A 72,089-nucleotide genomic window follows, 5' to 3' on the forward strand; every position below is an offset into this window, starting at 1 on the left:
GCTTGATCCCAGGACTCCGAGATCATGACCTGAGCTGAAGGCAGAGGCTTTAACCCACTGAGCCACCCAGGCGCCCCGTATGAGGGCTTCTAAATATGTATGACTGCAGTGGAGTGTATCTATAGGGTAATGGGAATGAAACTTGCAAGTCCAACCAGGAATGAACTTGAATTTCTAGTTAAGAAAGATGGTCTTTGGGGACGCCTGGGTGGCTCAGTTGGTTAAGCAGCTGCCTTCGGCTCAGGTCATAATCCCAGCGTCCTGGGATCAAGTCCCACATCGGGCTCCTTGCTCGGCGGGGAGCCTGCTTCTCCCTCTGCCTCTGCCTGCCATTCTGTCTGCCTGTGCTCATTCTCTCTCCCTCTCTCTCTCTGACAAATAAATAAAATCTTTATAAAAAAAAAAAAAGAAAGATGGTCTTTATTTTCCAGGCAATTCTGTCTGCTTGTGCTCATTCTCTCCCTCTCTCTCTCTGACAAATAAATAAAATCTTTATAAAAAAAAAAAAAGAAAGATGGTCTTTATTTTCCAGGCAACACAGAACTTCCGATGGATTTTGAGTAGGGGAGTAACATGATGAATGCATGTTATTTATACTACTTGTTTGACGTGACATGTATACTACCTTGTGTTGTAGTACTTTGTGTACACGTAGTACCTGTGTATATACCTTGTGTTGAAGCTTCATAAGTTCTTCGACACAGCATTAAAATGTGCTCAATAAATTCGTGTCGGTTGAATTAATTGCCTCACTTTGTCAAGGAAGAATTCTTCTACCTTGTGAACAATGACCTTTTACCATTGTACTTGAAATTTGGATGTCTGGCTCATATTGGCTTGTAAGAACTGACTGGTAAAATTTCAGGACTCTGGTGAGCAAGATGGTAGCTTGAGATGGGCTATTTTGCAAATATTTACCTCAAGGAAATTGGCAAATGCTATTAATCAAAACTTGTTTTTTGGAGATCTGGTCATTAAACGTTTACCAGCATGTCACTGCTCTCCCCCTTACTTCTCTTTCTCCTCATCCAAAGAGCCTCTAGAGTTTCTGAGGACAGAGACTAAGTCTTATTTGTCTTGTATTCTCAACTAGTATTTGGACTTTGGTCATGCTCAATTGATGTTTGTAGAATGAATGAAGTATGCTTCTGTAATGTTTTTCCAACTGACCATTTAATGAAAAAAAAAGATTTAGAAGAAAATGCCTCAAGTAGACATGTAGACCCTGGGGTTCCATTCAGATCCTATGCCTGTTTTTTAAGTGGTTTTGGAACACCGCCACTAATTCATGTATATGTAGTCGATGGTTGGTTTGTGGTAGAGCTGATTATTTGAGATAGAGAATGTAGGCCCTGCAAAGCCCAACATATTTATCATCTAGATTTCTCCGGAAATTTGTTGATCCCCTTCTAGAGCCCCATTACCAACGGTTCCTTAAAAGGTAGGATTATTTCTAAAAAGTGGCATCTCAGTCATTAAACATCTGCCTAAGGCTCAGGTCATGATCCCAGGATCCTGGGTCAGAGCCCCATATCCAGTTCACTGCTCAGTGAGGAGCCTGCTTTTCCCTCTCCAGCTCCCCTGTGCTTGTGCTCCCTCTCTTGTGTCTCTGTCATAAATAAAATCTTAAAAAAATAAAAATAAAAAGGGGTATATATACCATGTATTCTTAGAGATAAATTGTATTGCCATAAATTGTGCACATACATTTTTTTTAGAAATTAAAAAAGACATAGATAATTACAGAGCAATTTCATAAGAACGGGGTTAGAGATAATGCTTGGTTGTCCAACGGTGGAACTTTCTACCTTGAGAAGTAGTGATTACCTCACACCTAGACACATGCAAGTAGTCACCCTTTAGCCACGTGTATCCTTCAGCAGGGAGCCTTGTGTATGTAATCTTGTCACCTTATTGCGCAATGCTGCCAGAAATCTTGTTGATGTCAAATGATGTCTATATTGCAATTTATTCTTTCATAACTCTTACACCCAGATTTCAAAGGGGTTCTGCTAAAAAGTAGTCTTCATGGGACATATTTTTTTGCCAGAACAGGGCTGGATTGTTTAAAAACAGAAATACAGACTGTGTCTTTGCATATTTGGGTCACAGTGGGCTGTCATAGTTCCCATTTGCGCAATACTGATTAATAAAGTTAATGTCCTAGGTTCTCTATTCCTTGCAAGTCATCTTTAAAGGCAAATGATGACGTCATTTCAAATTCAGGACTGTCAGGGGGAAAATAATCAACTTCTTATTTGTGCCCATACTTTACTGAAAACGACTTTTGAACAGCTAACTGCCTTTAAGGACACCTGAAGTCTGAACTGCGGCAGTAACTTGATTTGATAGAGTATAAAATGAACACCTCGGCTATATTAAACGGCCCAGGTGGGCGGGCAGTCCTTTTTCACCCTGTTTCTGTCCCACATGTTTTGATGGATAGTGTTCAGAGAATTCGGGACGCTTGCGCAGGACTGTCAGAGCGGGAGGAGAGGCCACTGTCAACAGAGGTGGCCTGATCGCCAGACCAGACCCGGCTGACCCGAGGGCGGGACTCTGTGGCCGTGGAGCAATGACTCCGCGGGACTGCGCAGGGTGTCTGCGGCCCATTTTTCCTTCGTTACGATGAAGATCGTTCCTCCATTAACTTAGCTTCCAACTCCCGCGCACCGGACCATAGGATCAACCATTAAAATCCTACAAGTAGGCAAACGGAAGGATGTTAAAGCCACAGCACAGCTCGCCAGCATTTTCACTCCCCTCCCGTCGGGGTACCTGGCGCTCGCAAAGGCGACGCGAGCGTGAGGGCGCGGAGGGGTAAGGCAAGGCCGCCGCGGGGTCTGCAGGGGGCGGGACACACGACCTGGACCACCAGCGCGCAGGCGCATGGGTGGCTGCAGCGCGCAGTGGTCGAGCCCCCCTTCTAGTAATTTCGCTAGTCGTGAGGTCATCACAGCGCGCCGTCACAGCACCTCCCAGAACCCCCTAATTTATTTTTTTCGCGAAGGGGATGAAATGAAATGAACTGATCTCTCCCGCCCCATTTTGCTTTTAGTCCTCCACTCCGGCTTCGCGCACCCTCTGAATAATGAAGCGGGAGAAGGAAAGAAAAGCAGCGGGAGGTGGCCGCGGGGCCGGCCGGGCATGACTCGGCGACGCTGCCAGCCGAGTTACCCGGCGTGCCCTGCGCGGCGCCGGCTGAGGGACGTGGGGGGAGGGGCGGGGAGGAGGAAGAGCGGCGGCGGCTGCGGATGTCGCTGCGACCGAGCGGCGTCTGAACACACGGCGGCTGCCGAGCGCCGGAGCCGGGCCTGCGCCGGAGCCCACACCGAGCTCCGCGGCCCCTCGCCTGCCAGGGCGGCCTTGCACCCGTTGTCGCTGAGGCGGCGTGCCGCGCATTCTCCGCTGCCCGGGCCGGCCGGCTCTGCCGTCTGCTGGCTCCCCCTCGCTCGCCCGCTCCCTCCTGCGCGCCTGAGTCACCGCCGCCGCCGCCGCCATGGCCGAGAGTGGTGAAAGCGGCGGCCCTCCGAGCTCCCAGGACAGCGCCGCCGCGGCCGAAGGTGCCGGCGCCCCCGCGGCCGCTGCCTCTGCGGAGCCCAAGATCATGAAAGTCACCGTGAAGACCCCGAAGGAGAAGGAGGAGTTCGCTGTGCCCGAGAATAGCTCCGTCCACCAGGTGAGGGCCGCCCTGGCCTCGGGCCCGGGGTGGGGGTGGCGGCAGGACCTCCGCCGGCGGTAGGACCTCCACCAGCGGCAGGAGGAGACGGTTTTGGAAGGGCCTGGGAGGGGGTCGTCCCCCGAGGTGCCCTCGGCCCCTCTCGCGGGTTGCTTCTCGAATTAGATCACACCCAAGTTCCTGGGTGTGCTCCTTGGGACACCGCAGAGGCTTGTGGCGGAGCCCCACGGCCTGTTTGTGGGACGCGCCGACGCCGCTTCCCTCCGCGCCCTCCTCCTGCTCTCGCGTCCGCCGACCACCAGCCTCCTCCCCCAGCTCCCCCGCCCCCCCGCCGACTCCCTCCGGCTGCTCACAAAGGAAAGGGACCACCGCAGCGCTCCGGGCGGGGTGGAGGCTGGGCTGGGGCGAGGGTTCGCTTTAGCCTCATCTGCGGTTTTGTCTCATGAATTAAAAAAAAAAAAAAAGGGGTGCTCATTGTTTCTACCTGCTTGCGGGTTAAGGTACATTTGGGGGCGAGGAGCACGTGTACATTTAGTTTTGCGTTTTGATGGCTGAAATTTATCCTACCTTGCAGTCTTCAAGAAAAAACCAACCCTGACGTAGAAATTGTTTTCAGGAGCATCTTAATAGTACTAGGCTTAAGGAGGAAAGGTGGATGACGACTTTCATTGATGACTTGCTGTTTTCTTTTTCGTATATTTATCTCAAATCTCTTAGGTGCCAGTCATTGGGAAGGTTTTTGTTTGATTTTAGAGGGATGGTAGCCACGTTTTGCAGATACTAGCGATTGCAGTCGAATAAAAGAGAACAAAATTAGAGTTAATGGAGAATATTACCAAATAATGTACTACTTAAAAGCTGTTGAGGTATACAGACTTGGCTGTTAAATTAAGAATCTTGAAGAATTCAACAAATTTGCTTTAGCTTATTGTTGAATGTGCATCCCAAGATATTTTTTCATAATTGTTGAATTGATCTCTGACGATCTAAAATAATGCGAAGTCTGTGAGGAAACAATTCCTGAGAGGTAAATGTAATTTTGAACAGAAATAGTAAAAAAAAAAAAAAAAAGGTTTATATAGTTCAGTTCTGAAAGGTGGTGTGTTTTGTGAAGCAGTAAATAGAGCGTACCATCACGGGAGTAACTTTTACCACCTACTGAATCACATTTTGGGGGGGTGTTCTCAATTGTATAAAAATTTCCTTTAACATCTTTGTTTTCCAACATACAGGAAGGTTGAAAGAGTGGTACGGTGAATATTCACATGTGCATCACCTACGTTTTGCTGTATTTGCTCTGTCATGCAACTAATCACATATTAGTTTCCTTTTTTGGGAGGCATTTCAGAGTGAGTTGCAAATACCACCATTAAATGTTTTTCACAAATACACGCACCTGTATGACCCAAAGCTTTATCAAGTTGCAGAACTTTATAGTTGACCGGAAAGTTCTCTCTTGACCTTTCCCAGTTGATTTAGTCCCACTCTCCTCCATCCACCACTGACTTCTTGTTTTTCACTGTTAGTCTGTTCTAGAACTTCATATAAGTGAGATGAGATAGTATGTACTCTTTTGGGTAAGGTTTTTTCACTCAGAGTAATGTTTTTGAGGTTCTTTCTTGTGTATACCAGTAATTTCTTCTTGCTGTGTTTCCCACTGTATGAATATGCCATAGTTAATGTACTCCTATTGAGGACCACCTGGGCTTCTAGCACTTGGTTGCCATGAACACTGTTGTACACATTTTTGTTGGACAGATGTGTTTCTCCTATTAAATACTTGGAAGTGGAATGATTGGGTGATAGGATAGCTATAGGCTTAGTTTTATAAAAAACTATGTTTTAAAAAAGAATTCTAACGTCTTAAAGTTCCACCTAGTGCATGGGAGTTCCTGTTGCTCCTCATCCCTCCTAGCATTTGATAGTGTCAATCTTTTTCATTTTAGCTCTTCTAGTATATGTGTAGCAATACTAACTTTTAAGCCTGTGGGTCGTCTTTCTAGGATTCCTAGTTCAGGTCTCTACTTTCCTACCTGCTTTTCAGCACTTTATTGTAAAAAATTAAGAAGAAAGAGTAAATATTTTATAAGTAGAAAAAGTCACTTAAGTCATTTTAAGATGTTCTGTGTGGGTTTGTTTTTGCTTTTTGTGACGGTGGCCTTAGAGGTTTAAAGTCTGTGGAAGTTTTAATCTTACTCTTCTGTAACCAAAGTAAATTTGTTAAATTAAAGCTTTTCCAAAGCAACTTACTCTAATGGCAGTTGAATTTTTATTCTGAAAAATGCTTTCTGCTGAAGCAGAAAACATGATTAAAAAAAAAAAGAAAACATGTAACACAGCACCAAGAACCTGAAGACAAGTTGAACTATCTGTGGGGTCTGTTAAGGGAAACACATACAGGAAAAATATGAGTGTAAGAAAAGCAATTTGCAGATGATTTGTAAATTTGACTTGAAGCACAAAGTATATCATTTTGTAACTTAAATTTTAATTAAATGGTTTGATTTAAACTACTTGTTACAGAGTAAAATTTGTCATTAAAATATATTTAATGACATATAAGATTCCATGTTCAGTAAAAATGCTCAGTAAAAAATTGGGAAATATTTGGTCCTGAAAATTTTTATCTAATTTTAAGATGAAGAGGGTATGGTAGGCAAAAGACTTAGAAAAGGAAAATATTGAAGGCTTAGACATTTTATAAGCAAATTCCATATTCTACAGTTAAGAATCTCTTTCAGTACGGGTTTCTGTATAATGTAAATTCTGTTAGTACATTATACTGAAATAGTATTTATATGAATGTTCTAATAATTGATTGGATGAAATTATATTAAGCTTTCTGGGTCCGTTATATAAAATGCATTGTAAGGTGGTAACTAATTTTCTTATTTTATCCTCGGGTTCTTTTTGAGTGTATATAACTAATAGGCAGAAACAGGATACCTTAATACAGTTGGTATTTAGTGTTGCTTTTTTGGAGTTGATAATAACAACACCTTGAAGTTAAAGTGAAATTTATTTTGATTGAGCAGTTGAGTAATGTTTAAATTTCTAGTTAAGGGTGGTTAGAATATAAACTTAACTGTGTGTGTTTCAAGGTGATTTTGTAAATAGGGTTTTTTATAATATAAGTAAGTAGATTAAAAAAAAAAAAACAACCAGATAAGTTGTGTGTATTGGCACAGAGTCCCTGTGTAGCAGACTTTTTCTCCCCCTATTAATTATTCATTATCTACTATGGGAAACAGTTTAAGGACTTCCACGTGTCAACAAGAGAGATGAAGTCCAAAATGGGATCAGGGTGGGGGTGTAGCGTGTGTCGACTGTTCATTAAAATTAGGCAGAGAATAGAAGGGAGCTTCCAGGTAACATCTAACTAGCTTGTTCTGGGATTTTATAGCTCTGTAGGTTAGACTGTAAGATTTGAAATACAGTTACCTGAACTATTCAGGCAACATATATTCTAATTTCATAAAATGTTTTCATCGCTTGAAACTTTTAGAAAAGTATTAACATACTTACATATAACAAATACTGTATTGCATAGATTTGAGCCTTTTCTTGCTAAGGGAAATTGCTGTGTGTCATGATCATTACCACAAACACCATTTAACTTTCTACTTTATGATGGATCTAAAATGCACTGTCCACTTTGGTACTACCAGCCACAGCTGATTGTTAAATACTTAAAATGTGGTTGGATTGATTTGAAATGTGCTGAAAGTGTAAAATACAGATTTTGAAAACCTGTGATTTTGTTCTTTCACTTAGTGTAATGTTTTCAGGGTTCATCTGTGTTGTTGTAGCATGGATCAGCTCTTTTTATTGCTGAATAATATCCCATTGGATGGATATATTTCTCATTTTATTTCTCCATCCATCAGCCAGTGGGTTGTTAATCATTTGGGTTGTTTCATTTTGACCAGTCTGAATAATGTCTCTGTGGATAACTCAGAAATTTTAGTGTGGACATATGCTTTTGTATTTCTTTGTACCTGTGAGTGGAAATGCTGGGTCATGTGGTAACTCTATGTTTAACTTTTTGAGGAACTGCCAAACTATTTTCCAAAGTGACGGCACCATTTAATTCCCACCAGCAGTGCATGAGGATTCCAATTACTCTACATTCCCCGGAACACTTGTTATTGTCTGTCTTTGATTATTGCCATCCTAGTTGTTGGGAAGTGCATCTCATTGTGATTACATGACTCAGTGTGGCTTTTTTTTGGGGGGGGGTGCTCAGACCCCTTCTAGGAGGACCATGAGATCAAAACTATTTTCACAATAATTCCATTGTGTTTTTCTAGTTCTCTCAAAAATCAACAGCATGGGGGCGCCTGGGTGGCTCAGTGGGTTAAAGCCTCTGCCTTTGGCTCGGGTCGTGGTCCCAGGGTCCTGGGATTGAGCCCCGTGTCCGGCTCTCTGCTCAGCGGGGAGCCTGCTTCCACCTCTCTCTCTCTGCCTGCCTCTCTGCCTACTTGTGATCTCTGTCTGTCAAATAAATAAATAAAATCTTTAAAAAAAAATCAACAGCATGTGAAAATGTGAGATACCATGACAGATGTGAAAATCCAGTTCTCTTCCATTGGACTAAAGTGATGTGCAAAAATTTAAAACAGTGCTACTCTTCACACTGGGGAAATATAGTTACTTTTCATAAGAATGTTATTTATATTAACATGTAATGAGTTTATTGTTATTTTTAAATATGCCTCAGTTTTAATTTTTAATATAGCAAAAACGTCAGTAGATACACATTCATAAACAAAAACTGGGGTTTCAAACTTCTAAGAGTGGTGTCCTGAGACTAAAAATTGCTCTGAGTATTTAATAGATTAAGTAAGTACTTTTAAGATTTAGGATTGACTCCACTAAGTTGCCATTGTCTCTTGCTTGGAAACTATAGGAGCTTGCTGGTGAGTCTCCCCACCTCACTGCTCCACCCCCCCAACATTCATTCCTACAGCAATCTCTAAAGAATGTTAATCAGATCATATTATCATTAAAACTAATAGCTCCCCACTGATCTTAGACTTACCTACTTTGCTTTGAGGCCCTGTGTGCTTACGGCGCCTGCCTACCTCTCTCTCCATTCTGATGTGTTCTTTCCTCCTTGGTCACTTAACTCTTGCCATATTGACTTTTCAGTTCCCTGACCTGTTGTTACATTTTTTTTCCTGCCTCAGGACTTCTTTGCCATTTATTCTTGCTACCTGGAATGCGTCCTACTCTGCACGTTCCTACCTGTACCTTAAATCTCGGGGCAGAGGTCCCTTTCTCAGAGAAGTATCCCTGATTGTCTAGACTAGATTGGGATTCCCTGTTGTATTTTCTTACAGCACTCTGTTTTTCGGTTATAATTCATCACAATTTAAATTCATTATTGATATGATTATTTGATTGATGCTTATTTCTTCTGCTAGAGATGATCTTTGTTCATCATTGTGTTACCAAAGCGTAGCACATAGTTTGGGTTCAGTAAATATTTGTTTACAGGTGAATCTAGACCATTATGCACAATAATGTGTATTTAATAAAAACTGCCAGTTATTCAGATGACTGTTAAATGACTATCCATTTTTTTCAAAGATGGTTCACAACTAGTATAATCTTATTTTTTATTTATTTTTTAAAGATTTTATTTATTTAAGAGAGAAAGCACATGTGTGAGTGAGGGGTAGGGAAGAGGGGACAATCTGAAGCAGAATCCATGCCGAGTGCAGAGCCTGTCTCAGGGCTGGATCTCAGGATCTCAGCAGTGGGGTGCTTAACAGACTGAGCCCACCCAGGCACCCGGACAGCTAATTAAATGCATAGGAAAGAAGTAAGTACATTCAGTAGTGTGTTGGTAAATGTTTATCAACCACTTCTTCAGAAAAAACAGCACTTATTTGTAGTGTTTGGTGATTTTCATGGTGTACTCTTACCATGGCAGATATTAAGCTACCAATATTAAACTGGCTTACAAAATTCCTGAACATCTAGCAGTCTCAGCTGACAGGAGTCATTGATTACAGTGCTTTAGTGCAGGGGTCAGCCAATGATAATGGGCCAAATCCACCATGTTCATTCACTTACATGATTATCTGTGACTGCTTTCGAGAATGACAATATGGCCCACAGAACTGAAAATATTTATTCTTTAGCCCTTTTCAGAAAGTTTGCTGACGTCTGCCTTAGGCATTAGAGCTAACTGTTCTAGATCTTGTAACATGGGTGTTCAAAACCCTTCTCCCTGGAAAATTTTACCATGGCTTAAATACAGTGCTACAAAATAGAAATTTAATGCAAGCCGTATGTAATTTAAATTTTTCATATTCACTTAAAAGTGAAAATTTTTAATTTTAAAATACACATAAAATTTCCCATCTTAACCATTCTTAAATGTACAATTCAGTGGCATTGGATACATTTTGCATTGTTGTGCAACCATTACCACCAGCCCTCTCTAGAATTCTTTTCATCTTGCAAAACTGAGATACTGTAACTATTAAACAATAACCCCATGCCCCTCCCACCAGCCCCTACAAGCATTCTGCTTTCCTTCTCTGAATTTGACTACCCAGGTATCGCATAAAAGTGGAATAAGTATTTGTTCCCTTTATGACTGATTTCAGTTAATGTCCTCAGGTTTCATCCATGTTGTAGCAGATGTCAGAATTTCCTTCTTTTTTAAGGGTGAATACTATTCTGTTGTACGTATTTGCCGTTTTGTTTATCCATTCATCAGGTGATGGACACTGCATTGTATACCTTTTGGGTATTGTAATTTTAATAATATGTTTTATGTAACCCAGTATGTCCTAAATGTCGTTTCAACATGTAAGTAGACATAAAAAGGTGAGATACATTTCCTTTTTTTTTTTTTTTTTAATTCTAAGTCTTTAAGATCTGAAGTATATTTTATGATTATGACACATCTCAATTTGGACTAACCACGTGTGACTGCAGACTTCTGAATTACATAGAGCAGCTAGTAGAGTCTTCATGTCTTGCTCCTTACTTACCTCTCCTCTATCATTCACTGCATTTCAGCCATTTGTATGTCTTGTTTCCCCCAGATATCACTCACTAGTTCTTCTCCTCTCTGGGCCTTTGTCAGTGCTGCTAATGACAGTAATAGAATAGCTATTATTTATTCTAGACTTACCAAGGTGTAATACATTATTATTATTTTTTAAGTTTCACAGCTTTATGATGAAAGTATGATTAACCCTTTTTTAAAATGAAGAAACAAGGGCACCTGGGTGGCTCAAGTCAGTTAAGCGACTGACTCTTGGTTTCAGCTCAGGTCCTGATCTCAGGGTCATGAGATCAAGCCCTGCATTGGGGTCTATGCTTAGTGTGGAATCTGCTTAGGATACTCTCTCCCTCTCCTTCTGTCCCTCCACCCTGCTCTGTCTGTCTCTCTCTCAAAGAAATAAATCTTTAAAAATAAGAAATAAAAATAAGAAACAGATTCAGATTAATAACATGATCAAACTCAGATATCCATTAAATAGTAGAGCCTAGGTTCAGATCCAGTGACTAGCTTTGGACTCCACACCTAACCACTACACCAGGCTGCCTTGACTTTTCTCTGACTGAGTTTTTCTGTCTTAAAGCTCATTTGTTTGTTTTTATTTAAATTCCAGTTAAGCTATAGTGTAATATTAATTTCAGGTATACAGTTTAGTGATTCAAGTTTATTTAAATGTTAGTTAATTAAAAAGATGTTAACAGTTTGATTGGACTCACCAGTCTAAGTGAGTTCAACAGTTCTAATTTGTGATACCATTTTGTGATTATATGTACTTTATCTTTCCCATCCCATACTGAATTTGCAAGGGTAGGGGCTGTTTTGCTTACCTCTCTGTCCCATGGTGCTTGGCACCTATTGTGTAACGCAAGTATTATTAAGTGAGCAGATAGTGTTTTAAAGATTTATTTGCAATATTCATTCCTTATTTGGGGGATACTTTTAACTGTGATTTACTTAGAAAAATTTGATGTTTGTTTTTAGTTTAATTGTCTAATGGCATTATTTCTGTTGTTTTTCTGTGCAGCTTCCACTATTTAAAAAAAGAAAATCTCATTAAATTAGGATTGGAATTTCTTTAGAGGCTAAAGTTGTTATCTTCTGTAAATCTGCTGTTTGATGCAAAAAGTTTTGAGTTAGTATACAAAACATTCCACTCATTACAGGTATGATAAAAATTATATATGTGTGCCTGTACTTAATGCAAAATATTTTCATTACCTCAGAAGATATGAACTCTGGTCTTTACAGGTAAACTTATGCCATCCTGAGCTAGTTTGATTTCTTACTGATGTAACAGACTGCTTGGTTTATTTATTACTGGTTAAGCAGCTGCTGTTACAAATTTCTAGGGTTAGACTTGGGTATAATGATTTTTGGTAAAAATTTTTTATAGCCTTTAAGACTCTTCTGGCGGTTCTGTTCAGAAAAGTATTTATATACCCATATGTAACTTTCTGTTTATTCATGTTAAGCAGATGGATCATTACTCTGCACTTTGCTTACTGTCTGTTCACCTGTTTGTGGTCTTTCATATTGGCATATTTGGAACTAACTTATTCCACTATTATTTATTTATTATTTGTAAAAGTTTTGGTAGGATTTTGAGAAAGGTGAAGTGTGTGTTGGCATATTAATTTAAATATATTGAAATGTGATCTACATTTTGGAGAGAACATGAACATTGGAATTGGAGAGATCTTTGAGCAAGGTGCTTTACAGTCCTTTGAGCCTCACTGGCAGCATTTTTAACTTGTGATATAATACTTGATCCACATAATACTAGATTGTATGGAGGATTTCGTGAGATAATATATATAAAGTGCCTGGCTCAGTGTTTATTTGCTGTACTTGTATTGGTTTCTTCCCTCCCACATCCTTTTATTTGCCAGTGAATTGAGTCTTATTTTTTTGCCGCAGAAGGAAGCTTGAATAGTATCCTAGCATGTGAATAGTTAAACATTTAGTTTGCTGTTCTTTGTCAGGTTTAGATCATAGAAACTCTTTTTAAAATCGTACATTTTATGGCTAATGCACTATAATGTTTATGGCTGAGTGTTCAATTTTATATTTATAAGAAGGTGCCCTTTTCCCGTATAGCTGCTCCTGTCTCTAGTTAAGTCTCATACTTAAACATCTTTGTGTTAGATTTATGCAGTGTTTTTTTAAATGAGAATACTAATTAAGGTCACTCGGACATCAGCTATTTGGAGAGTGATAACTGGATGAACTATAACATGGGATGCTTTATTGAGTATGGATTTGTTTGAAGAGATTAACAATATTGAGTGAGGAACTGATTAAAAGACTTGTGACTTAAAATACTAAAATAGCAAATGTTTGAACGTAGTATATTATTCAGACAACTACTTAGAAAATTCTTGCTAAATGCTATTAATATGTGGTTCTGCAAGGAATACAATTCGTATGTATCTTTTAACATTCAGAGCAAGGTTGCAAGGGTGCCTGGGTGGCTCAGTGGGTTACGCCTCTGCCTTCGGCTCAGTCCTGGGATCGAGCCCCGCTTTGGACTCTCTGCTCACCAGGGAGCCTGCTTCCCTGCCCCCCTCTGCCTGCCTCTCTGCCTACTTGTGATCCCTCTCACTCTGTCAAATAAATAAAATCTTAAAAGATTGCAAAATTTATTTTTTTCTGAAGATACGTAATAGGAGCAGAGACAGCTAAAGGCAAGTTTGGATTGTGGGATAGTTGTAAAGGATGACAGTATTTCTTTTAGCTAAGTTAAAAGTCAGATTAACTTAATTGTATTTATTTTATTATTTTTTAGGTTAACTTTATTTTATAAAAGTGGTTATAATTCAGTTTGTCTTCACATAATTAGGGTAGAATATTTGAGTGTTTGCATGAGTGTGAGTATTCTGCCACTTTACGTACCTCTTTAAATTCTTGCATCAGCCCTGCAGATGAAATATGACCTCCATTTTACTGATGAGGGAACCTAGGGTCAGAGATCCTTAGGCAACAACCTCATGGTTTGAAAGTGGCAAAAGCAAGATTTGAACTCCGGTCTAAATGTTTCAAGAACGTTTTTTTTTTTTTTACCACTTTGTTCCCTCCTCACTCCACCCGCGTGTGTGTCTCTTTCTTCCCCCAGTCAGTCAAGAACAGGAAGTAAGTGAAGTGGACCCTGAACAGCAGAGATTGGTATCATAAAATTTGATATACTACATCACACGTTTTCATGTCGGGAGAGCATTTCAGATTATCTCAGCATTCTATTTTATATGGTTTTCTAATTCTTGATTACTTATTTGCCTCTTCCTCCTGATTAAAAACAGCAAATTTAGGGGAAAGGGGAGATATGCTGTCAAAGAAAGAACACAGTCTGGCTAAAAAGCAGATACAGGACACCTTGAGAGTCTGGAACAGTATCATTGTATTGCCGGACAGCAGTTGAAACGAGTGCAGCAGTAACAGCCTTTTCAAAAAGTTACATTATATTCAGTAGAATGGAAAATAATTTTGGTGATCATACAGGGTAAACCTAAATTAGCTGGAGAATCCGTTAATGTGAAACACCTAACTTTGGATGATGTTGAGAGAAGTGGCTAGTGACAGTTGTTTTGTACATGCTGGTTTAATTTCAAATTATTTGAAGTACTTCAGAATTTTGACTCTTCTGGTTATTGTGAAAATGTCTATTACTTCTAAGTTTTCAACTGTTTGGTTCGTTGGTTATTACTGTAGGTTGTCAGTGCAAGAGCAGAGTAGGAAGCATACATTTATAAGAAACATGGATCCTTAGAGGCCCATTCTAGCAAATATTTTTCATTTTGAGTTAGTGGTGGCAACATGGGCCTCAGGACAAAAATAAGAGTATCTAGATGGTCTAGATACAAGTAAATTATAAAAATCTTTCCGTTGTGGTTAAGATTCTTCCCGAGGTATATGGAAACACTTTATATAATTTGTTGCATAGGTTTTATGTTTCTTCAGAGAAATAGTATCTGTGGGCTGTAAAACCCCTGTGTAAAACTGCTTTGTAAAACCTCTTTGATAGTTTTCAAGGTTGCTAATTTTTCTTTCTTTTTTTTTTTTTTGTCTTGTCAATACTACTTAGCCTCTGATTTTCTCTTTTGTGTTCAGTAAAAGGGTAGTAAATAAAACAGACATGGAAGTAAAGTTCAGATGTTAGAAAATTTTGATATTTTGAAGCCACTAGAAGCTGAAACTCCTTCCATCTACCTGAATAGTTCAGAATAGGAGTTTAAGGAAATCTGAAGTATGTAGAGTTCTGGTCCTTCTATAAAAACATAACATTGTTGGGTACTAAACAAGAAAAATATGCAGCCAAGAATATTTTATCCAGCTAGGCTGTCATTGAAAATAGAAGGAGGGGCACCTGGGTAGCTCAGTCGTTAAGTGTCTGCTTTCGGCTTAGGTCATGATGCTGGGGTCCTGGGATCAAGCCCTGCATCAGGCTCCCTGCTCAGCAGGAAGCCTGCTTCTCCCTCTCCCACTCCCTCTGCTTCTGTTCCCTCTCTCGTTGTGTCTCTGTCAAATAAATAAATAAAATCTTAAAAAAAAAAATAGAAGGAGTGATAAAAAGCTTCCAGGACAAACAGAAACTAAAAAAAAATTGCAATAAACAAACCAGCCCTACAAGAAATATTGAAAGGGGTCTTCTAAGCAAAAAGAGCCCCAAAGTAACATAGACCAGAAAGGAACAGAGACAGTATACAGTAATAGTCACCTTACAGGCAATACAATGGCACTAAATTTGTATCTTCCAATAGTTACCCTGAATGTAAATGGACCGAATGCCCCAATCAAAAGACACAGGGTATCAGATTGGATGAAAAAACAAGACCCATCAATATGCTGTCTGCAGGAGACTCATTTTAGACCCAAAGACACCTCCAGATTTAAAGTGAGGGGGTAGAAAACCATTTATCATGCTAATGGACATCAAAAGAAAGCTGGGGTGGTAATTCTTATATCAGACAAATTAGGTTTTAAACCAAAAGACTGTAATAAGAGATGAGGAAGGACACCATATCATAAAGGATCTATCCAACAAGAAGATCTAACAATAGTAAATATTTATGTCCCTAACATGGGAGCAGCCACTTATATAAGCCAGTTAATAACAAAAATCAAAGAAACACATCAACAATAATACAGTGCTAGTAGGGGACTTAAACACCCCCTCACTGAAATGGACAGATCACCTAAGCAAAAGATCAGCAGGGAAGTAGCTTTAAATGACACACGGGTCCAGATGGACATCACAGATATTTTCAGAACATTCCATCCCAAAACAACAGAATGCACATTCTTCTCTAGAGCACATGGAACATTCTCCAGAATAGATCACATCCTGGGTCACAAATTAGGTCTTAACCAGTACCAAAAGATTAGGATCATTCCTGCATATTTTTGGACCACAACACTTTGAAACTCGAACTCAACCAGAAGAGGAAAGTTGGAAAGAACTCAAATATATGGAGGCTAAAGAGCATCGCACTAAAGGATGAATGGGTCAACCAGGAAATTAAATAATTGAAAAAATTCATGGAAACAAATGAAAATGAAAATAAAACTGTTCAAAATTTTTGGGATGCAGCAAGGTGGTCCTAAGAGGGAGGTATTTGCAATAAAAGCCTTTCTCAAGAAGTAAGAAAGGTAGAAAGGTCTCAAGTACACAGCCTAACCCTACATCTAAAGGAGCTGGAGAAAGAACAGCAAATAAAGCCTGAACCCTGCAGGAGAAGAGAAATAACTAAGATCAGAGCAGAAATCAATGAAATAGAAACCAAAAGAACAATAGAACAAATCAACGAAACTAGGAGCTGGTTCTTTGAAAGAATTAACCATATTGATAAACCCCTGGTCAGACTAACAAAAAAGAAAAGAGAAAGAACCCAAATTAATAAAATCATGAATGAAAGAGAAGAGATCACAACCAACACCGAAGAAATACAAACGTATTATGAGCAGTACTATATGCCAGCAAATTAGACAATCTGGAAGAAGTGGATGCATTCCTAGAAACATGTAAACTACCAAAACCTGAACCAGGAAAAAAACAGAAAACATGAACAGACCCATTACCAGTAAGGAAATTGAAACAGTAATCAAAAATCTCCTAACAAAAAAGAGCCCAGGGCCAGATGGCTCCCTAGGGGAATTCTGCCAAACATTTAAAGAATTAATACCTGTTCTTCTAAAGCTGTTCCCCCCCCAAAAAAAAAAAAAATGGAAGGAAAACTTTGAAACTCATTTTATGAGTTTCATCAGTTACGAGTTTCAGCAGTGAGGCCAGCTTGGTCCCAAACCAGATAAAGACCCTACCAAAAAGGAGAATTACAGATCAATATCCCTGATGAACATGGATGTAAAATTTCTCACCAAAATACTAGCCAATAGGGTCCAACAGTATATTAAAAGGATTATTCACCATGACAAAGTGGGCTGCAAGGTTGGTTCAACATCTGCAAATCAATCAGTGTGATACAATACATTAATAAAAGAAAGGACAGGAACCATGTGATCCTCTCAATAGATGCAGAAAAAACATTTGACAAAGTATAGCATCCTTTCTTGATTAAAACTCTTCACAGTGTAGGGATAGAGATATTAAGGAGTCAGTCCCACTCACAACTGTACCCAAAACCGTAAGATACCTAGGAATAAACCTAACCAAAGAAGCAATAGAAAACTATAAAGTACTCATGAAAGAAACTGAGGAAGACACGAAGAAATGGGAAAACATTCTATGCTCATGGATTGGAAGAACAAATATTGTGAAAATGTGTATGCTATCTAGAGCAATCTACACATTTAATACCATCTCTATCAAAATACCGTCAACTTTTTTCACAGAAATGAACAAATAATCCTAAAATTTTTATGGAACCAGAAAAGACTCCAAGTAGCCAGAGGAATGTTGAAAAAGAAAACGAAGGTGATGGCATCACAATTCCGCACGTTAAGCTCTATTACAAAGGTGTCACCATTCAGACAGTTTGGTACTTACTGGTACAAAAACAGACACACGGATCAATTAAAAGAATAGAAAACCCAGAAAAGGACCCTCAACTCTATCATCAACTAATCTTTGATAAAGCAGGAAAGAATATCCAATGGAAAAAAGACAGTCTCGGGGTACCTGGGTGGCTCAGTGGGTTAAAGCCTCTGCCTTCAGCTCAGGTCATGATCCCAGGGTCCTGGGATTGAGCCCTGCATTTGGCTCTCTCTCTGCTCGGGAGGGAGCCTGCTTCCCTTCTTCTCTCTCTGCCTGCCTCTCTGCCTACTTGTGATCTCTGTCTGTAAAATAAATAAACAAAATATTTAAAAAAAAAAAAAAGACAGTCTCTTCAACAAATAGTGTTGGGAAAATTGGACAACCATGTGCAGAAGAATGAAACTCGAGCATTTCCTTACACCACACACAAAAATAGACTCAAAATGGATGAAAGACCTAAATAGGAGTCAGGAGGCCATTAAAATCCTTGAGAAGACAGGCAGCAACCTCTTCCTAGATACATCACCAAAGGCAAGGGAAGCAAGAGCAAAAATGAACTTTTTTTTTTTTTTTTGAATCAAGATAAAAACCTTTTGCACAGCAAAGGAAACAGTCAACAAAACCAAAAGACAACTGACAGGATGGGAGAAGATATTTGCAAATGACATGTCAGATAAAAAGCTAGTATCCAGGGGCACCTGGGTGGCTCAGTGGGTTAAAGCCTCTGCCTTCACCTCGGGTCATGATCCCAGGGTCCTGGGATCGAGCCCCACGTCGGGCTCTCTGCTCAGTGGGGAGCCTGCCCCCCCCACCTGCCTGCCTCTCTGCCTATTTGTGATCTCTGTCTATCAAATAAATAAATCTTTTTTTAACCATTTTTTAATTTATTTTCAGTGTAACAGTATTCATTGTTTTTGTACCACACCCAGTGCTCCATGCAGTCCGTGCCCTCTCTAATACCCACCACCTGGTTCCCCCAACCTCCCACCCCCCTACCTCTTCAAACCCTTCAAATTGTTTTTCAGAGTCCATGGTCTCTCATTGTTCACCTCCCCTTCCAATTTCCCCCAACTGCCTTCTAACTCCCCATGTCCTCCATGCTATTTGTTATGCTCCACAAATAAGTGAAACCATATGACAATTGACTCTCTCTGCTTGACTTACTTCACTCAGCATCATCTCTTCCAGTCCCGTCCATATTGCTACAAAAGTTGGGTATTCATCCTTTCTGATGGAGGCATAATACTCCATAGTGTATATGGACCACATCTTCCTTATCCATTCGTCTGTTGAAGAGCATCTTGGTTCTTTCCACAGTTTGGCAACCGTGGCCATTGCTACTATAAACATTGGGGTACAGATGGCCCTTCTTTTCCCTACATCTGTATCTTTGGGGTAAATACCCAGTAGTGCAATTGCAGGGTCATAGCCAAGTTCTATTTTTAATTTCTTGAGGAATCTCCACACTGTTCTCCAAAGAGGCTGTACCAACTTGCATTCCCACCAACAGTGTAAGAGGATTCCCCTTTCTCCACATCCCCTCCAACACATGTTGTTTCCTGTCTTGCTAATTTTGGCCATTCTAACTGGTGTAAGGTGGTATCTCAATGTGGTTTTAATTTGAATCTCCCTGATGGCTAATGATGATGAACATTTTTTCATGTGTCTGAGAGCCGTTTGTATGTCTTCATTGGAGAAGTGTCTGCTCATATCTTCTGCCCATTTTTTGACATGATTATCTGTTTTGTGCGTGTTGAGTTTGAGGAGTTCTTTATAGATCCTGGATATCAATCTTTTGTCTGTACTGTCATTTGCAAATATCTTCTCCCATTCCGTGGGTTGCCTCTTTGTTTTCTTGACTGTTTCCTTTGCTGTGCAGAAGCTTTTGATCTTGATGAAGTCCCAAAAGTTTATTTTGGCTTTTGTTTCCTTTGCCTTTGGAGACATATCTTGAAAGAAGTTGCTGTGGCTGATATCGAAGAGATTACTGCCTATGTTCTCCTCTAGGATTCTGATGGATTCCTGTCTCACGTTGAAGTCTTTTATCCATTTTGAGTTTATCTTTGTGTACGGTGTAAGAGAATGGTCGAGTTTCATTCTCAAATAAATAAATCTTAAAAAAAAAATGGCTAGTATCCAGAATCTATAAAGACCTTCTCAAACTCAATACCCAAATAATCCAATCTGAACAGACATTTCTTCAGAGAAGACATCCAGATGGCCAACCGACATATGAAAAAGTGCTCAGCATCACTCGGCATCAGGGAAATGCAAATCAAAACCGCAATGAGCTACCACCTCACACCAGTCAGAATGGCTAAAACTAACAAATCAGGCAGTGACAGATGACGGTGAGGATGCAGAGAATGGGGAACCCTCCTACACTGTTGGTGGGAATGCAAGCTGGTACAGCCACTCTGGAAAACAGTATGGAGGTTCCTTAAAAATTTGAAAATAGAGCTATTCTACGACCCAGCAATTGCACTCCTGGGTATTTACCCCAAAGATACAAATGTGATCTGAAGGGGCACCTGCACCCCAGTGTTTATAGCAGCAATGTCCGCAATAGCCAAACTATGAAAAGAGCCCAGATGTCCATCGACAGATGAATGGATAACGAAGATGTGGTGTGTATATATATAGAATGGAATATTATGCAGCCATCAAAAACATGAAATCGTAACCATTTGCAATGACATGGTTGGAACTGGAGGGTATTAATGCTAAGTGAAATAAGTCATTTAGAGAAAGACAATTACCATATGATCTCACTGATGTGGAATTTGAGAAACAAGACAAAGGATCATGAGGGAAGAGAGGAAAAAATTGAAACAAGATGAAACCAGAGAGAGACAAAACATAAGAGACTTTTAATCTCAGGAAACAAACTGAAGGTTGCTGGAGTTGGAGGGGTGTGGGAGGGATGGGGTGGCTGGGTGAATGACATTGAGGAGGGTATGTGTTTGGAGAACTCTGTGTATTGTGTAAGACTGATGAATCACAGACCTCTACCCCTGAAACAAACAGTATATTATATGTTAATTTCAATTATTTTAAGATTTTAATTTAAAAAACCATAACATTGTTTATGTTGATCATGTTTGGATTATAGTTTTCTGAAGTACAACATATTTGGAAAAGCATATCATATTTGTTTGATATGGTATGATTAAAAATATGGTGTATGGAGTATCAGGCAGCTGAATTGAGTAATTAAGCCTTTGTTTTTTGCTAGTTTGTTCCAAGCTTTGGATAATTTACTCAGAATAATCACATTAGTCTTCTACGGTATTACATTAGGCTTCTGTTTGGGAGTGGTTCTAATATCTAAATATTTTGAGATTGGCTTGAAATTTAAAAATTTATTTTTATAAGAACTGAATTATAATTGGTAAGATGATAAAATTTTCCTCTCTATAGTACTAGGGCTATAGCTGAGCTCTACCACTGTCTCTGACATAATGCTTTCCAACTTGCTCTATGAAGCGCTATGAAATCATACTTGAATTGCTCTAAAGCCCCTGAGAACCAAGAGTTCCACCCTTGTAATCACCACCTCGTCCCAAAGGTAACCACTATTCTCACTTTGACACTGTGGATTTTGCCCCTCCCTTTTTTCTTAAACTTTGTATAAGTGAAGTCACAGTTTATTTGTGATTGGCTTTTGCTCTGCATTGAGGGATCCATGGTGACATGTGGCTGTAGTTCATTTGTTGTCATCATGTGTAATATCATATTAAGTAAATATACCACAGTTTCTTCTTCAGTTAACAGTTGAGTTGTTTAAAGTTTTTGGCTAATAAAGAATACTGGTTTGAACTTCCTTGAACATATCTTCTGGTGTACCTGTGACCTGTTGTCTGTTAGATATAATCCCGTAAGTGGAATTGTTGGATCAATAGAGTAAGCATTGGTTCAGCTTCTGCCTCAAAATATTTTTCCAGAATATACTAGCCTGTACTTATGTCTGTAATGTTTGTGGATTCTGGTTGCTCTACATCATTTACAACACTCTACTAGTCTTTCAAGTTGAACCATTCTGTACGTGTATCACTGGTTTTAATTTGAAGTTATCTGATTGATAATCAAATAGGAAAAGCGGCTTTTTTGTTGTGTGTGTGTGTGTGTGTGTGTGTGTGTGTGTTTTTGAAAAGCAGCTTTTCATTTGTGCTGGCCATTTAACTTTAATTTTGTGAAGTTCTTGTTTTAGTCTTTTGACCATTTTTTAATTGGGTTGTCTTGATATTTGTACACATCCTATGTAAAATCTGGATTCAGGCTCTCTTGATTGTTGGTCTTTAAGATGTTTTCTCTCTCTTGCTTATCTCTGTTAATGATAGTTCAAATTATTGTGCCTTTTTTGTTAAAGATTTTATTTATTTGAGAGAGCACCTGCTAACGTGCCTGGGAGCACAAGGGGGAGAAAGGGGCGGACAGAAAAGGACAAACAGACTCTCCTCTGAGCAGGGAGCCCTATGTGGGGTGTGTTCCCAGGACCCTGAGATCATGACCTGATGAAGGTAGATGCTTAACCAACTGTGCCACCCAGGCACCCCTATTGTGCCGCCCCCCCCTTTCTTAATGGTTACTTTTTGTGTCCTGCTTAGGACACAGAATTTTGCAGTTGTATAGAATTTTATTGATTTCTCTTTTTGGTACTGTTTAATTGCATGGTAGTGTTTAATTTGCATGTGGTCATAGTACATGTTTGGTAAGATTTTCATTTGAAATATGTTGCCCTGCTTTATGGCACAGCATATGGTCTGATTTTATAAATGTACTTAAAAAGAATGTTTATTCTGCAGTTGTTGGGTGGAGTTTTCTACACATTCCAGTTAGGACATTTGTTAATTATGTTCAAGTCTGTGTGTGTGTGTGTGTGTGTGTGTGTGTGTGTGTTTTGGCCTGTTTTATTCTATCAGGTACTGGGGTAAATGTGCTAAAATCTTACTGTACTTTCAGATTTGTCTCTTCTTCTTTGTGGTTATGTTTAGTTTTTATTTTATGTATTTTGAAGCTGTTTTATTATGTATGTATACTTTTAAAGTTTTATCTTGTGAATTTAATACTTCAGAACATTGAAATGTTGCTTTTATGTTAGTCTGTTTGTTGATTAGAATAGCCTCACTTTGTTTGGTCATATCCTTTTTTTTTTAGTTTTCAACCTTTCTTTTTTATTATTAGGCCAGTTTTTCTTCCCTCTTTTAAATTTTTTCTTATTTTTTTTATTATGGGTGATTTAAAGTATACAGGGAATAGATATAGTAAGTTAAACTCTCAGGAATCCTTTACTCAATTTTGACAGCTAATCTTAAAGCCAGTCTTGTTTCAGGTATATTTTCCCTTGAGGTACCTCCCTCTTCCTCATCATTTTTGTTTTAAAGATTTTATGTATTTATTGAGAGAGGGGGGTGGAGAGCATGGAGCAGAGGGGGAGGGGCAGAGGGAAAGGGAAAGCAGGCTCCATATGGGGCTTGATCCCAGGACACTGTGATCATGACCTGAACTGAAGGCAGAGGCCTAACCAGCAGAACTGCCTAGGTGCCCAGCCCTTCCTCATCATTTTGATGCATCTCTCATGCATTATATCCGTTCATCCCTTAGTACTTCAGTATGTATATCTAAAAAATAAGGACCTTTTATTTATTTATTTTTTTAAAGATTTTATTTATTTATTTAACAGAGATCACAAGTAGGCAGAGAGGCAAGCAGAGAGAGATAGAGGAGGAAGCAGGCTCCCTGCTAAGCAGCGAGCCTGATGTGGGACTCGATCCCAGGATTCCGGGATCATGACCTGAGCTGAAGGCAGAGGCTTTAACCCATTGAGCCACCCAGGCGCCCCCCCAAAATAAGGACCTTTAAAAAAAAAAAAAGACATTATCCTACCTTTACAGTGAATAATTCCTTAATTTCATCGGTTCAAAATTTCTGTTATCTCAGTGATTTTTTTTTTAGCATAGTAATAGTATGAATTTATGTTTTTGTTTTCAAAAAAAAGACTTGTATTTTTTGAGAGCAGCAAATTGAGCGGCGGGTAGAGTTTCCATATCCCCTGCTGCACATCCAGCCCCCTCTCATACCGTCAGCACCCCACCCCATAATAGTGCATTTGTTATAATTGATGGACATCATCACCTAAAGTCCATAGTTTAAGATTCACTCCTTCTTCACTTTAAATTTTAAAGATTTTAAAAAATTTGAGAGAAAGCATGAGTGGGGGGAGGGGCAGAGGTAGAGGGACAAGCAGACTCTCTGCTGACCCTGGGATCATGACCTGAGACGAAGTTAGATACCCAACCGACCAAGCCACCAAGGTGCCCCCCATGCTTTAAGATACACTCTTGATGTTTTTACATGCTTTGGGTTTTGACAAAGGTTTAATGACATGTTGCCTATTCATCATCCTTTCTGAACCCCTAGCAACCACTGATCTCATAGTTTTGCTTTTTCCAGAATGTCATACATGTCACATAGTTGTAATTATACAATATGTGGACTCTGCAGATTAGCTCCTCTGACTTAGTAATATGTATTTACGATTACTTGATGTGTTTTCATGGTTTTATGTATGTATATATAGCACTGAGTAATATTCCATTGTCTGGATGTACTACAGTTTATTCATTCACCTACTGAAGAATATCTTGGTTTGCTTCTGAGTCTTGACAATAATGAATAAAACTGCTATAAATAACTGTGCGCAGGTTTTTGTGTGGACATGAGTTTGCAAGTTTTTATTATTTGTTAATACTGCTTAGCTTCTGATTTTCTCCTTTTGTATGGATGTAAGTTTTTAAGTTCTTTGGGTAAATAGCAGGGAGTGTGATTGCTGGATCAAGTGGTAAGAGCTTTATCAAAAACTGCCAGACTGTCCTCCAAAGTATACCAAATGGTGCCTTGTCAGCAGTGAATAAGAGTTCCTGTTCCACATCCGTGCTGGCATCTAGTGTTGTATTTTGGATTTGGACATTCTGTAATAAGAGTGTAGTGTGATCCTTAGTTTTTTTTTGTTTTTGTTTTTTCCCAGTTCCCTAATGACATATGATGTGGAGCATCTTTTCATGTGCTTGTTTGCATTTTGTATATAACTTTTGGTGAGGTGTCAGTCTTTTGCCCATTTTTTAAATCAGGTTGTTTAATTTGTTGTTATTGTTGGGTGTTAGTTCTTTGTATATATTTTTTAAAGATTTTATTTATTTGAGAGCGAGTGAGAGAGAGAGAGAGAGAGCACATGAGCATGGGTAGGAGGGGAAGAGTAGAGGGTGAGGGAGAAGCAGACTCCCCTCTGAGCAGGAAGCCTGAGGTAGGGGCTGGATCCCAAGACCCAGAGATCATGACCTGAGCTGAAGGCAGTTGCTTAACCAACTGAGCCACCCAGGTGCCCCACTTCTTTCTATATTTTGGATAATAGTCCTTATTAGATGTGTCTTTTGCAAATATTTTCACTCCATCTGGCTTGTTTCTCATTTGCTTAAAAAGATTAATTTTTGAAGTGGAATGCAGATAAAGGCATTGCAAATGACTGATAAGTTTCTTGTTTCTTTGTTTTCTTTTCCTGTTATCTATCTCTTTCTTTTCCTGCCTTGTTGCATGACTGGGACTTTGAATACTGTGTTGAGTAGAGTGGTGGTGCTGGCGTGTTGGGGATGGATATCGTTACTTTGTTCCCGATCTTAGTGGGAAAGCATTCACCATTAAATATGATGTTAACTGCACATATTTCCTTGATGCACTTTATCAGGTCTAAGTAGTGTCCTTTTATTCCTAATTTGCTGAGACTTTCATCATGAATGAATGTTGTCACATGTCACTGTTGACTCATAAGATTGTGTGGTTTTTCTTCTTTTGTCTGTTGATATAAATTAATTTTCAAATGTTGGCTTAGCCTCTTGTTTCTCCATATAGGGCTGGATGATTGTGGAGAATTTCTACGTTTGTGTTCCTGAGGGATATTGGTCTGTAATTGTCTTCTATTTTGTTTTCTTGCTTTGGTTATCAGGGTATTGGCCTCATGAAATGAGTTGAGAACTTTTCCCTCTTGTATTTCAAAAGAGATTGAATGAGTTCTGGTAGCTTGACTCTGAAGAAATTGACTTGTTTCATCGAAGTTGTCACATACATATCTTTGTGGAGTGTCCCTTACCCTTTTACTGTTCGTGAAATCTGTAGTCTTTCCCCTCTGTTGTCCTAATATTGTTAATTTGTGTCTTGCTGTTTTTTTCTTGGTCAATCTAGCTAGATTTTTTTTATGAATTTTACTTATATTTAAAAGATTTTTCTCTTATTCTGTTTTTATTTTGTTGATTTCTGCTTTTTTTTTGTTTTGTTTTTTAAAGATTTTATTTATTTGACAGAGAGATCACAAGTAGGCAGAGAGGCAGGCAGAAAGAGATGGGGAAGCAGGCTCCCCGCTGAGCAGAGAGCCTGATGTGGGGCTCTATCCCAGGACCCTGAGATCATGACCTGAGCCAAAAGCAGAGGCTTAACCCACTGAGTCACTCAAGCACCCCTGATTTCTGCTTTTTTTTTTTTTTTAAGATTTTTATTTATTTATTTGACAGACAGAGATCACAATAGGCAGAGAGGCAGGCAGAGAGAGAGGAGGAAGCAGGCTCCCCGCTGAGCAGAGAGCCTGATGCGGGGCTCAATCCCAGGACCCTGGGATCAGGACCCGATCCGAAGGCAGAGGCTTTAACCCACTGAGTCACTCAGGTGCCCCTGATTTCTGCTTTTTTAATATTAATTCCTTATTGAGTTTCATTTGCTCTTTAACTTTTTTAAAGGTTAAAACTTAGATTACAGATTGTGATCTTTCTTCTTAAATATAAGCCTTTAATATTATAAATATTATTGGTTTAGGCATTGGTTTAGCGGACTCTCACAAATTTTGACATACCGTAGCTTCATTTTCATTTAGTTGGAAGTGCTTTCTTTCTAAGTGCTTTCTTTCTATTCAAGACTTCCTTCTTATCCATGAATTACTTAGAAGTATTTTGTTAACTTGCAGATTTTCTCAATATCTTCTGTTACTGATTTTTAGTATAATTCCAATATTGTCAGGGAATATATTTACATTATTTTAAATTTCCAAGGTTTTTCTGTTATCCAGTTTATGGTCTGTCTTGGTGAGGGTTCCATGTGTACTTAAAAAGTTTCGTTTTCAGGGTGCCTGGGTGACTCAGTTGGTTAAGCATCAGACTCTTGATGTCAGCTCAGGTCTTGATCTCAAGGCATGAATTGAAGGCCTGCCTTGGGCTCCATGCTGGGCATGGAGCTACTTAAAAAAATTTCATTTTCATCTACATGTTCTTCTCTGGTTTTTCCTCCTTAGCAACTTGTTTGTTAAGAATTTTGTGTGTGTGAGGTTGTATTCTTTTGATGACATTTAATATGTTTTTTTTTTTTATCATCTTCATTTTTGGGGAACGTTTGTTGTTATACCTAGAGCAGGCAGTGGTCCTTTAATTTTAGTGTGCGGCAAAATTACCTGTGAGGCTTGTTAAAAAACCATAGATTGTGGAGCCCCATCCCTGGGGTTTCTGATTTGGTTGGTCTGGGTTGGGGGCTGAGAATATGCATTTCTACCAAGTTAACCTAGTAATGGTGAATATTGCTCATCTGGGAGTGCTACTTTGAAAAGTACAGCTCTAGGGCAGTTTTGCAACCTTGTCAATATTGCCACTTTGAATTGGGTAGTTCTTTGTTGTTGGTACTATCCTGTGCATTGTAGGAGGTATAGCAGCATGTCTGGTCTCTACCCATGACAGTGGTTGTGACGAGCAGAAATATCTTCAGACTTTGCCAGATGCTTCCCAGGGGGGAATAGAAGCACCCACCCTGATTCGGTATCACTGTTCTAGGGTGCTTGGGAAAAACTCTTACGTCCATATCTTTAAATATATATTTTTTAGGATAGTTAGATCCTCCTTGGAGACACTATAATATTAATGGTCTTCCTGCCGGATGGTGAAGACCTCCTACCAGTGTTCTGTTTGATAGATACGGGGTGAAGGAGGAAAAGGCTCAGCATCTGATGTGTTTACTTAATTTTCTTCATTTAGTATTACACTCTTGTTTTCATTTTGCAATGAAATGCAGTGAAATGCAATGAAAACAGAGAGTCCAGACTCTCTGTTCCCTTTCCAGAGCAGAAAAATCCTCTGACCTTTGGTCGGTCGGGTTTGAGGAGGGGCAAGTATTTGCTTAGTGTGAAGTGAGGAGATGTCCGCTTCTGAGACTTGCAAATAGTCCTCTTTGTTTTAGCCCTTAGGCATCTCTCAACTCATGACCCCCTTCCCTCAGCCTCAGTCTTCTGAGAATTCTACAGATTCCGGGGATTGAATTAGTGATTGTTGTTCTGCATTGCTAGTTTAGAATTCAGTTCTCTTGGGTCTGCTAAATTAATTAATCAGGTGTCCACCTAATGTCCAGCTTTAAAATTTTGTTCCAGTTGAGACTAAAAGGTATCACTTTGTTCTGTCATCTCTTTTTGCTAATCCTATCTCGGGGATAGATTTGTATCTGGAATATATAAAGAATTTTTGAGGGGTGCCTGGCTGTCTCAGTCAGAAGAGCACATGACTTTTGATCTTGGGGTTGTGAGTTCAAGCCCCACATTGGTGTAGAGATTACATAAATAAATAAAATTTAAAAAAAGAATTTTTGTAACTCAGTAATAAAAAGACAAACCAATATAAAAAAGGGCAAGGAATCTGAATAAAAAATTCCCCAAAGACGATATATAAATAAGCACATGAACAGATGTTCAGTGTCATTAGCTATCAGAAGAATGAATGCAAATCAAAACTACTGGGATGGCTATAATTAAAAAGTCAGATAATAAATATTGGTGAGGATGTGGATTATATACTGCTGGTGGGAATGTACAACCACTTGTTGTGGTTGGGAATGTATAACCACTAAGTGGTACAGCCACTTAGAATAACACTTTGGTGATTCCTCAAATGGTTAAATGAAGAGATACATATGACCCAGCAGTTCTACATCTAGATATATACTAAAGAGAAATGAAAACCTATGTCCACACCAAAACTTGTATATGAATGTTTATAACAGCATTATTTCTAAGAGCCCAAAGGTGGAAACAAACCAGATATCCATCAGTTGATGAATGGCTAAACAAAATGTATGTCCATGCATGGAATAGTATTTGGCCATAAAAAGCAAGGAAGTTCTCTAGTACATGCTACAACATGGGTGAACCTTGAAAACATTATGCTAAGTAAACGAAGCTAGTTACAAAGACCACATATTATATAATTGCATTTATGTGAGATGTCAAGCCTGGAGGAAATTTGTAGAGGTAGAAAGTAGATTGGTGGGTTTTTTTTTCTTTTTAAAGATTTTATTTATTTATTTGACAGAGACACAGCGAGGACAGGGGGACACAAGCAGGGGGAGTGGGAGAGGGAGAATCGGGTTTACTGCTGAGCAGGGAGCCCAATGTGAGGTTTGATCCCAGGACCCTGGGATTGTGACTTGAGGCGAAGGCAGATGCTTAACAACTGAGCTACCCAGGTGCCCCACATTAGTGGTTTCTTAAGGGTTACAGTGATGGGGGAATAGGGAGGTAATAGCTAAAGGGTATTAGTTTCTTTTAGAGAAGATGAAAATGTTCTAAAATTCTGGTGGTGATTGCATGTATCTCTGAATATACTGAAAACCATTGAACTGTATACTTTAAATGGGCAAATTGTATGGTACGTGAGTTATACCTCTATAAAACATTAAAAAATCCTTTACTATTTTAGTGGGGATTTAACAGGATGTAAGAGTAGATGTGTTTATTTTACCTTCAGAAAAGCATTTTACCTTCAAATCTTAAAATATGCTAAAATGCTATATGATTACGGGTTAGACAATTAAATCATTTGTTTCAGAATGACATATAAGGGTTATTAAAAATTCTGAAAATGTTTTCTTTAAGGCTAGGAAAATACATTTAGATTTAAATTAATCTCGTTTTACATACGAAACAGATTATAGTTTATCTGGGTGGATTAGTCCCTGAAGTCGTAACCTGGGGAGCTTATTATCCTGTCATGGAGAGGGACATATTGAGCCTATCTTTGTTTCTATATCTGAAATAGGATTAAAACCCATTTACCTCAGAGTTATTGAGGAGTAAAAGAGCTGGCATTGTAGTAGCTACAATTTGTTGACCACCTTCAATGTGTTTGATGCTTGCATTTTACATACATCTCATTCCGTTTTGGGAAACCTTAGTGTTCTGTGGCACCTGGGTGGCTCAGATGGCTAAACGTCTGACTTTGGGTCAGGTCTTGATCTCAGCATTGTGGGATCGAGTCTCCAGTCTCTTGAGTTGGGCTCCCTGCTCAACAGGGAGTCTGCTTCCCGCTCTGTCTCGCCCCTCTATCATCCTCCCTCTCTCGTTCTCTCAAAGAAATAAAATCTTTAAAAAAAGAAAATAGAAAAATACAAAACCATGTATTCTGCTGCTCATTACATTGTTGCTATTTCTAGTAGCTATCAAAGGAAAAAATGACATGTCAGTAATAGGAGAATGGTTAAATTATTGATTGGCCTCTATAGGATATTACCAAATGGTATTTTACAAAGATTTCTTTAGTTGTTTGGAGATTGTTATCTTCAATAAAAAGGTCATATATTTTCAGGTAAAGGAAGGAGAGCTCAGATGGAAAAGCTCCAAAATATTTACTGTAACATAATTTTGCATTATCTTTTTGATTAAAAAACACTTGGTTCCACTGAGTGTTCATATGCAAAGGTAGAGTCTGATGACCTTTAATGCACTTTTCTCATTTTCAACAATGATTGACATATATAGTCTGTCTTGTTTTATTTATATCCCTCTGCACTTCCCCTTCCCTGCCTTCTGCAAGATTTTATAAAATCTCAGGTATTATTTAATGTGTCTTCCTACTTCCTACCAAACATACCCCCTTTTATTTCCAAGACATTCCCTTGGTGATAGTGCCTTCATCTGTTGAGACCCCTTTCTGTAGGGCATAGGGTAGAGTGGTTTAGGATGTGATTCTTCTCTGAATTTGGACTGATTCCCCGAGGTAGTCTGTTAACATAGATTCCTTGGCCTACTCTGAGATTTCCTGATTTGGAGGGTGGAGTAAAGCTTAAGCATACAGGTGATTGTGATACAGATATGAAAAAAACACTGATCTAAATAAATAAGGTTTTTTTAAAAAATAGTATGAAGATCTTTTCTGTTTTTGCATGTTATTGTCCCTGGAAACCCTTTCCTCCGGTTTTTTTGGCTGCTTCCTAATCTTTCTTTAGGTTTCATTGCAAAGCTTTCTTTAATTGCCCTTATGTTGCCTCTGTACTTTGTGGTTTACTTGACTAACTCTTTTCATTGCTGTCCTTCAAGGGAAGATTTTTGCTCTGTATTTTTGCATGTCGATAATACTGTATGTGTGTTTGTGTAGATAATAGTTCTTGTTAATGCTGAAAAGGTGGGGAGGAACTAGGTATAATAGGCTGAGAAAATGAGGTTGGCTGTGTGTATATTCAGCTAGAATGGAGCAGGACTGGAGATGGAAAGCTGAGGCATAGATTATTGTAAATGTGGTAGCAACTATGTGTGGCTTGAACTATAGTTAATACCACTAACACAAAAAGAACAAGGATATTGGGAAGAAATGAGTTGTCAGGCCTTAACAGAAAGTTGAATATAGGACATGTGTACTTACAATAACACCTTAGTGTTGGAGATGAGTGAAATGTTAATACTCATTTCCCACCATGATTAAGATACTGATGCAGAAAAAAATGTATCTTTATATTGTTTGAATTGTTGCAATATCTGTCAAAAGGGGCCTTTTTAAGTACTAGTAGAAACTAGACTAGGTGGTGGTATGCAAACACTTAAAATAATTATTTTATTTTTATCTTATTTAGTTCAAGGAAGAAATTTCTAAACGTTTCAAATCACATACTGACCAACTTGTGTTGATATTTGCTGGAAAAATTTTAAAAGATCAAGATACTTTGAGTCAGCATGGAATTCACGATGGGCTTACCGTTCACCTTGTCATCAAAACACAAAACAGGTATGTTTTTAGAAGACCTAGAGCTTTAGTTGTGGTGTATATACAGTTTATACTGTTTATACAGTTAACCCTTGAATAATGGAGGAGTTAGGGGCACCAATCGCCATGTAGTCAAAAATCTACCTTTTGACTCCCTCAAAATTTTATCTAGCCTGCTGTTGAGTGGAAGACTTGCTGGTAATGTAAACAGTTGATTAAATATTTTGTATGTTACACGTATTATATACTGCTTTCATACTATAAGCTAGAGAAAAATGTTATTAAGAAAATCATAAGGAGAAGGACGCCTGGGTGGCTCAGTTGGTTAAGCCACTGCCTTAGGCTCTCAGGTCATGATCCCAGGGTCCTGGGATCGAGTTCTGCATCGGGCTCCTTGCTCAGCAGGGAGCCTGCTTCTCTCTTCACCTCTGCCTGCTTGTGCACGCGTGTGTGCGCTCTCTCTCTCTGACAAATAAATAAATAAAATCTTAAAAAAAAATCACAAGGAGAATACATTTATAGTACTGTCCTGTGTTTATTGAAAAAAAAATGAAGTATAATTGGATATCTGTAGTTCAGACCTGTGTTGTTCAAGAGTCAGCTGTATTTCTTAAAAAAAAAGAAATAATAATAATAAATAACCAGTCTTGGGCTCCTGGGTGACTCAGTTGCTTAAGCATCTGCCTTCTGCTCAGGTCGTGAGCTCAGGGGTGTGGGATTGAGCCCCATGTTGGGCTTCCTTGCTCAGTGGGGAGTCTGCTCCCTCTCTCTCAGATAAATAAATAAGATCTTTAAAAAGAATGAAAAAAAATAACCAGTCTTGGCTTTAATGGCTTTCTCTGCCATTAATATTTAGATAGATTAAAATTCATTTATTTGTTGTTGATAACAAGTTAAAAAAAACAAATGATTCAGTAATGCTGATGCTTACACATTGATATTTTAGGGAATTCATCAGTATTAAGTCATATTTCTAAGTTAAGTCATAATTCTGAATTGTTTGAATTACAGAATAAGCAAATTAATGTGTTTTTAGTGATGCTTTTTGTTTTAGGGAGATTTTGGGATAAGCTCATAGGTGTCTCATCTCCTTGGCAAACCACAAATGAATACCCATTTTATCCGTTTTTTTTTTTTTTTTTTAAGATTTTATTTATTTGAGAGAGAGAGTGCGAGAGTGAGCAAGCACAAGTGGGGTGGGTAGAGGGAGAGGGAGAAGCAGACTCCCTGCTCAGGGGAGAGCCTAATGTGGGACTCAATCCCAGGACACTGGATCATGACCTGAGCTGAAGGCTGATGCTTAACTGACTGAGCCAGCCAGGTGCCCCTCCTGAAGACATGTTATATGTTACTAAATAACACAGCATGTCTGGTATAATCATTTAATTGAAGTCCTACAGAATACATAGGCATGACAGTTGGTGACTGGTTCTCAGCAGTTATAAGACAGATCTTGACTTTAGAAATGTTCTGATGAAAAAAATGTACCTCTAAGAATAAATGAAAGAAGCAGTGAGTGAGATTCAGAACTCTTAACTGGTATCAGATAGAAGGGGTTTCCAAAAAGTGTCTCTATTTTTTTTACCTAGAGATAATATTAAGGATTAAATTAATACAAGTTATTACTAGTATTGGTTTCTCAGTCTGCTTTTGGTGACTTTTTTTATTTTTTACTTTTAACAATTTCAGGAGGGCTGAGTAGAACTGCCCCCCAATCCTTAAGAACTTGGAAGGGAGTAGATAAAAAATTGCTCATATAGTCAAGCTTTATGGGTGTGATTACTCACTGATTTCTCCTCTATGGTGTGACCTATCTCCGTATCTTACATTATCATTATGATTGTAGTGAAATACTTATATACCTATACTGGGGTGGAGCAGTTGAAGTATAACTTGTATAGGGTTTTTCTATGTTTCTTTATGTTCTTAATGCTTAATTATCTCAGGTGTTTACCTTATGACAATTTGAATTGGTCTGAAAACTTACAGTTTTGTTTCTGAGAATTCTGGAAATTTCAGAGGTTCTTTTAAAAATAATTAGTTCCACTGTTTACACCATGATTTGGTTAATTTTCCTAGGCCTCAGGATCATTCAGCTCAGCAAACAAATACCAGTGGAAGCAACGTTACCACGTCATCAGCTCCTAGTACTAACTCCACATCTGGTTCTGCCACTAGCAACCCTTTTGGTTTAGGTAAGTGTCTTTAGTTATTTTACAGGGATAGGGAAAAAACCTGTTTTCACCCAGGGTGGTTTTAGATAAAATAATAGAATTAAACACTAAATCACTTCCACAACAACAACAATTACTTCTAAAGCTATTTCTTTAATTGTAGGTATTAAGGAAGTAGTTGGGAATACAGATGTGCTTTGTTAGCTCACATTTACATTTAATAAGTGATAACTTGGTGGCACTTTTTTTTTTTTTTTTAAATAATGAAAGAGATGGGGCGCCTGGGTGGCTCAGGGGGTTAAAGCATCTGCCTTCGGCTCAGGTCATGATCTCAGGGTCCTGGGATCGAGCCTCGCATCGGGCTCTCTGCTCAGCAGGGAGCCTGTTTCCTCCTCTCTCTCTGCCTGCCTCTCTGCCTACTTGTGATCTCTGTCTGTCACATAAATAAATAAAATATAAAAAAAAATAATAATAATGAAAGAGATGTAAGCATATGTGTACCTGATCTGACTTACCACATCATTGAATCTAAGGAAGATTAGCTAATTGTTGATCATAAGCTAAGCTAACCTCCTGAGTAGTTTTCTTGATTTGAAAACGAGGGACTCAGACTTCCATTAGTGTCTTAAACTCAGTGGAGAGCTGGGGCGTAGGAGCAAGACCATTGGCTAAGGAGCTCCTGCATCAGCCAAAACCACTTTTCCTATTATCAGTTTTATACTGAGATTCTGTGGCAGGTCTTGTTGGGGAACAAGAGTATTCTGAAATTAACAGACACTGAACTAGATAGTTAAATGGTTTGATGCCCCTTTCAGTTAAGTTGTATAATAGTACTTTCCAAGGATCAAGGATCATACTTTCCTTACTTTCAGAAAAAGTTTTTTAGTAATTTAGTCCTACTGTGCCAACTATGTTGGATACCTTTTAGGGTATGACAGGATTTCACATTTTCTTTTCCTTTTTTTTTTTTTTTTTAAACTTTTACATTTTTGCTGCTCTTGTTTTCTAGGATGATCTTAGGGTAAATGTATCTCTTTTGACAAGTTTTAGATGGCAGAATCATTGGCATGAATAGTCTAGAGAGATAAGTATGAAATGTTCAGAGTCATGAAAGTTATTGTTGAAGTAAATGGTCTTCCCTCTTCTCTCATTTTATAGGCAAAGAAATTGAAGCCCAGACAGCCTTTTAGTTAATTTGTCTGAGGCCATACATCTCCCCATTTCCTTCATTTCTAGTCTCATTCCTATCCCCTTCTATCTCCGTTGCTTTCCTTCATCATTTATTCCATTTACCTCATATAGTTATTCTTTTTTGGTGCTTCTTCTCTTGAAGGCCTCTCCCATGTATAAAAGCTACAGACTCCCACCACCACCCTTTCCTTGGCTTCTCTTCTTAGCTATTTTTGGAAGAGGCATTTTACTTTTTCTGTCTCTATTTCCCTTTCACTAAGTTTGCTGTGGTTTTCCTCTCCCCCCAATCACTTCATTAAAAATTCACTTGATAAGGTCACCATTGACTTCTTGGCTTGCCGAATTTAGTGGACACATTTTTGTTTTAATTAAGTTTCTCAGTCCTGACCAGTCTATCCTTGAAATATTCTTCCTTTAACTCCTATTACTGTTCCCTGGTTAGTTTTCTGGCCTTTTTTTTTTCCCCCCTCCTTTTTTTGGTCTCATTTATGGGTTTCTTTTCTTCTGATTGGTATTTCCCAGAGTATTGCCTTTTCTTTCTTCTTGTTAAGATATTTTCTGGGACGCCTGGGTGGCTCAGTCAGTTAAGTGGCTGCCTTCGGCTCAAGTCATGGTCCCAGCGTCCTGGAATCGAGTCCAGCATCGGGCTCCTTGCTCTGCAGGGAGGCTGCTTCTCCCTCTGCCTCTGCCTGCCACTCTGCTTGCTTGTACTCTCTCTGTCTCTCTGACAAATAAATAAATAAAATCTTAAAAAAAAAAAAGAAAAAAGACATTAACATCCTCCTGTATCTCAGTGACTCTCAAGTCTTTACCTCAACCATAGCATTTACAAACTCCATGTCCTGTGTTCAGCTCTCCTCTTTGATATGTCTTAATGTTCTCTAGTACTTTGGCCTGTGTGTCTCCTCAGAAAGCAAAGGAAAACAAATGCAGAAACTTATCTTGCCTCTCAAACTACTACCTGTTCCCCACTAAATCTCTCCATATCTCTCCTCCGTCCCATCCCATGCAAATACTCCCTGTTGTTACTGCCTTGATGCAGTTCCTTGACTTTTAAAAATCTGTAATGTTTACTCTAGTCATTTCCACACTATTAGAATAAGAACATCTGAAGTGACTGTTCTGCTTAAAATCTATCAAGACTTTATGATTTAGCTTTTGCCTACCTCTCCATTCTCATTTCTTAACAAAGCTCAATAGTTTTTTTTTTTTTTATTTCTTTTCAGTGTATCAGAATTCATTGTTTATGCACCACACCCAGTGCTCCATGCAATACATGCCCTCCTTAATACCCACCACCTGGCTCCCCCAACCTCCCACCCCCCAGCCCCTTCAAAACCCTCAGGTAGTTTTTCAGAGTCCATAGTCTCTCATGGTTCACCTCCCCTTCCAATTTCCCTCAGCTCCCTTCTCTCCAACTCCCCATGTCCTCCATGTTATTTGTTATGCTCCACAAATAAGTGAAACCATATGATAATTGACTCTCTCTGCTTGACTTATTTCACTCAGCATCATCTCTTCCAGTCCCGTCCATGTTGCTACAAAAGTTGGGTATTAATCCTTTCTGATGGAGGCATAATACTCCATAGTGTATATGGACCACATCTTCCTTATCCATTCGTCCGTTGAAGGGCATCTTGGTTCTCTCCACAGTTTGGCAACCATGGCCATTGCTGCTATAAACATTGGGGTACAGATAGCCCTTCTGCTATAAACATTGGGGTACAGATGGCCCTTCTTTTCCCTACATCTGTATCTTTGGGGTAAATACCCAGTAGTGCAATGGCAGGGTCATAGGGAAGCTCTTTTTTTAATTTCTTGAGGAATCTCCACACTATTCTCCAAAGTGGCTGCACCAACTTGCATTCCCACCGACAGTGCAAGAGGGTTTCCCTTTCTCCACATCCTCTCCAACACATTGTTTCCTGTCTTGCTAATTTTGGCCATTCTAACTGGTGTAAGGTGGTATCTCAGTGTGGTTTTAATTTGAATCTCCCTGATGGCTAATGATGATGAACATTTTTTCATGTGTCTGAGAGCCATTTGTATGTCTTCATTGGAGAAGTGTCTGTTCATATCTTCTGCCCATTTTTTGACATGATTATCTGTTTTGTGTGTGAAAGCTCAACAGTTTTATTAGGTTATCTATCTTTTGGTAATAGATAACCTCAAACTCTGTAGTGTCTTACCACACATCTTAATTTCTTGATCCAAAGCTTTTTCTTCAGTCTGCAATGAGCCCCTACCTATGTGGTCAGTCCTCAGGGACTCAGGCTAATGGAATCCTGCCACTGTGTAGCTCCACCACTTGGGATGCGGCAGAAGAGATAGCTAAGAGTCTCAAGCTGGACCTTCTTACTTTTGCCAGAAATGACACATTTCTTGCAGTCCTTTGGTCATAACTAGTCACATGAGCCTGTCCAGCTGCAAAAGAAATAAAAGGCCATACGTGGAATTTTTGGTGAGCCCTCCTATCTGCCATTCTAGTCAAACATGAATTTTTTGTGATTCCAGGAACACATCAGTAGTCATATTTATCTCTTTGCTTTTCTGTATAATGTTTGTTGTGTTTATTATTAAATCTTTCTTCCAGTTCTTCCCATTCCTTGCCAGCCTGTTCATTTTCTATACTCATCTTATGGAAAGCAACCATTCCACTTAGGTACTATATCACGATAGTATCTTGTGGCTATTTTTGTTATAAGAGTACTGATTCTGTATTTGTTTTCCTTGTCTGCCTTCCCACTACATTGAGTTCTGTGTGTAGTACTTGTTTCTTCTCAGGTTGTTCCCCGCGTGGGTAGCACAGTCCCTGGCCTATTAGACAAAAACTCTTCTCTTAAACTACTTAAACTACTGCCTCTTACCCACTAAATCTCTTTCCATACCTCTTCTCTATGCAGTTATTCCCTGTTACTTCCTTGAATGAATGCATTTGGTTGCTTCTATAATTTTTAGAGTTAACATTTTATGATAATCACTCAGTCATCTTTGATCTGTTAGGCTTTTCCATGACTTAATTCCTCCAAAGAGACATCTGTTTTCATTTTAAGTCCTGGCCTTTCCTCTCCTTTATCAGCAGCAGCTCTGTTCTAATCAGATTTTATAGGTGAATTCTACTTGCTGAACTTAAACTAGTCTTCTGGGTAAAGATTATTTCAAAGTGTAATCCAGTACATATTTTTCATCTCTTCTTTGAGTGGGCCTGTTCTAGGGTATCTCTGTGACACCAGCCAATCCTCCAACACTACCTCAGTATCTCGTAGTTCAGTTCTGACAGTACCTGTCTGGAGTTAGTGTCCAATCACGTAGTTTTAAAAGTGTGTCATTCAGTTGCCCAAGACTGCATCTCCTTCGGATACCAGTCCAGGTATTGGACCATGTGTTAGACCTGCAGGATACACATTGGCTGTACATTGGAGGGTCCCACAGTTTACCTCCACATTTGATAATTTGCTAGAACAGCTTACAAAATTCAGGAAAATGTTTATGTTTACCAGTTTATTGTGAGGTTACGCTTTAGAAATAAACAAATGGAAGAGAAGCATAGAGCAAGAAATGGAGGTGTGGGAGAGTGTAGGGTTCCCATGATCTACAAGTGTTCACCAATGTGGAAGTTTCCTGAATCTCATTCCTCAAGAATTTTTATAGAGCTCAGTCTCTAATCTAGCTCTTTTTCCTCCTCTTTCTGGAGGTTGGTGGGTGGCTAGAAGTACAACTGTTTTTGTCACTTGTCATTTTGGTGATTCCCCATCCTGAGGCTGTCTAGGTGCCCCACACTAAGTAATTAATTGGCATAAATGAAGTGTGATCCAAAGGGGCTTGTATTGTAGAACAAAAGACACTCCCTTCACTCTGGAAATTCTAAGGCTTTTAGGAGTTCTGTGCCCAGAATCTGGGACAAACACCAAAAATGTATTGTACTGCACATAGGAAATACATATTTAAAATATATATTTTTAAAAATTTTATTTATGTATTTGTCAGAGTGAGAGCGCCCAAGGAAGGGGGGCCAGCAGCAGACAGAGGGAGAAGCAGGCTCCATCCTGAGCAAGAAGCCCCATGCAGGACTCAGTCCCAGGACCCTGGGATCATGACCTGAGCCAAAGGCAGACACTTAACTAACTGAGCCACCCAGGAAATATTCAGTTGGTTTTTATTATTTAAACTTAAATATCAAAGTGAGTGGATTTTTGGCTGATAATAGTTACAGAAATGAAAGAGTTTTACTTTTTTTAGTTTTACTACTGTTTAGTTATACTGGTTTTTTAGTTATACTATTATAGTTTTACTATTACTTTTTAAAAGTAATAGGAATTCTGTGTGCTTGAAAATGGTTTTTCAGGGCGACTGGGTGGCTCAGCCGGTCATGATCTCTGGGCCCTGGCATCAAGTCCCACATCAGGCTCTTTCCTCAGTGGGGAGTCTGCTTTTCCCTCTCCTCAACCCCTCCCCCTTACTTGTGCCACTCTCTTCTCTCAGACAAATCTTTAAAAATAGGTGGTTTTCCATAATGGGACTATTGAGTCACTATTTTTGCATTTTCATATTTTAGCACAGTAGTATTAATGATAAAATTTCTGACTTTGATTTATCCCTTATCTTTTTCCCTTTTCCCTTTCCTTCTTATCTTTTCCCTTATCTTCTTAGGTGGCCTTGGAGGGCTTGCAGGTCTGAGTAGCTTGGGTTTGAATACTACTAACTTCTCCGAACTACAAAGCCAGATGCAGCGGCAACTTATGTCCAATCCTGAAATGATGGTCCAGATTATGGAGAATCCCTTTGTCCAGAGCATGCTGTCAAATCCTGACCTGATGAGGCAGTTAATTATGGCCAATCCGCAAATGCAGCAGTTGATTCAGAGAAATCCAGAAATTAGTCATATGCTGAATAATCCAGATATTATGAGACAAGTATGTGGAAAGTTCTTTTAAGTTCATTTAGCTAAAGAATTAGATACTTAGTTTTTACTTAATTTCCTGTGCTATAAAAGGAGCTTGCCTTTTATAAATGGCTAAGCTACAAAAAGGAATCCTGGTATTTATTCAGGAAAACTTAGCAGCACACTACTTTGGATTGTTTGAGATTTGAGCTTTCTGCTGTATTTTAAAGATCACTGTAAGTGGTTATTTTGCAGATTTAAGAAGCGAAAAGAATCTGATTCAGGAGATGGGCATTCATTCATTAACAGACTGTTTCTTGGTGTTACTTGAATGTTAGATTGAGGTGACAGCAGGAATTATTGAAAATAAGTTCCTGATTTAATTATTAAAGACTGTTAATTCATCATTAGAAAACTTGTAAACAAATCAACTGTGTTGGTTAATAGTTAAAGTAATTCAGTTGTATCTTGGTGCCTTTTTATATGAATATCTTTTTCTTAGACATTGGAACTTGCCAGGAATCCAGCAATGATGCAGGAAATGATGAGAAACCAGGACCGAGCCTTGAGCAACCTAGAAAGCATCCCAGGGGGATACAATGCTTTACGGCGCATGTACACAGATATTCAGGAACCAATGCTGAGTGCTGCACAAGAACAGGTAATAACGTAGGCCCCTGTGGCTTAGGCCAAAGGGCAACTCCTGATTTAACAGAAATACATGTGTGATTAAAGGGTACCTTTATATGGGGAATACGGTTTTCATTAAAAGAAAGTTCCATATCTGTTTTTTAAAACAAAAGCTTATTCTTTATGATTTTTTGTCTTTTATTACAGTTTGGTGGTAATCCATTTGCTTCCCTTGTGAGCAATACATCCTCAGGTGAAGGTAGTCAGCCTTCCCGTACAGAAAATAGAGATCCGTTACCCAATCCATGGGCTCCACAGGCTTCCCAGAGTTCATCAGCTTCCAGTGGGACCACCAGCACTGTGGGGGGCACTGGTGCTAATGCTGCCAGTGGCACTTCCGGGCAGAGTTCATCTGCACCAAATTTGGGGCCTGGAGTAGGAGGTAGGCTCCTAACAGCTCACACTACTTTTATTATCCTTACTTTTTTGAATAATGAAAACATTTTTTATACTGTTACTCCTAGTGCTGTGTGTGTGTGTGTGTGTGAGTGAAGTAACTTTTATGAATTATCTCTTCATGTTCCAAGTTTTTTAATGGGAGTTTTAAATATGTAGTGATTAGTATTAATCACTTGTGTGCATTATAGTGGAAAGGGTTACTAATGAGATGACCCCCCCCACACACACTTCATCCATGAGATGGTTTTGGGAGAAGTGGGTGGTCATCTCATTTCAACAGTAGGAAAACTGAAGTCCAGAGAGAATACGATTACTAGTGGACTTCCTACTGGAGCACGTGTTTCTTGGCTTTGGTCTAGTTTCTATTGTAGACAAGTGGATTCCCAAACTCTGGTCCCGAGTGAGACTAGGGCTAAATGAGCTGCATCAGAGCACCTGCCAGGTTTGTTAAAAAAATCAGATTCTCGGCGCACCTGGGTGGCTCAGTTGGTTAAGCGTCATGGTCCCAGGGTTGGGGGATCAAGCCTCGTGTAAGGCTGTCTGCTCAGTGGAGAGCCTGCTTCTCCGTCTCCCACTCCCCCTGCTTGTGTTCCCTCTCTAGCTGTCTCTTTCTCTAGCAAATAAATAAATAAAATCTTAAAAAAAGAAATCAGATTCTCAGGTCTTAACCTCAGACCTTATGGATCAGAATCTTCTACAGTGGCTTTAAGATCTGTGTATAAAGCTGCTGGAGAGTCTCATATCCGAACAGGTTAGGAATTTACTTTTGATCATTTCTCTGTAGACTAGACTCAGTAAATGGAAGTCCTTTTGTCAACTCTTCAGATGCTAAGAACTAGGTCTAAAATCTGAAGCTAGAGTTACGATTTTAGTCCTAGTGCTTGGCATGGAAATGAGAAGTGAAAGCATGGGGCCACTTCCCTAAGGTGAAAAGGACTCGGATGTGCTTTAAAAGATGGTGGGTAGGGGTGCCTGGGTGGCTCGGTGGGTTGAGCCTCTGTCTTTGGCTCAGGTCATGATCTCAGGGTGCTGGGATCAAGCCCCGCATCGGGCTCTCTGTTCCGCGGGAAGCTTGCTTCTCTGTCTCTCTCCGCCTGCCTCTCTGCCTGCTTGTGATCTCTCTCTGTCAAATAAATAAATAAAATCTTAAAATAAAAAAATAAAAGATGGTGGGTGTTTGGCAGAGGAAGTAGAAAGGTGAGGTGCTGGATGAGGAATTTTTTAAAAGGTCATTACTGAGGGAAGTCATAATGGGGAGTCATTGGTTGTCACTGTAGTATATATCCTTTATAGACTATAGCGGGTATCATGAAGTTTTTAAATATAGTAAGGAGTTGATAAAAATTGAAGTATTGCCTTTTTTTTTTTTTTTTAGATTTTATTTATTTATTTGACAGAGATCACAAGTAGGCGGTAGGGTGTGGGGGGAGCAGGCTCCCTGCCGAGCAAAGAACCCGATGCAGGGCTCGATCCCAGGACCCTGAGATCATGACCTGAGCCGAAGGCAGAGGCTTTAACCCACTGAGCCACCAAGGCACCCCTGAAGTATTGCCATTTTTAAAATTGAATTATATTTGACATAGTGCTAGTTTCAGGTATACAATGTAATGATTCAGTGTTTGTATATATTCCGAAATGATCACCACAGGAAGTCTAGGTTACATCGAAATAATGTCATTTAATCAGGGAAAAAAAAATATCCCTTCTGTATTTTACTTACTGCGTATTTGATTTTTAAACTATCTTTGAGAGAGCTACTTTATTCACATTTGAAAGATCTTAGTGCAGAGCAAAGACTTAATCTCCTGATAGGTGAATTACTTTTTTTTTTTTTTTTTAAATTAACTATAGCATTGTTATCTATAGTAAAAACTTAGGTCAAAAAATCAGTTTTGTGACTTCTTATTCAGATTTTTTACTTAATGGCTTGATACTTTAAGATTTCATGTTATTGTTTCCATCAAAGGAGAACCAAAAACAGCAAAAGGAAATGGATTCTGCTGGCCTAACAATCTGTTAGCATAGTATATACACTATTGAGATTTTTATTCAACTCTTTGTAGTTACACACACACATATATACACACATACCTGTAAAGATAAAACTCTTGACTCTCTTTTGCCCAGTAAGAACTTACTCTAGAAGATGAGGAAATCTTAGACCAGGAGTCAGCAAATTTTTCTTGCAGGGGGCCAGGTAATACTTTGGGCCTTGCATGTCAAGAGCAAAACGAGGGGCGCCTGGGTGGCTTAGTGGGTTAAAGCCTCTGCCTTCGGCTCAGGTCATTATCTCAGGGTCCTGGGATCAATCCCCCGAATTGGGCTCTCTGCTCAGCAGGGTGCCCGCTTCCTCCTCTCTCTCTGCCTACTTGTGATCTCTGTCTTTCAAATAAATAAAATCTTAAAAAAAAAAAAGGCAAAGCGAGAATATTATGAGAGAAAATACATTGCAATAAGTAAAAATATAATTGAGTGTAATACTTTTTCATATATACATACTAATGATAGGAATGGAATTCTTTTTTAGGGCTGACATTTGCTTAATTGATGTTTATAGTGTTTCCTGTTGTCAAGATGTGTAATGAGATTTTACTTAAATATGTACTCATTTCAAAAGTATATGATTTTAATAGCATAGTCATCAGTTGGAAGCATTTGTAGGATTCTTTTAGATTCTTCTTTGCTTTAAATATGTCATTGCAGATTAATCACTTCCAATTGAAGGTTAGGTGGTAGGACCTCAATTACAAAGTTAAATGACTTTTGAAATATGGAAATTTTCTTTGCACTTGAATTGGGGTCCAAAGAATGCTGCTCGAACATTAGTATGAACTTAAAAAAACAATCTGTAAATTCATGGCAATGGAGATCTCATTTTAACTTTTGACAGCAAGAGAATATATAAAACACCTTGACATTGTCATTTAACAATTTCTGTTATTGTCAAAATTACTTTACCACAGTATGAGTTCCACAAGTTTGCATGATGTTTGTCTTATAATTATGGGTAGAATTCATTGGGAAACATTACCAAGTCTCTAGCAAAAGATAATTTTGAGAGTCATCTGGTGTTTGGTAATGCTGGTTAGGTGGTTCAGAATTTCAATCTTAGCTTTTAGCTAAAAAAATTTTGAAGTAAAACTTTACATCTTACAAAACAAAAACTTTACTTCTGCTCAGCCGTCGAACTGCTGCTGTGTGGTTGGACAGGTCAGGATATTTCAGACAAAAATCTATGGAATTGACTACGGCGAAGTTCACAAGAGTGAAATGGTGTTCACTATTGATACTCCTGCTGGTTGAATAATGTGACAGTTCAAAATATTTTCTGGAGTACCTGCTGGTGAATAAGACAATGAATAACCATAGTTTTTAAATACCTTATTTTTTTTAATAAGTTTTCTGTATTCAACTAATCCTCCACATATGTTTTCATCATCATCATATTTTAGCTCATTTTATTTCAGGTTGCATTGAATTATTTTCTGGACTTTGAAAGTAGTTTTGCCTGTAATTCTATGCAGACTGTTTATAAAGGCTAATTTTTCAGACATTTTAAACTTGGCATTGACTTCTCAAGAACTAAGCAGAAACATCTGTCAACTCATTAAAAACAAAGGAATACCACTCAGAATAACTTGCATTGTTTTTAAATTGAATATTGATGCTGTGAGTCTAATGTCCTTAACTCTTGAGAAACTGTTCTCCTTGAAAGGGTAATGGACTTAAACGAGTTTATTTCTCTGGACACATTTATATTCGGCTGCTGCAATCAAGATGGCATTAAGCATGCCCATTAATCACCACTAATACACCGCTTTCCTTTTTGGCTAACAAATAAGCCACTTGGGAACTTAACTGGTTGTAGGCTTATTTTCATTTTTTATTTTTGTAAAGAAATCTGGCTATGATGAGGTGGCTGCATTTTAAATTTCGTATTTTCCTGACTGTTGCTTGCCTCTGAGTTGGGCATACTGCAATGAGTGCTTAGTCTAGCAATGTTGAAGTATATTGTATTCTTTCATTGTCATTGCATAAAAATACAGTGCTTTGCCATCTCATTGATAAAATAATCCATGCTCCATTGTGCCTTAAAAGCACAATATTTGTATTCCAACTTTATCTTTTTTCTTCTTGTTCTTATGTGACTAGTATGTTACTGGTAGTTAAAAAAAGAAAATAACAACATGCTACAGCAATAGTGTGGTGCACTGAGCAGCGTTCTGGGTCTGTAGCAGTCATCAAGGGCGGTGCACAGCCTCTGTTGGACTACTCAGCCATGGTGGTACACAAGCAGCCATTGACAGTGAGCACCTGCGCGTGACTGTATTCCAAGAAAAAAAAATTTTTTTAAGATTTTATTTATTTATTTGACAGACAGAGATCACAAGCAGGCAGAGAGGCAGGCAGAGAGAGACCCGGGGGAAGCAGGCTTCCTGCTGAGCAGAGAGCCCAATGCGGGGCTCAATCCCAGGACCCTGAGATCATGACTTCAGCGGAAGGCAGAGGCTTAACCCACTGAACTACCCAAGCGCCCCTCCAAGAAGATGTTATTTATGGACACTGAAGTCTGATTGCATATAGTTTTCACATTTCACAGAATAATTTTGTTTCTTTAACCATTCAAAAGTGTAAAACCATTTTTACCTTGTGGGTTGTACAGAAGCAGGTCATGGGACATATTTGCTCTGCAGGTTGTGTTTATCAACACTTGTGTTAGAATATTCTTAGAGTCCAGGATGTAGAAAATAACCTAATTGAAAAAACTTGAGAAAATAGGAAAAAAAGACTGATTACCAAAAAACCCCCAGCAGAATTATAGTAAGTTAGAAAAATAAATAGGAAGTGTCAGTGTTTTAAAAGCCTGATAAAATTACGCTGGATGGAATGAGAGCAGAAGGGAAATGAAAAAACTAATGAGTTAAGTTTGCATATAATGAGTTTGAGAATATATTTGAGGTTGAGTATATGTAGTCAGCAAGTGGAAAATCTGGTTATGTGTTGAGCAAATTAGTTTTCAGAGAAAGTTGAATTTGCATAAATTTAACTATAGCTCTTAGCAAAAAAAAAAAAAAGAAATAAAAAAGTAACAAGCACTTTTGCACCTTAAGTAATTTAATTGTCACAACCTGTCCTTTGCAGTAGATAGTACTTAACTCCATTTGACTGGGGAAACTGGAAGGATGAAGAGGCCAAAAAACTAGCCCAAGTTTACATAGTTAGATTAGGTTTGAACCCAGGTAATCCAACTCTAGTCACTGTTCTTAGTCTCTGCTCTGAAATGTTAAATGTGCCTGCTATTTTGCTGAGTGAGTGTCAGTAATGAGTGAAAGTGGGGTGGAGGCTACATCTGATTTCCTGGGTATGAGAGGGCTTACGTTCTTTAAGTAGGAGCATATCAAATGCTGGATGTGATTCTTCTGCAGTCCTAGAGGAGATGTTGGCCTAGACTTACTCTTTGTATGGGATTTTTCTTTTTTTTTTAAAGATTTTGTTTTTGACAGAGAGAGACATAGCAAGAGAGGGAACACAAGCTAGGGGAGTGGGAGAGGGAGAAACAGGCCTCCCACTGAGGAGGGAGCCTGAAGCAGGGCTTGATCCCAGGACCCTGGGATCCTGACCTGAGTTGAAGGCACGCGCTTAACAGCTGAGCCACCCAGGCGCCCCTGGGATTTTTCATAGTAATTTCAACCATATCTAATTTTTGCTTCTTAAATTGACTTTAGAACCTAGTGTAAGTGTTAGATGTGATTTTATTGTAAATGTATCCAGAATGTTTAACATCATAAACCCTTCTTTACTGTTATATGTTGAGTGTGTAGTTGTGGAGATCTTAGTTTTAAAATTCTTTCTTGGTTCAATTGATTAGTAATATGTTTGCTCATCTGCAGTTCCTAAAATTACATATGGTGTATATTGTATATTGTATTTTAAAGCTTTCACTTTTGTTTATGGGTCTTTTCCTTGATACGGTGTCTTTTTTTTTTTTTTTTTTTTTTTTTTAACAAACTTTCAGCTAGTATGTTCAACACACCAGGAATGCAGAGCTTGTTGCAACAAATAACTGAAAACCCACAACTTATGCAAAACATGTTGTCTGCCCCTTACATGAGAAGCATGATGCAGTCACTAAGTCAGAACCCTGACCTTGCTGCACAGGTGAGTTTGTAATTATATTAAAAAGGACTGTGCAGTGTGAATTGAAATAGCCTAATCAAATAAATGTGATTTTGGCACATTTGGGTTGTGTTGTGTTACCTACTACAAAACTAGGTAAACTACATTTCCAATATTTGGGACATTTTGTTTCTTTGCAGTAGACTAATTTTTCATATATAAAATTAGAACATTTTCTTCTCTGCTATTTATTAGCTAGAAAGAAATGTAGGTTTACTCTGTATCTACATATGTTGATTTTAGGAGATGGATATAAAGTTTTGGATTACTTTCCCTTTGGAAGATATGTTCTTTAGTGAAATGTAACTCTTGGAAGTGATTAAGTGCTGTGGTAATACATTTCTTGGAATACTTGTGTTTATTAGATCACATAGATTTTGCGTAATAGTCATGTTCAAGGTAGCAGTTATAAAATATCCTGAAATCATTTTTTAAAGGCAGAGGGAGATTTGTGGGAACAGTGTTCTCATTCTTTCCATTATAGATCACCCCTCAAAGTTCGTATAATGGTATTTTATTAATTTATTCATTTTCTAAATTGTTTTGAAGAGACCGTAACTGAGGGAATTAGTGGATCTCAACCCTGGCTGAACGTTTAGGATCTCTTTGGGAGTTTTAAAGTTTAAAAAAACAACAACAACAACAAAAAAAAACACTCTCTGTCCTGAGAGATTTTGGTGTATTACATCTCATTTCCCCTATCCCTGAAGTTCCCTGGGCAATTCAGATGTTCCCCTAGGTTAAGAACAGCTGGGCTTGAAAAACATTGGAGAATATTAAATAACCTTGATCATCTGTAGTTTATATTTGCTGGATATTAAAAATGGCTTCTATAAAGTATAAGGGATTATAAATATTTTCCTTTATAGTATTCTCATTTCCAACATTCTAAAAGCTTTTAAAGTTAATTACTTTTCTTTATGTCAACAAAATGTTTTTATTTTCCAAAGTCTGGAACCATTCAGATATATAGCAGATATCTTTGTGTTATAATCCTCAGCAGTAAGTTCTGCCCTCTTAATATTTGTGGAATAGGAAACAAAGAACAAGATTTTAGGTGAATTTTTGTATATTTTTGTTTTATTCATATAAAAATTAGTATTAAATGTCCACTTACTGTGATCATAGTACTTTTAAATAAATGGAAAATATATTGAGTGATGGTATTTGTATGTTTTTAAATGTCTGTTTGATTAATTAGCACTGAATGTGCATCTTGTTTAAAAATTTTGACTTTATACTGAAAAATAAAATAAAATTTAAAAAAATAAAAATTTTGACTTTAATAAGTACATTCCCAGCCATTTAATTAAATTAACACCGTTATAAAGTGACTTGAGCACTTTGACATATTTTTTTTTTCACTGTAAAGCAAAATGTTAACAAAGAAGGCTATATGTGGATGTCTTTTATTGTAGGCAATTTAGAAATGTTTACAACATACTCTGGTTATCAGCAGATTAAAGTTTTTAGTTTTTCTGTTCTGATTTTGATCTTTAGAAACTCAAAGTCTGAATATATAAACCATATTGTTGTATAGTCAGATAAGTTAGGAGAAATATCTGAGATGAGATAATACTTTTCTGAGAAAGAATGAATCAGTTTAAGATGCCATGCTGTCTCAAATGACATCCTGAAAGATAAATGTGGTAACTTTTTATTAATCTGTTCATAATAAAAAATACTTTACTGGAGCCAATAAAGAAGCAGGTTTGTTGGTCTCGTTGTATTATTTTATGTACTGTGAATTTATTGGTCTCTTGGAAACAAATATGGTATATTCACAAAACATGACTTCCTCCTGCTTTCATTATTTTGTTGGAATTAACTAAATAATCCACTTTGTAACAATAGACAAAGGAGGGAAAGTGGAATTCTATTTACTTCTAGTGTATACATGTAATTAATTCCTCTCAAATATGGTTAACTTCTTGAGGGCAAGGGTCATTTTACTTTACCCTCCAGACTTTGGACTGGTAAATAGGTGATCAGTAAATCATTGTCAGTTGACTTTTCGCTCCTTCTGGGGAAAGTGATAAAATTTTCATCTTTTTCAAAGCTTTGAGAATTAGTTTCTGGTTATGCTGATTGTGTATCATAATCTTATTTTCAGATATTAACATTAATATTGACCCTGACTTTAATTCTTAACACCTGTGTGAATGTTCGGAGGCATGCCAGTTTTCTTATCTCTGGTGGTAGTGAGGTGAAATCCAGAGGCTAATCTTGGTGTTCTAAAACGGATTTACATCTTTCAGGTCTTAACACATTTTAGTACTTGCCCCAGAGATCCTTTGGTGCTAGTCCTGGGCGGATTTTCACCTAGCAGCTCCATTTCTCTGTCAGGGTGGTTGCTGTTCTGGTTATTTTTCTGGACCGAATACTAGCTGTTTTGCAGTAGGCAGGCAGATAGATAGAGTGGTTCCAGATCTGGATTTTTCTCTGTGCTTGCCACTTGTGTGTTGAGGTGTCTGAGCAAGCCATGTATCGTTTCATGTATTGATGCTTATGTTTATTCTGTCAGTGTAGCAGCAAATGTATCCTCCTGAATGCCACTTACCCCCATTTTTCTTTTAAGGGCAAATACTCACCTTTGCTCAAGGAGAATCCTAAGAAAATGATTGTTTTTATTTTTTAGGATATTGCATGTCATTATCATAATCATCATTCTCATTGAGAGAGAAGATGCCTCATTTTGTTTTTTGTTTTTGTTTTTTTTCCCCTGGAGATCCCTCTTGTGGACAGTATCTTCCCTTCTCCTTTTTTATTCATGTTCTACCTTCCTCCCTTTAAGTGCCAGGTTAGGCACTTGGGGAAGATAGACTGTTAAACAAGGTACATTACTTGTTTCAGATATTTCCAGTTAAAATTGTTTGAACACTTGCCCCATAGATGATGCTGAATAATCCCCTATTTGCTGGAAATCCTCAGCTTCAAGAACAAATGAGACAACAGCTCCCAACTTTCCTCCAACAAGTGAGTAAGAAAAGATGCTAGCCATCTTCGGTAATGATTGCTTGAAAAAGTTTGATAATAAGCATTTTCCTTGCTCTTCTCTGGCTGATAGCAAACCATAGAAGTTAGTTTGATAATGCTGTCAATTTGCAGAGAATTCAGCTTGATCTTAACTAAGCCCCATTTCACTGCTGACCTTTTGCTTATATTTCTCAAACATAAATTCTGAGGAAAGGACCATTTTGTTTTTGCTTTTGAGGATTTAGGATTTTGAATGCTTCGTGAATACCATAAACCATTTCCTTTCGCTTAACTAACTTTGAAGTGCTTCATTGTGTCATGTTATGCTTTATTGTTTAACTAATCTCGAGTAATAGGAAGGAGCTACCCTGTTCTGCTTTACAGGTTTGGTTTCGTTGTAATGCTTTAATGCCTACAAATTAATGGAATGTCTCTTTTTTGAGGGGTAGATCTCATTTCCTCAGACTCGGAATTAGCACAATTAAAATCGTCAGTGTTGTCCTTCACGGAAGGTTTTACTATTAAAAAAAAAAAAAGCAAAGCAGCAGCAACAACAACTTGAGATTAGTATAGTATTTTATTATTTAAAAAGACAAAAGTCATTCTTGGTGTTTTGAAACTGGTAGTTCTAGGGCTTCTAAATATTATACAAAATGATTCTTGGGCTTGTAAGCCATTATCCAAGGTTAGTTATTATCCTTGACATATTATAATGATGTTAATGTTAGCCAATCTTTTTTGGTCAGTCACGTGGTGTATAGTTGGAAGTAGTGAGGCTGAACTCAGGTACACGTATTAACTTCAAATTTGGAACTATTGTTGTAGAGTGTATTTTACTGGTAAAATTGTTTAATCGGCAACAGATAACGTTTGGTCGGGAGGAATATGTGGCTTTTACTGTATGTAACCACGTTACATAAATTGTGCAGTTGGAAGTTGTCTCTTAGAAATAACACTTCTGTCTTCTGTTGGAGAATGGGAGCAGTTGTGGCTTTCACAGTAGCACCTGATTGTCTTTCACTATGAAAAGTGGCTTTCATGATGGACTTGGGAGGAGGTCAGTTAATGATTTGCACACTAGGTTTGCTGTCAAGGAGGAAGTGCTTGTGTTTATCTGGGGAAAGAAATTCTGGATTACCAGTGTCTGGGAGTAAGGTTTTAGGTTTTCTCCAGAAACATAGCAAAGAAACATTTAAATTGTACTTTCACTGATTTTAATTCCCTTGTTAACCACCTGTTCTCTTTCTTCCTTAGATGCAGAATCCTGATACATTATCAGCAATGTCGAATCCTAGAGCGATGCAGGCCTTGTTACAGATTCAGCAGGGTTTACAGACATTAGCAACGGAAGCTCCCGGCCTTATCCCAGGGTAGGTTTATTTGGGGATGACTATGAAAATGCAACTAATTCTCTTTTAAATGTCATTCTGCCTATTTTTATTGAGATTGTTTTTAAAATTAAAAATGATCATTTTAAGAAGATAACAGCTAATGCTATGTTAAAATGTTAACTGATTTATCATAAGGGGCTGGTCTGGCCTCCTGTTGCAGGAGCTTAGGTTTATTAACCAATTTACACTTCCTTAGGTTTACTCCTGGCCTAGGGGCGTTAGGAAGCACTGGAGGCTCTTCAGGAAGCAACGGTTCTAACTCTGCACCTAGTGAAACCCCAAGTCCCACGACGACGGGAACCACTGAGCCAGGACACCAGCAGTTTATCCAACAAATGCTGCAGGCTCTTGCTGGAGTAAATCCTCAGGTGAAGACTCTTTTCTGCTCACATTTTGTATTTCTTGTTGGAAATTTAGAAATTTCCACAAACAACCAAAAAAAGAAAGAAGGAAAGAAAGAGGCAGTCGTTCAGGGTTTAGAGTATAATGAAAAGCACAATCTTAAACAACAGGCATTACAAAAATTATAGACTTGGTGTACTGTTAGACATTGAAGGAAACAGTTGTAAGGGAAGAAATGTTACAGTTTTGCCTTTTGGAAGTTGCCTTTTAAAATGCATTTTTTTAGAGTCCCTCTTTAGCAATTATTTGAAATGCGTTGTATTTTATAAAAGTTTGTCAAGGAGGAATAGAAACTTGATTATCCCAGATACCTCCTGAACAGCTATAACTACAGTTCTCTCTAGTCCTTGTATTTTGTTTACTTATTTACTTTTTAAAGATTTTATTTATTTACTTGAGACACAGAGAATGAGAGAGCGAGAGACATGAGAAGGGGGAGGGTCAGAGGGAGAAGCAGACTCCCTGCCGAGCAGGGAGCCTGATGTGGGACTCAGTCCTGGGACCCCAGGATCATGACCTGAGCCGAAGGCAGTCGCTTAACAACTGAGGCACCCAGGTGCCCCTAGACCTTGTCTTTTGGCTTAAAAAATCCTGTCTCTCCCTGCCCACTATTACTTTCTGTGGTAGCTTGTGTTACATATATAAACCTCACAAAAATGTGGACTTTTAATAATGTTCTTACATCTGGAAACATTTATTAGCTTTACTAAGAATCTGCCATTGTATGAGGATGATAGCCCGTCAAACCTGTTACGGTAGATTGCCCCTGTAATTCTGCATGGCAAAAAATAGAGCATGCTTTCTGATTTTAAGCCTTATTAAATATAATAAACAGGGCAGGGTTTTATCCTGTACAAGTATTTGTAGTCCCAATACTAATATAGCTTCTGAATCAATATAAAATTCATAGAATTAATAAGAAAAAAAGATTTTAGGTACTGGACAGAATTGTTATGTAATTTGAACAATCTACAGGCCTCCTTATTATCAGATTGGCCAGGATTGATTGATCATTTATGTATTTTTGTCTTATCTTCATTTCTGAAGAAAGATTTGAGGCGGCTGAATTGTCAGGAGTATATTCCGTGGGCCTGGAACTCTCTTGAAGACATGACTGGCCAGTGCAGAAATTGAATGCACATTAGAATTTTGTACATGAGAACTCTGCTTTTATATTTATCCAATTGGTCAATAACTACAAAATAAATCATTAGTTCTGAACTATTTGCATATATACTTTTAGGTTTCCTGCATTTTCACCAGCTTCTTAAATATATCTGATGTAAGGGATGGGGTTTATGATGTGATTTTCTCAAAAATTTTATTTCTTTATTTTTGAGAGAAAGAGTGCTTGTGTAAGCGGTGGGGAGGATTAGAGGTGGATGGGGAGAAAGAATCTCAAGCAGACTCCCCCGTGTGACACTGGACTTGATCTTGTGACCCTGAGATCGTGACCTGGGCAGAAATCAAGAGTCAGATGCTGAACTGACTGAGCCACCCAGTGATCACCCCTAAAGAGATTGTTTTTAAAAAGCAGAGTTTTGTGTTCTGTGTGACAGGACTAAGCATACATTAGACTATTTAAAATAACAAAATTAAATGCTAATAGGCTTTTAAGTATGTTGACTGTGTTTCAAGAGAGGCCAGTGTTTTTATAGCTTAGTAGACCAGATTTGTAAAAGAGCATTTAAAACCTTTTAGAGGTTATCTAAGTGTGACACAGACTGATTTTCCTTAGAGTTTTGGTTAGTGTTTTTTTTTTTTCTTCCTTTAACAGCTACAGAATCCAGAAGTCAGATTTCAGCAACAACTGGAACAGCTCAGTGCAATGGGATTTTTGAACCGTGAAGCAAACTTGCAGGCGCTCATAGCAACAGGCGGTGATATCAATGCTGCTATTGAAAGGTTACTGGGCTCGCAGCCATCATAGCAGCATTTATGTATCTTGAAAAAATGTAATTTATTTTTGATAACGGCTCTTAAAATCTTTAAAATACCCGCTTTATTTCATTTTGACTCTTGGAATTCTGTGCTGTTATAAACAAACCCAATATGATGCATTTTAAGGTGGAGTGCAGTAAGATGTGTGGGTTTCTCTGTGTTTCCTTTTCTCTTTCTTTCTTTCTTTTTTTTTTTTTTAACAGTGGGAATCAATGCTTTTTCATTTAAGGCTACTGCATGCATCAAACACTTCTGCATTTATTGTAATTTTTAAAAAAACATCACCTTTTATAGTTGGGTGAACAGATTTTTGTCCTGCATCTGTCCAATTTATTTGCTTTTTAAACATTAGCCTATGGTAGTAATTTATGTAGAATAAAAGCATTAAAAAGAAGCAAATCATTTGCGCTCTATAATTTGTGGTACAATACTGCTTATTGTGACTTTGGCATGTATTTTTGCAGACAAAACGCTGTAAGATTTATACTACTGACAGTTTTTGCTTTATTTGTATACAGTGTAGTATGCACAGTTGGGATTGCATTTCTAGAAACAGACTGCAGTAGATTATCTGAGTAAAAGCACCTATAACCAAAAAAGTGAAGATAAGGAAATATTTTAAAGCTGAGTATTTCCTGATTGTGTAGAATCTTACAGCATCTTTGACAAACATCTCTCAGCAAAAGTGCCGGTAGTCAGGTTTGTTGAAAATAGAATAGAAAAGCTGATTCTGGTTATCTCTCTAAGGACATTTAATTGTACAGACAACATAATGTTACACTGTCTCAACATTCACAGATTGACTGTAAATTACCTTCATCCGTGTGCAGACTGAAGGAGCACTGTAGTATAACCCAAAAGTGCATTTGCCTAGGTCTTCTCAGCTTCTCCCATAGGTAGTTCAACAGGCATTACAATTTGTAATTGAAATGTTGCTTTCACTGAAAGTGTTTTGATGTTTCAGTTATTTTTAATTGCCATATAAAAATAGAACTATCTTTTGGGTTTATCAGTTTTCTCATGCACAGGCAATACATGAATTTAAAATGATTTGTGAGCCACTTGTTTCTGAAGTGTTTAGTAGTTCTATTAAGAAATAGTTAAATATTGTGCTTTTCAGAGCCTCAGAGAAGGGGAACTGGGGGCGGGGGGTGGGGATCTCTCCTGGATTGGGCCAGCCTAAATAATACTGGCAACCAAGATTCTGTTAGGATTTCTGTGCATATAGTGTAGTAAAGAGGTATCATTCAGGGGTGAAAAACAAAGAGCCGTTTTAACAATGTTGAGTACATTTGGCTGTTCTGCAGCCTTTTTCTTCCCTCCCCAAAGAAGTTCTGTTTGCTTAACTCTCAAACTGTTGGGGTGTGGTACATTCCTTTAGGACCAATTAAAACACAACTTTGGGGTCAGTGATATATTTGGCTGACTCTGGTTCAGTATTCTCTTAGGTCGTTATATTCTCTCATGTACAGTTACAGGAAATTAAAATGTTAAAGTAACCTAAAATGAGTTCAGACCAATAAAATCAAGGGAAATACAAGTTGAATTCCATTACTTCTGTAAGTTGCTTGCTATTAAAAAAGGTCAAGAGGCCAGGTGCCCACCAGCCCGTGTACTGTTCTGACACTTTGCCCAGCAGGAAAACACGAGTGATGGTCAAGGTGGAGGCATGACTAGTGGAGGTTGTTAAGGATGATACTCCTGTGTCTTTGCTCCCTCTGCCTCATGCCTCAGTCTGGTTCAAAAACTTTTGTACTGGCAAATGGTGGTATACAGTGTGGGATAGTGTCATAACCAATTTGACAATTTATTAATCACAAAATAACAATAAATCTCTAGCTTTTACACTTGGTTTGTCTTGCCTTTTTTGTAGAAAGAAAAGGATGTCTTCAGTTTACTTCCTCTTTTCATGTCCTTTGAAGACCACTGGAGTTGATTTACCCCAGATTTTATCACACTTCAGATAATTCTTTATCAGTTTTTAAGTTTCCCCAATTAAGATCTGTATATACACTGTATCGTGTATTAAAAAGATAACCAACTGGGATGTCAGCTGACCTGAGCTCTGTTTGATGTTTTTGGTACCTGACTTGTTATTTGACTTTGAGTAAAGACATGATTTCTCGTAACATGGCTGGCGAGACCTTTCAGCGCACCTGATTGAGTGGTCTCTCGAGTACCTTCCCGCTACTGTAGTGGTACTATTTTGTTATTGTTGTTGTTTGATTCTAGTATGTTTATCTTAGATCTAAATACCTTCTTAGGAATCCAAAATACTTAAAATTCTCAAAAGGATTGGAAGGACACTTAAAATATTATAGGCTTAAATTGCTCTCATATTGCATTATTTATTACAAATTGAATCAAGAATGGAGTGGTGAAAATAAAATTTCAGGATTTTATTTCCCAAGTGGAAGATCTGGGATAACTAAGCAATGTGTAGTGAATATTTGAGCACAATCTTATTAAATGACAGCTGGCCTCTGGGCGTGTTCAGAATGGGAGTTGCAGACTTGGTTTAAATATACTAATGAAAGGAGTCTTTTGGGGACACATTATTTCTGTGTTAATTTAGTAGGCAAATTACAACAAAATGAGGTGGGTAAAAATGTCACTAATAGTAGGAGACGTTAAGCTTGGTTCCATGTCTGTGTGCCTGTGCAAAACAAAAGGTTGTGTGATTAAGGTAGGGAGACACTATATATTCTACTTTCTCTTTTAGAGATTGACATTAAACATGTTAACCAAGAAGCCCTGCATTAAAGAAACCGATTTAGAGTTGTCTAATCCAGCCTTCCCCTGTATTCCACCATCCTTTTTACCAAACTGCTCCTCAGGGTGGTGCTGTATGAACACATCTTGGGCAGACTGCCCTCAGCAAGCCTCCGCTTCTCTGGTAGTGCACACAGGCCTCTTTTCCCTGTAATTTCATCTGTTGTCCTTGGTTATAGAAGGCTGATCGTGCCTTCTGGGCTCAGATCTGAAGTCTTCCTAAACTTTGTGAACCTGTAATTAATTTACTCTGAAATCCCTTAGCCTTTACTGTCAGTTTCTGCATCTGTCCCTGTCAGTCGCCTTACAGCTCTGGGTTTGGGGTGTGTTTCTTATAACATTTTGGGGTTGGTTGGGTTTTTTTTTCCCTGATCTGAAATTTTCTTGGTAGTTATTTAAGTAACATTAAATATTCTTCCTTGACTTCTTTGTATCATTCCTCTAATGGACCACAGGCAGCCATTGCCTCAGAAAGGTAACACTTAATGAACATCTGTTAGGTTTAAGGATCTTTTCTAGTTCAAAGTATAACAGTAAATAAAACATGTCCGTATGGGGTTTACATAGTAGAATGTAGGAAGACAGTAATAAACAAAGCAGACCCATAGCCTGGGTAGGTAGTACAGATGGCTTTGGTGAAAAATTAAGCAGAGTAAGGAGGCTAGTTCAGGAAGAAGGTGTTTTTATTTTATGTAGGCTAGTCCAAGAAGGATTTGTTGGCATGGGGACATTTAAACAGAGACTTGAGGATTATCTGTGAGGGTGAGTAACTTTTCAGGAAGAAAGACAATTATTGAAAAGGCCCAGTAGTGGGAGGAGTCTGAATGCTTATAGAACACAGGGAGTTCAGTGTGACTGAACAAGGTGAGCTAGGGAGAAAGTTTTAGTTAGGGAATATGATGGGAGAGATGGGGGCAGGGGAGTGGCCTCAGATATGGAGGACTTAATTACCTCAGTTTTTGTGTCCTATCCCCAGAGTTTCTGATTTACTAGATTTGGAGGACAATTTGCATTTGTAACAAGTTCCTAGGTGAGAACCACTGGACTAGGGGAACCAGGGTGGAAGCAGGGAAACTAGGAGGTCATAATTTCAGTGAGGGATCATATGGGCTTGGGCTAGGTAGCAGTGGAGATATTAAGTAGTAGTCAGATTTGGGGTATATTTTGAGAGCAGAGCCAGTAGGATTTACTGATGGATAAAACTGTGAGGTTAAGAGCAAGAGAGGTGTATCAAGCAGGGTGACGTGGTACAGATATACATGGGACAGAATATAAATCAGAATTTTAGTTTTGACCTGTTATATGGGATATACCTGATAGGACAAATAAGTGGACATAAGGAGAAGGCAGCTGGAGAGGAGGGCAAGGTAGAGCCAGTGCATACAGTGTATTTCCAGCTGCCAGCCTATATATCTGCTTGTGGAAAACCAAAGAACTAGGCCAGTGGTTCTCACCCAGAAGCGCTTTTGCCCCCAGGGGCTGTTGGCAATGTCCAGAGACACATTCTTTTTTAAGATATTATTTATTCGGGGCGCCTGGGTGGCTCAGTGGGTTAAAGCCTCTGCCTTCGGCTCAGGTCATGATCCCAGGGTCCTGGGATCGAGCCCCGCATCGGACTCTCTGCTCAGCAGGGAGCCTGCTTCCCCCCCCCCCCACCCGCCTGCCTCTCTGCCTACTTGTGATCTCTGTCTGTCAAATAAATTAAAAAAAAGAAAAGATATTCATTCGATAGAGAAAAGAGTACAAGCAGGGGGAGAAGCAGAGGGAGACGGAGAAGCAGACTACCTGCTGAGCTGAGAGCCCAAGGCAGGCTGCATGCCAGGACCTGAGCTGAAGGTAGACGCCCAACCATCTGAGCCACCCACGCGCCCCTGGAGACACATTCTTGACATGATTGGGGCTGCTGCAGGCATCTAGTGAGTAGAGATCAAGGATTCCGCTAAACGTTCTGAGATGCACAGTGCAGCTCCCACAGCAAAGATTTATCTGGTCCAAAATGTTAACAGCGCTACAGTGGATGAATCTTGACCAGATGAATTGTAGAGTGTTGATAAACAGGTTTTGTGAGGATTGGGACCTGGTTTGCTCTTACTTCCCATTCAGGGGGAGGAGAGGAGAGCAGCGAGGTAGACTGGAGGTCCCGGGAGCAAGCAAGGCACTTTTTCACGAGGATAAAGATGGTAAATGAACTGTTAACTGCTCTTACTTTATACACCTATCATGGTTGGAATACTAATCTCTGGATCCGTAACGGGAGCTACCACGCTCATGACTGTGATAGGGGTTTTATAGAGTGATGAGGGTAAAATTCTGGCGAGAGATGGCAGGAGACACAGTTTCAAAGCAAAGAGAATCTGAGAAAGGGGCAATAACTGGTAAGGACAGTGAGTGCTGGTGTAGAGGAAGTTTACCTTTTGTATTCTTTTTAGGTGGGAAGTGCTGCAGCATTTGTCTTCTAATATGAGAGATCGCAGGGCCAGGGCAGGGCTTGATTTAGGAAGAGAATATGGAATAGTTGTTTTCTACCAAAAAGTAAATAGAGAAAAGAGTTGCTAGCTTTTGATTCCCGGAATGGGTTTTATAAATGAAATAAGCGAGCACACACCCCTTCGTTTTGTAGGCTGAAGTGTGAGGGAAAGGGTTCTTACTGTCTCTAGCCATTTTCCTTAGAGCTGCCTTTCCGTGCTGCAGGAGTATTAACCTTCCCAGCCCATCCAAAATATTTTTTATGGGCAGCCTGTTCAGAAGTGGAGCAGAAGCACCGCTCCCCCCCCGCTGCCCCAAACACACACACTCATCTTTGCTTTGGTGAGATTGAAGAGGACGAGGCTGAGATTTCTTCCAGAGCCGGACAGCGATGAGGCACATGCTCAGACTGCAATTCCAGTTGAAACCTGTTAACATTTGTTATGTTTCAGGCTCTGCAATTATAACATAACCTGGCCAGACCATAGCACCAGTGCATCTTGCTTGGCCCGCTCTGTGCCTGAAACAGCCAGGCACATACTAGAGTTCCAGTATAGTTTTCCTCAGAAGACTAGATCTAAAGTACTTGCTGTGTATTCAAGCTAGATTTTTAAATATTTTATGTAATTTTTAAAAAGATTTTTTTAAAAAGCTGTTTAGACATATTATCTATCCAAGAAAGGGAAGGGAATTTCCACTGTGCTGTGTTACCCAGTGCTTAGTTACAAACTATCCCATGGTATTGGCAGGGCTTGGTGAATACTGCTTGACGACTTGCCTGGGTCTAGAGTATTTACTTTCAAGAGAACACATGGCTCTTGAATTGCTGTATGCTTTCATCTGGGAGTATGGTTGGAATCAGTTGCTGTCCACACGGGCCTTTCCACAGGGCTGTTGGTGCTTCTTTACAACGTGATTGGTAGGTTTCAAGATCAAGTATTTCAGGAAACATGAACGCTCTTCAGTTTTTAAACGTTGGAGCCCTGCGTTGGTCCAGTGTCATTTCTCCCATATTTTAATGGTCATTCTCAGCTTGGCCAGATTTAAAGGTCATAGGCCCCACTTTTTGATGTGTAGAATGTCAGAGAATTTATAACTGTCTTAATCTACCATACACTTATGATCTCAGGAGGGGAACAGCGTTAGAGGAGCAGATTTTTCTTCTCCAATGTTTATTCTTCCCTGGGAATAAGTAGTAATGTACCTACTTGTAGAACACTGTAGAAGGAACTGTGTACACTTGCTTGAGCCTCTTTCCTAGTCTGATCCCCTAGCATATGGTAATAAGGTTAGTGAGATACGCTCTGCTTTGTGGAAAGGGCCTGTGGTTTTGTTTTTGTTTTTTTGCTAAAAATTGTGGTAATGTAATAAAATACTGCAACCATTTTAAAGTGTATAGTTCTCTGGTGTTAAGTACATTCAGTGTTGTTCAACCATCACAGTCATCTAGAACTTCATCACCCCAAAACAAAACCTTTTAGCCGCTAAGCAGTCACTTCCCATTTCCCCCATAACCCTGGAAACTACTAGTCTGCTTTCTGCATGGATTTTCCTATTCTGGATATTTCATTTAAATGGAATTATATAGTATGTGGGCTTTTGTGTCTGGCTTCCTTTTTTTTTTTTTTTAAGATTTTATTTATTTATTTGACAGAGATCACAAGTAGGCAGAGAGGCAGGCCGGTGGTGGGGGGAGGCTCCCTGCTGAGCAGAGAGCCTGATGTGGGGCTCAATCCTAGGACCCTGAGATCATGACCTGACCTGAGGGCAGAGGCTTACCCACTGAGCCACCCAGGTGCCCCGTGTCTGGCTTCTTTCACTTAGTATGTGTTCCAGGTTTATTCAGGTTGTAGCATATATCAGTACTTGATTCCGTCACGGCTGGATAATGCTCCATTGGATGGAGAGACCACATTTTATGCATCTGTTGATGGACACTTTCCCCATTTGGATGTTGGCAGATAATGCTTCTAACATCGGCATATCTGTTTGCATCTCAGTTCTTTCAGATACATACCTAGAGCGCAGTTGCTGGGTCTTATGTAGTAGTTTTAATTTTTAACTTTTTGAGGAACTGCTTGTTTTCCACAGCAGCTGCACCATCTTTCATTCCCACAAGCAGTGCACGGGCTCCAGTTTTCTTTCTGTCCTCGCCAATATGAGTTGTTTTGTTTGTTTAAGTTACAACCATTCTACTGGTATGACATGGTAACTCATTGTGGTTTTGACTTCCATACTTCCAGTGCCCTAAGGACTAATGAAAATGAGAATTTTTTTTCTTGTGCTTTTTTTTTTTTTTTTTAAGATTTTATTTGTTTAGGAGAGAGAGAACATGCATGCAAGTAGGGGGAATGGCAGGCAGAGGGAGAAGCAGGCTCCCTGCTGAAGAGGGAGCCCAGTGCTCTCCATCCTAGGACCCTGGGATCATGACCTGAGTCGAAGGTAGACACTTAACTGACTGAGCCATCCAGGTGTCCCTTTCTTGTGCCTTTTATTTTTATTTATTTATTTTTTAATTTTAATTTTAATTTTTTTAAAGATTTTATTTATTTGACAGAGATCACAAGTAGGCAGGCAGAAAGAGAGGAGGAAGTAGGCTCCCCACTGAGCAGAGAGCCTGACGTGGGGCTTGATCCCAGGACCCTGAGATCATGACCCAAGCCTAAGGCAGCGGCTTAACCCACTGAGCCACCCAGGCGCCCCTCTTGTGCTTTTTAAATTGGCCATTTGTGTGTTATCTTTGGAGAAATGTTTAAGTCCTTTGTCTGTCTGTCTGTATTTATTTATTATTTGAGAGAGAGAGCAAGAAGGGTGAGGGGGAGAGAGGGAGTTTTTTAATTGAGAGAAAGTGTGGGGGGGCTGTGAGGGGTAGAGGGAGAGAGAGAATCTCAAGCAGACTCCCTGCTGAGTGCGGAGTCGGAGGGGCTTAATCTCAGATACATGGTTTGCAAATATTTTCCCCTTTCTGTAGGTTGTCTTTTCACTTTCTTGATAATACCTTTTGCACAGAAGTGTTTAATTTTTGATGAAGTCCAATTTATCTTTTTTATTTTGTCTTTTGTTTTTCTTGCTTTTGGTGGTATATTTAAGAATCCACTACCAAATCCAAGGGCATAAGGATATTTCTTCTCTGTTTTTCTTCCAAGAATTTTATCAGTTTAGCTGTTATATATGGGTCATTGACCTGCTTGAATTGGTTCTGCGGTTCTACATTTGCGAAGGAAAGACAAGAGTTCAATCCATTTCCACCCATCTCTTTCAAGAAAAAAGAAAAAAGAACAAGGACAAATAATGGCTCAAACAGAGCATGGTAAGGAGAGGTTGAAGTACAGCTAGTTGTAGACCATGCTTCTGGCCAACCTGAGATCTATGGTTTTCCCAGAACAGTCTTAGAAGTTCTTTATTTCTTATACTTGTCTCCACTCTGCCTGCATACACTACCATTCAATGTGACCTCCATCTTCTAGTGATCAAAGTGTGATTTGCATCCTATCCAGACAGGAAGCTTATAATTTCATGTACTGTACTCACCGTGAACACCGACCCCAGTCTTGCTGCGGCTTTGTTAGAATCCAGTACCTGCAAACCAGCCCGGGAAAGGCATGTGGGTGAGATCCATGCAGAATCTGTGAAGAGGTGATCGTTCTCAACCCTGGCTTCACATCAGCATCAACTGAAGAGATTAAAAACTAAGCCCACCACAGACTAAGTGAAACTGTTCTACCTGAGTAAAGTCAGGCATGATTTTGTAAATCTCAACGTTAGAACCAGTGATTTAAAGGGGAATGGAAATTTATTGTTCATTTAAGGCCGTGCATATGCATAACCTGGGATCTTGTTAAAATGCATATTCTTACTCAAAAAGTAACTTAGAGTGGATCCAAGACCTAAATGTAAGAGTTAAAACTATGAAACTCAGAAGAAACAAGGTATAAATCTTCATAACTTTGGACTGGGCAGTAGTTTTTCAGAGATAACACCAAAAAGGCAACCAAGGAAAAATAAGTTGGACTTCAGCAAACTTTAACTTCTATGCTTTTAAAGTTGTTCAAGTAAACAAACCCCACAGGATTGGCAGATGATGTGTTTGTTAAGAATCTAGTATCTAGGATATGTAAAGAACTCTCACAACGTAACACTAAAAAGAGGAAAAAAACAATTTAAAAAGGCAACAAAGGATTTGAATAGACATTTCTCCAAAGATGATAAGCAAATGGCCAAATAAGCACCTGAAAAGATGTTCAACATCATTAGGGAAATGCACATGGAAACCTTAGTGAGATGTCACTTCACACTTGCTAGGGTGGCTAGTCACAGAGAAGTGACAAGTGTTGGGTAGATTGCTGGTGGGAATGTAAAATGGTATGTCTACTTGGAAACCAACTCAGCAGTCTTTTCAAAGGTTAGCCACAGGAGCCCCAACTACAGAAGGAAGTGGTACAGATTCCCAGAGGTTAGTCCACTAGCTGTTACGCAACCCTCTGACCTCAGAGTATACCAACTACTGCAACCTGACCCTTCACTTAAGATGGAAGAACGCCTACCAAATTCTCACTTGAGAATGGAAATTCAAGTTAAACTTTCTGAGCTCTGCTAGTGTCTTAAAGATAAATGTGTCCTCAAGTACTTCAAATCTAGGCCTGAAAGACCCTGTTGACAGTGATTTCTGCCAATTAGAGGGAAGAAAAGCAGTGCCTGTCAAGTAGGCCAGGAGCTGGCTGGCCTACTACTAGAAGCAAGGTCTCTTTGTCCTGCTGAATAATTTTGCAGAATATCTACATGGCTACCAAGACTGTGACCAAAGTCAAAAGATGAATTTTGTAATTGTGCCTGGACACAGAAAAACATGAATGTCCGTTCCACAAAAATGACCACATACCTCCCTGTTCTGAACACTTCTTGATGAATGATAGCTTTTAGCCTCAGTTCATTTCTCTCACCTTACGAAGATACTCAGTCATTCCCTACTTCCTCCACAGCTTCCTTGAATCCCCCCTTAACTCACCTACTGTGTCCAAAACATAAGTCCTTTTGTGACCTCTTACTGAAATCCCCCCATGGTTCTGGAAGTCTGTTCTCTGTTATGCAACAAGCAATAAACCCCAACTTGTATGATGAGATGTGTTTCTGTATTATTGGGGGGTGAGTAGTGGCTTCCCTTTTTAGATAATGCATACATTTTCTTTTGTGCCACAGTCCTTGCCATTCCCCAGTGTCTGCTGTATCCTACCATTATTGTTTTTGCTTAGGCCCTCTGGGCATTCAAATGTGCAGGTCCTACCACTGACTGTCATGGTTTTGGGACATTTCCCCCTCACTGGATCCTTAGTTGAACTATGTGTTAGATATATTCAGTATTAGCTCTTGGGTCCTCCCCAGTGATGGCCCATGAATTCACATCTTTAACCCAGAAAGTGAAATTCAGTTTCTGTAGGATCTAAGGCCACTGGGGGAAGCTCCACTGGAGGGATTGAAGATTGTCTGGACATCAGCAACAGGCTGTGTTTTACACCGAGATTCTGTAAGGGTTGAAAAACACCTCCCTAAATGAAGGCCCAGCACAACTTGCAGGCTAGATATCTAGTTGTCTACTCCTTGGTAATTGCTGGCATTCATAGTGCCCATGAAGATTTGCTCTTCAGTGATGGGAGAATAAACTTGTATGGTAGTTTCAGAAATTAAAATCTGATTGATGGTATCTTTGATTAGGGCCAGCCTGTTTTAATTTCTCCCTTCTTGAACTCCCATCCACTGAAAGATAACTTTGTTCATCAGAGCAGTCTCTAGAGAGGCCTGGCCTGACAGTCCTGGACCTTTAGAGCACCTGGTGGGGACCACCCATAGTGGTGCCTTGCCCATGGTTACCCCGTGAATGTGTGGCAGTGTTGTGCCTAGAGCTCAGCCTCTTGCAGCTTCTGATTCCAGAGCTGGTGGACAGCAGATGTCTGAGTCAGGTCAGGTCTCCAGGCTGGGCAGGCATGGAAGCACACTGGCAGTGGTTAAGAAGGAAGACCTGTTAGAGCCCAAAGACTTAAGATTCACATACTTGTCTGGGGTTCATAATCTCCACAGTCAGGAAGGCAGAGGACTGGGAGTTGGTCCTGTGACCACATCGCCTCAGACACCCAAAGGTGACAATTTTAATAAGAGCTTGCATTTGTTGTATTGGTTGTGGTCTCACCATGCGTGTACTCTCTCAGTTGCCACAACTTTACAAGGCAGGCGATGTTTTATGGGAAAGAAGTGTTGAACTTCCTCCTAGAGTGGGGGGCAAGATGGAGAATTCCTTTCAGAGTGGGTGGTTAAGTGGTATATGCAGGGTGGAGAAAAGAGAGAATCATTGGCATCTATTTTGAGCCACAGCAAACAGGTCTCACTCTCCACTTCTTCGCAGGTCATAGAGGCTGAGCAAGGGTATGGTCAGGGCTGGGTGGGGAGCTGCGTTCCACTGCCAGGGGACCCAGGCACAGAACCCATGGCTGGCTGCCTGCATGATGGTGTTCTGGAGGGCTGGGGGGGCCGTTCGCGCTTGCGGTGTTCCCCAGGGCCACCAGAGGGCAGTACTGGCGCACACCCTGGCCTCCCTGGGTCCATCTTGGGAAGATTTGAGCAGTGGTTCCCAACCCCCGGAGATTCGATGCTTCTATTTTTAACAACTATTTTCTGATGTCCCGCTTCCACCTGAAGTGAAACTGATGGCTAATAAAATCTACCCCAGCAAATAGTAAATAGGATATCTTTGCTGTAAAGGAGAAAAAGGGAAAGTAACTTGTGATAAACTATTGAGTTTCAGTATGTAACCCTGAAGACATAGTTGCCCTAGACCAACACCATGGAGCAGCTGGGTGCTTGTGCCTATGGGCTGATCACCGTGAATGAAGACTTACAAGCGCAGGCTGATGTAGGGGTGTTCTTTTTGTGACAGAAAAGCACACCATGATTCTCTGAAATGGTAAACAACTCTAGTAAAATTAAAAAAGAATCTAATTGTTCCTTTTTGGTACTTTGGAAATTTCATGTATCTTACAACTCCAAAAACATTTTTATTTATGCATAAAATAGCTTGTGCTCTTATAAGCAGGCTGGTTCACCAGGTCCTACGGGACAGTCTAGTGGAGTGAAACTCAGTTCTTTTTTGTGAGCAATGGCCTTTGCTGAGAACTCTAGCCCATGCCAGAGGATGTGAGATGCCCTGTCCTTCCACCTCGACGTAAGCCACCTGAGAGCTGGAGCTCTGTGTCCCATAACAGGTCCGCAGACGCTGCAGAGTGCCCATGATGGTATTCAGTCTGGACTCACTGAGTACTGTGGCCTGAGTCCCTCCTCTGTGTCTGGGGTGACTGTCGGCCAGCCTGAGTCTGTGGGACTGGGCAGCTTGAGGGCTTGGACCCCGAGTAGTGAGGGCTGATGTAGACTGAAGCCAGACAGCAGATGCCTCTCAAATCTGGCAGAGAGGAAAATCTGAGGTTTCATGTTTCCTTAAGCAAGGTCTGTCTACCCACAAGGGCCCTTTCACTCCCCTGACACCCCCAGCACGTATTCTCTTTGTAGTTCCCAAGACAGGCTGCCTGCCCTGGTGGGAAAAAAATGGGTAATTCGTTCCAAAACCCACTCTCTGGGCAAGGCGAATCAGTGGCCCTGCAGAGTAGCTGCATTCCAGGACCTTGGTTAGGACAGAAGGATAAGGAAGTCTCTTTCTGGAGCCTCTGGGAGAAAGGCTGAAACCCAGGCCTCTGACCTCCCGCACAGCCTCACCCAGCCCAGCTGCCCCTGGCACACTGCTGCCCGGCGGGAAGGTTCATTTCACGTCTGGGCCAGAGCAGCTCTGGTGTTCTTTCCTTATCCTAGAGTCCACTCTGACAGCTTTTGCAGCAGAGAGGTTGGTGGCTGACCCCCGCCTGGTCTCAGAGGTCTCCGTAAAATGAGTGGGGACAGTTGGGTCAGTGAGCCCCAGGCTACATCCACTGAAGTTCCACCTTTGCCATTTTTTATATCCATGAACTATATGTACTTGTTACTTATCTTGAGATGATCCAAGGAGAGAGGTTTAGGACTTGCTGGTGAGTGGTCAATATTACACACGTTTACACGTTATACACGTTTCTACTCCTGTGACCAATTTCCAGGGGATGCCAAGTATAGCCAAGTTTCATTTATTTGTTCAGATATAGGCATGATCAAGGATGTTCTAAATGAGGTTGTGATTTATAGCATTGATTATAGAATTCCCTCTGATCATCTGATTAGGTGACAGGAATTTGAATTTCTATTGAAGCTTTACTTTCAAAGTGCCCTCCTGTCTCCTCCCCATGTGCCAGAGCACAAATGCCTAAAAATATACCCAGGCAAGTAGAGTTCAGTACACTAGGGTTTGTTCACCCCAAGAATGTAGAATACTGGTAAAAACAGTAGAACATAATTTGGGATGGGATAGAAATGTCTGCCTGATTCTTCTGGACCCCCAATCTGAAGCAATTTTCATTTTAGAGTTTCCACGATTGTAGCAATTATCTCTGAAAGATTTTTGTCCACACTGATTTGGATGAAATTTTCTGGAGCCGATGGGGGTTCCAGAGTTTCGAACTGGGACTCCAATAACTCAGGGGGCATAAAGTGTCCTTTTCTCTTGAGTAAACGCCCAGAGATGACCTCAAACGACCCACTCAGATGGACCACAAGGAGCTTCACTTCAGCTGGGTGTTTGTCCTTCCCCGTCTCCTCACACTTCGGGGATACACCATTTTTTCCTCGTATTAAGATGTCTCTGTATGCTTTCTTCAGAGCTGAACAGGCTAGAACCACATGCTGTCCAGAGGCTACATCTCTGTTAAAAAAAAAAAAAGGGGGGGGTGGGGGAGTGGGACTAAAGAATGCGGACATTTGAAATAACTGGTGCTGATTCTAGGTTGAAGACCGGTCCTACTTCTCTACCAGTGGAAGGCATTACAAAATGGTGGTCAGGTATCAGGCAGTCCTGGCTTTAAGGTAAAGATCTTCCTTCCACTAGTGAACTGAGCCATCTTGGGCAAGGTATTTACCTCCCTGAGCATCAGTTCGTCATCTCTTAAATGGGGCCCCTTAGAGCGCCTGTCCATAGACTTATGAGGAAGAGTTGACCAACATGCCCAGTACACAGAAAGTTCTTGGTAGGTGTCAGCTCTGCTCCTGCAAATGTAGACGTGGCCACTGCATATGGACATGGGTGGCTGCTGGTAGGTGCCTATGCCCCACACACCTTGGCTCAGGTTTTCCACAGGTGTTCAGTGATTTGAAACTCACAACTAACTTCTCCCTCTTCCTACTCTACAATATGCTGGGAGTCTGGTGAATTTACCAGTGCAGAGCTGGAGAAAGCAGGCGAAAAGGGGAATATCAGACTCTCTGTGGCCAGGGGAACAAGATATAAGAAGCGTCCAGGGATATGCTAAGAAAAAACCTGAGCCAGAAATAGAGGCAGCGTGACCAGGCACCACAAAGGGAAACCAGTGTGCTCTGAGATGCCCAAGTAAGTAAGCCCCCTCTCCCACCCAGCTGCTGTGTGCCTCTGTCCATGGTCAGGAGAGGCAACCATCTTCTTGCTGGGAAGGGACTCAAGTAAAGAGGTGAAGGGTAAAACCCTGAACTGGGTACTTGGTAGAATGTTTGTTTTAGAACTGAGAATTCTGCAGGTGTCTGCCTTTGGTCTATGGACAATGTACACTTGAGATCCAGTGGATGGAGTGCATCAGCAGCAGCGAACTTACGTACCTTGGCTGTCTGGCTCTTCCCAGAGGCCATGGTTGAGAGCTCATTTATTCTGGGTCTGGATGTCTAATTGCTCCTCTCCGGAGGATCTTAACTTCTGCTTCCATCACAGGTCAGTATATTTGATCTAGTCTACTTATGTTAAGACCCAGTTGGGTAGGAGTTCTCAAACCTTTGAAACCCTAAACTCAAAGCCTATGCAAAGACAAAGTTGCCAGCTATGTCAGTGCAGTGTGAAAAAGTAAACTGAATTTTTAATTTTAAGTATATTCTATATGGTGCAAAGGTTTTAGATTTATAAAAATATGAAATGTCATCTTCATTTTAATTAGCAATAATCGCCTCGGATAAACCTCATTGGCTACGATACTGCCACTGTGCAAAGCTCATCTTCATTTTAGAAACAAGATTTATAAGCCATTCCCTGCCTTTTCTCTATCCTCCTCCACATCCCAACCAGGATTCCCAGGGCTCAGTTCCTCAGATGGGTGGAGGGGACCTCATTTGCTCAGAGGCATGATACAGAGCAGGACGGTTTTGGACTCCCAATTCTGATGACCAATTATCTGTTCACTTACAAATGACCCCAGGTCTTCCCTGGTTGCCACAGCTTGGAGTTGGTTAAGAGGTGGAGACAAAGATGTGATGAGAACAGTCAGTGGTGTCATCAGTTACCACCTTTCCAGCACTTAGATGTTTTCAATACCATTCTGAGTGCCTCCCATACCCTGTCTCACTAACTCTCACAATATTCTGTGAATAGGAACTACACCCCCATTTTCAAATGAAGAAACAGACTTATGGAAGCCAACTGGCTGACCAAGATTCCCAGATGATAATTGCGGAGCTGTCCAGGAGGTTCATTTCCAGAACCCAACTAAATTACACGTGGGTTCTGGCTGATTTAAATCATTGTTGGCTACTTGACAGAAGTGCATTCCATTTCTGTGATCCTTTACCATCAGCCAGTTGTGATTTCAAGAATGTATTTTTTGCCTCTACTTTCTGATGAATTTTCTTTACTCATTGCTTTATGTGAAGGCTTGATGCTCTCTTACCTTAGTAAAATGTCATGTAAGTTGCAGAGCCATGGTATCCTGTCCTGAAATTAAAGCAGACACAAAGTGACTTCCCCAGGTATTGTTTATTTGTACAGAAACACAGTTAATCATGTTCATCAGCATTACAGCCCAGAGAAATCTTAGCGGTTTTGAGAAGTAGGCCGTAACAAGGCTGTGGGGTCAAGTCTCTGGACAGTTAAGCACAGTAACATTAGGATGGGATTAGCGCCCTTTGGAGAAGAGACCAGGAGCTAATGTGTGCTCGCCCTCCTGTGCTGTAACCGCTCCTCTCCCTGACCTGCAAGGCAGGGAGCAGACCCTCACAAGCCCATGACCATGCTGGTGTCCTCATCTTGTACTTCCAGGCTGTAAAACTGTGAGAACTGAATGTCTCTTGCTTAAGCCCCCAGCCTGTGATATTTTGTTACAGTGGTCCAAGCTGACCAAAATTCATCTGAAACACCATCTGGGCCTGGGGCCTTTTTTGCGGGGAGGTCTCGGATTCCAGATTCAGTTTTTTTTAAAGAGTATTATGTTATGTTCAGGTTTTCTATTCTTGATCCAGGACGAGATCACACATACAGTTAGATCTCCAGACCCTCCTGATTTCTTAAGCCAGATGCAGCATCGGCAAGGTCATATTCCTCTTTGGGGGGAAATGCGGAGTGGTCTCTGCCATCAGTCACTGCCATCCAAGCTCATGTCCCCCACAGTAATTTATATTTTTCTAAGAAATTGTCCACTTTAAGTCTTTAAATTTACAAACATCACCAGTTCAGAGCCCTCTTCTCATTCCTACTCTTAATTGTGCTTTCTTTCCACTCTTGATCAGTCTTGTTAGATTTTTATTTATTTTTATTTTTTTGAAACAGCTTATATTCCATTAATTTCAGCATCCATTTCTATTTTTTCCCTACATATTCCTTTTTGTTTATTGTTTTTCCCTACTTGAACATATAGCTCATTACTTTCCATTCTTGTTTTTTTTTCTGGAAATGCTTCCAGAGGTCATAGATTTCCTTCTAAGTAATGTTTCAAAGGCATCCCATAAGTTTCGGTTGACAGCACTTTTGTTGTACGTTTCTAAATAGAGAGGAGGACACGGTCGAAGACTGGGAGTGTTAAAGATGGTATACGGGGGCTCTTGAGTAAATGTGTGAAGCAGATGCTTCTTAGCCCTGGTGAACAGTGTGGGAGTTGGCAGCGAGGAAGGTCGGGAGAAACTGCCTCGACTAGGTGGTCAAGAACTTGAGTCACCTGCTAAGAAAGACTGGGCTTTACTGTAAGGGTATTAAGACTTGGAGGCATGAGCTTCAATTTTGGGTTCACATTTGTGACAAAAGGGAGTGACTGAGATTCCTTCTTCACAAAAGCAGAAATGGGAACTAGGAGATATTAGAGCAAATTCGCTCAACTCTGTGAGTGGTTACTACAGATGATAGGATAAATTATGAAAGTCAAACACACAGAAAGAAACTTAGGGGAACGAGAAGAGGAAACAGCATAACCTAAATGAGCATCTCTGCCTGCTGGGTCTGACAGTCAAGGTCATCTCCTTCCGGATGGGTGTCCCCTGCCCCCAGCCCAGTGCTTGGAGGTAGTGGGCGCAACAAATGTTCTAGCAGGAGTTCAATCAGGACATCAAAAGGGCAGAGAAAGACTCCTGGGCCTCTGGTTTTAGTGATGTGATGGAAACATCTAGAGACATGAAGTGTCTTCTGGAAGGGGATGGTTAAAGGGATAAGGGAGTTGGAGCTCAGAGGAACAACGTAGGAGCCCAAGTAGGCCCAGCACTGCTGGGGGAGGCGGACGGAGCAGAAGGAAGGAGCGGGTGGGGAAGAGCAGTGGCCAGGGCCCACTGTTTACCTGGTGCAAAAAGAACTTGAGACCACAGAGGAAAGAACACATGTAAGGAGAATATAGACCCCAAAAAAGATAGGGAAAAAACTCCAAAATTCAAAATTTGTAGGTATTTTAAAAGATAAAGCCAAGAGTGATATATTCTGTAAAAACATTTTCCAGTACTTTCCAAATTTTCTATACAGGGCAAGTGGTATATTGATAATCAGGAAAATTTTTGACAAAAA

General features: G+C 39.6%; 2 protein-coding genes and 1 pseudogene across 5 annotated transcripts in view; 1 reads left to right on the plus strand and 2 right to left on the minus strand.

The window, feature by feature from the left end:
* The first annotated feature begins 3,380 nt into the window (after window positions 1-3,380).
* On the plus strand, window positions 3,381-55,810 carry UBQLN1 (ubiquilin 1). Of its 2 annotated transcripts, XM_032840560.1 has the most exons (11): window positions 3,381-3,679; window positions 31,606-31,757; window positions 33,816-33,931; window positions 39,752-40,014; window positions 40,486-40,644; window positions 40,821-41,055; window positions 47,089-47,231; window positions 50,142-50,225; window positions 51,480-51,595; window positions 51,813-51,984; window positions 53,796-55,810. In XM_032840560.1, exons 1-11 carry the CDS (start codon window positions 3,500-3,502, stop codon window positions 53,946-53,948), a joined length of 1,773 nt encoding a protein of 590 aa, XP_032696451.1. In that variant the 5' UTR covers window positions 3,381-3,499; the 3' UTR covers window positions 53,949-55,810. The 2 variants fall into 2 exon arrangements, with proteins under 2 accessions (XP_032696451.1, XP_032696452.1); XM_032840561.1 differs by lacking the exon at window positions 50,142-50,225.
* An 11,524-nt stretch (window positions 55,811-67,334) lies between these two features.
* IDNK (IDNK gluconokinase) overlaps window positions 67,335-72,089 on the minus strand; it is an 11,749-nt gene continuing 6,994 nt past the window's right edge. For all 3 annotated transcript variants that reach the window (XM_032840468.1, XM_032840469.1, XM_032840470.1), the window contains 2 exons: window positions 70,000-70,043; window positions 67,335-68,021 (listed from right to left, as the gene is read on the minus strand). In XM_032840468.1, coding sequence (XP_032696359.1) covers window positions 67,676-68,021; window positions 70,000-70,043 — 390 coding nt within the window. In that variant the 3' untranslated portion in view covers window positions 67,335-67,675. The remainder of the gene's footprint in view (window positions 68,022-69,999; window positions 70,044-72,089) is intronic.
* On the minus strand, window positions 69,208-69,328 carry LOC116856886 (annotated as a pseudogene).

The sequence above is a fragment of the Lontra canadensis genome, unplaced genomic scaffold (genome assembly GCF_010015895.1).
Source record: "Lontra canadensis isolate GAN:19392208 unplaced genomic scaffold, GSC_riverotter_1.0 scaffold113, whole genome shotgun sequence".
Taxonomy (NCBI): domain Eukaryota; kingdom Metazoa; phylum Chordata; class Mammalia; order Carnivora; family Mustelidae; genus Lontra; species Lontra canadensis.

Bases quoted from the DNA above. Each gene is read 5' to 3' on its own strand.
- UBQLN1 (XM_032840560.1), top strand. From the start codon at position 3,500: ATGGCCGAGAGTGGTGAAAGCGGCGGCCCTCCGAGCTCCCAGGACAGC. The intron at 40,015-40,485 runs GTATGTGGAAAG...TCTTTTTCTTAG, and splicing joins ATCCAGATATTATGAGACAA to ACATTGGAACTTGCCAGGAA. The intron at 51,985-53,795 runs GTGAAGACTCTT...TTCCTTTAACAG, and splicing joins TTGCTGGAGTAAATCCTCAG to CTACAGAATCCAGAAGTCAG.